We start from the raw sequence: 71,509 nt of genomic DNA, 5'->3' as shown, positions 1-71,509 counted from the left end.
TTAACCTTTTACTTAAGCTACCTAAGTTTAATTAATTATTTAGGTCACCACAATATAGGTGTGAGTAACGTGGTTATCACACAAGGTCTTGGTCCATAATCCTTGTAATCCTTAAACATATAAAGTTTACAGTCGATAAACAAAACTAGGACATTTCATTTTGAGAAAGACTATTACACATCAAATCTTGGTGATCTACCTTGATCAAGCGAAGCGGTGACTTCGGATTAATGGGTATGTGATGAGACCATAAGGCATTGAACGGACCATGGAGTTGTCTTTCCACAAAGATATTGTCTATAAGGAAAGACAATAACTCCTTAAAAGACTACTTACGACTTTGATTATAAATCTTGAGGGTATTGTGGACTCAGATGTTGTATGTAGGTTAATTTGATGTATTAAAGAGTGAGACCTATCATTGGTCGAAATAACCTCGGTACGTTAGGTAACCACATGTAACATTGTGGGAAAGATTTTTCCAACAGGGAATCCAAGTCTTTTGTCAGATAACAAAGAGACGAAAAATTTTCCATTGAGATAGATTTTATGTTTATTATTCTTAGAGTCTCCAGCCGGGACATTTTGGTTGGCATCTCAAAATATATACATGTTATTTTCACATGTATGATAATAACGTAAAATAAGTGACTCAAGGATAAAGAAGTAGAGAATTAAGTGGCAGTATCCATAGCCTCAATTCTACTATAGAATATTTCATGGAGGAATCCTAAGTCAACATTAACTAAGTCAAAGTGATTAATTGTTTAATCAAAAATATTTATTGAAGTATAGTCACAATTATTTCGATTGATGTTGGAGTACATTAGAAACAAAGACTTTTTTCTTGGCTAACCTAGAAGGATCTCAACACAAAATACTTTCACACCTCTACCCTCATTATAAGAAGGTCTAATGCTGTGGATTTTTTTGAAATTGGACTCTGGGGCCTGGCTTTCTAATAGACAAGCCATTGGAGGTACTTTTGTTACTCAATTCTCTTCCTTGTTCACCTCCTCCTCCCCCCATTAAAAGATCAATTATTAGACTTGTTTCCGCCCACCATCATTGAAGACGATAATCTTGTCTTATGCTCCATTTCCTTTGAATTGGAGGTGTTCCTGTAGTGACATAAAATAATTAACTAGGCTTAGACAACATGGTTGGAGGGTTAATTGGACTTTGGGTCACTAGGGACAGCTGGAAGGGCATTTTTTAAAGTTTTGGACTTTTTGGCCAAACGCTCGTGTGGGGGACCACACGAGCGCTCACCTATCAACAGTACACGAGCACTCATGTAGGGACTCGCCAATAGCTCATTGACTTTTTGTTGACTACTGGTTTTTGCTTGAGCGTACGACCGGTAACCCAAAAACCACTAGGTAAACAGTAAACGAGTGCTCGCTGCTTTTCAGAACTGCTCCTACAGAGCCCTCAGTTGTTTTTCCCTAAATATAGAGCCCCCCATTCGACCCCTTAAGCCTATTTTCTCCCTTTTGTCTCTAGAAGTACTGCTTATGAGTTGTGTGAGCTTTTAAGGGACTACTTGGCTGTTCTTGAAGAGAAAGAGAAGCTTGTTAAGTTTGTTGCTGTGTAAGAGGTAACCATCATCTCCCTTTAGTGCTTTACTTAAGGTGTTATGCTAACTTTATGCTTTACAATAGCATAGTTGTTAGACTCTAAAAGTATAGGTCTTAATCTTGTTATAAATTTTTCCTTTCTATTAGACTTAATCTTGTTGTATGAAGATGTTGTTTCGGGTTAGGAAGTGTTAAAAACTCTTTTTGTAGCCTTAGGACTAGTTGAGGAGGCTTAGGAGGATATTGGACCAAATGAGATTCTATATGAACCTCTCTGGCTGAACGCTCCCGAAAGATGTTCCAAGGGAACGCCGTCTTGGCCCGACGTTCTATAGCCCCTATTCTTATGCCTTAAGTTCGTTCTAGTTTGGACTTAGGACTAATGTTAGGTTTTCCAAAGATTTGGAGAACCTGGACCATTTGGAGGAGTTTTCGGAGGACTTGTACGATCCGGGTGAGTACTAACTCACATAATGCTCACAATTTCTTTTCCCACATTGCACGACTATTTTGTATACCAAACATGCATATTTACAATTCTCATGAAATATATTTTGTTGCATAATGACTCTATCATTTTTGAAAATGTGCTTCTTAACAAGATAATGGAATGATGAGACTTGTAAAAGCATGGATGTAAAATACGGACAAGACTAATTGCATCGTATGACATGGTACACCGGTACGTGCGGGATAACGGTCATGGGTACATGTTAACTCTGTGGTCAAATGTGTGTGTGATATATGGGCCTTGGATCTAATGATTATTTCGTGACCAGTGCAGCCTTAACGAGCGGGTCACTACAAGACATATATCATTAGTAGCGTGGGCCACCCGAGATCGAACTCGGTCAAGCTGCTAGTGTTATGAACAGTAGCGTATAATGATTAGGGCACCGGTATTGTATTATAGGTCCCTCAAGACAGCTCCAACCCCACTGAAAATGGGTAATATCTCAGGTAGACTATATTGTTTAACTATAATTGATTCTCATAATTATAGCATGTACTATATCTATATTGCATTCATGGATAACAATCATACCTAAAATGTTGCATACTTTACCAAATGAAGTTCATCAATCACTAAGTTTTTAGACTTACCCCTTTTATTTTTCCACTCCATTATGTATAAATTGCGCAGTTTAGCTAACGTAGAGGAGCATGCCTTCGAATAGAATAATGGTGGTGGCCTAGGACCTGATCCAAGTCATTTTTTAGGACATAGACCCAGTCTAGCTTAAGTCCATGCGGGATGATGAAGGAACCATACGGGTGGAGATGATTGAGATTGTCATCATGTTAGTACTACTTAAGATTAAGTGTTGATTATGTTATCTTATTTTCAGACAATTATCTTATGGCCTGTAATATATTTTGATGATCGGTCTTTGACCAGTATACTTGGGAGATCTATCTATGTTATAATGTGTATCTTTACTCTGGTGATTATAATTGTGGTATTTAGTTATTGTTTCCTTACTTTTCGTGGTTAAAGTCTTTCGCTGTATTCTCTCGTTTAGGAGAGGTTAAGATCTCTGAGTCTTATCCTGTGAAGGATAAGGCTGAGAGACGAACCATTGAGTCAATTACCAGTTAATTGATTTCCATGTGGCGTTATAGTTCTAAGCCCTTTCTAGTATTGGCTCTACCAAGGCTCCGGAGCCAGACATATTGGTCCACAGTTAAGAAGGATGTTTTGGATTGTGTTTGAAAATTTTTTCCAGAACAACCATCTTTTAAAAGAACAAAATCACTCCTTCATTGCCCATGTTCCTAAACAGAGTGGTTCTCATACTATGCACAAATTTCAGCCTATTAGTCTTTGCAACATTGTTTATAAGCTCATCACTAAAATCTTGGCTAATTGGTTGAAACTTCTTCTGCCCAAGATTATTTATCCTTTCCAATTGGCTTTTGTGCCCAATAGGAATATTCAAGACAATACCATCATTGCTTATGAACTTCTGCACTCTTTCAAGAATAAGAAAGGTAAGGGTGGCTTTATGTTTTTCAAATTAGGCATAGAGAAAGCTTTTGATAAAATGGAATGGGATTATCTGTTGGCCATTATGGATAAACTGGGGTTTCATGCTACTTGGATTAATTGGATTCATCTTTGCATCTCTTCATCCTCATTTTTCATTTTGTTGAATGGTAGCCCTTTTGGTTTGTTTAACCTAGATAGAGGGTTAAGGCAAGGGGATCCTCTATCCCCTTTCTTCTTTATTATTGGTTAAAATGTTCTCTCAAAGTTATTGTTTAGAGAAGAAAGAGATGGGAACTTGAAAGGTTTGCAAATTGCTAGACATTTTCCTCCCATTCACCACCTCCTCTTTGCGGGTGACCTCTTGATCTTTAGCAAAGCTACTCTTAAGGAGGCTTGTAACATCAAATCTTGCTTGGATAAGTATTGCAAGTGGTATGCTTAGTCCATAAATGGTAGCAAATCCATCATCCGGTTTAGTAAGAACACCTACTCCAGCACTGTCAGCACCATTTGCAACATTCTGCCCTACTTAACAAATCCTTTGAACTCTATTTATCTTGGGCTTAATTCCCATTTTGATGGGCAGCTCCAATAGAGCATCTTTTCAAGGGATTTTGGACAAGGTTCAAAGTAGGATTGAAGGGTGGAGAGCAAAAACTCTTTCCCAGGTAGGCAGATTGGTCCTTATTAAATCGGTTGCAGCAGGTATTCCCTCATATGCCATGAGTTCTTTCCTTCTCCCCTCAAGTGTTTGCAACAATTTAGACAAATCTTTCAAGAATTTCTAATGGGGCTTCCCTCAGCAAAGTTATGAATTTATCTCTAAAATCTTGGGACTCTATTTGTTTGCCTAAAGCCTTTGGAGGGTTGGGTCTTAAGAGAACGAAAGATGTCAATCTAGCCCTCATTGCAAAGCTTGGATGGAAGTTGCACTCAATCTCAGGCTCCTTATGGGTGACCCAACTGCAAGGTAAGTACCTCTAATCTGGACCTTTCCCCCTTCTCCCCCCCCCCCCCAATCCCATTCTTCAGCCTCTTGACTTTGGAAAGGCATTCTTAAATCTCAAAGCCTTATTTTCCAAGGAGCTTGTCACAGAATCCACTCCTCATCTTCCTTATTTATTTGGACAGCTCCTTGGATTCCTTCTTCACTTGCTTTTACTCCTTCCCCTATTAACCTTAGCCACATATCCCACCCCATGCTCAACATCCGTGACCTTCTTTCCCTAGATTCCTCCTGGAATATCATTTTTTTGCATTCTCTTTTGGATCCCCAAAGTATTAGAGAAATTTTGAAAATTAAGATTGGCCCTCCCTCTCCCTCTCCCTCTAATTTCCTTTGGTCTCCTTCCACAAATGACATGTTCTCTTCCTAGTCAGCCTTCAAATTGATTAATGCTCCTAGGATAAATTCGGCCTTCTCTCCCTTAAATCCAAATTCCTAGAAGAAATTGTGTAAGCTCCAACTTAATGATAGGCTGAAGCTCCTTTTATGAAAAATAGCTTGAGATATCATCCCCACTAAGTGGGGATTAGGCTCAATTCCTTCTTCAACCTCCCCCCCTCTAAGCTTTTATGTCTTTTGTGTAAATCTGGCCGATTCCCTGCCCCATCTTTATTTTCGGTGTCTTCTCTAGAGTAGTTGTAACACCCAAGAAAATTAAATTTTTTATTAGTAACCTCCTAGTAATCTCAATTAATTAATTGAGATTGCTATGAGGTTAATAATAATAAACTTAATTATTTTCTTGGGCGTCACAGTTGCATGAAGGTCCTCCCTTTGGCCTCTTGACTCGCTAGTTTGGTCTAATCTCTCTGCTGTCCAATGGATTGAAGGCATTCTCTCCCTTCATTCTTCTTTTGATATTCTTGTTGCCGAGACAAACCTTTTTTCAAATTTATGCAGCTGTGTTAAGCGATCTCTTGTGGTTCAATAGAAACAAAGCCTTCCAAGATGGCTTAATTCCAGATGTTTTGGTTCTAGCAAACCCCATCCAAAAAACAGGGCTAGAACATCATAATGCTTGGAATTAAGTTTTCCATCCAGTGAAAGAAAAATGGTCCCCTTCAATTACTAGTTCTTTCACTATTAAATTTGACACAGCAATTAGAGAACAATTTTCGGCTCAAGCAGCTGTTTGCCGGGACTCAAATGGTCTCATCATCAAGGCCGTCTCTCAAATCAACCCTTCTTGTGATCCAAATTACGGCGGGGCTCTAGCAGCCCATCTTGCTTCCTCCCTAGCGCTAGATTTGAAGCTTCAAAATTTTACCCTAGAGGGGGACTCTCTTATGGTTATCATGGCACTACAACACCCCTTAATTGTTCAAGACTGGAAGATTGCGGACATTATCTCAAACTCCATCTCCTTCATCCCAACCTCCTCCACAGTGGCTTGAAAAATTCACAGAAGTGCAAACTTCTGCGCTCACCGTGTAGCATATTGGGCCACGACTATAGCTCACTCTGGCTGCATTCCCACCCATTTCACCCCCCCCCCCCCCCCCGTCTTTTCCCATTTGTAATGGTAAGGATCCACCTCCTCCCTAGTCTTTTTTGTTCTTTCTTGCTTCTGTTCGTTTATGTTTTAATGGAAAGTGTTCTTACAAAAAAAAAAAAAATACTTTCCATGTTTGTTAGGGGTCTAATAATAGAGGTATTTTAGGATTAAAATACCTTACGATAAGTATTATCATTAGAGTAGTTTATTCTACTTAGTCTTTTATGTTCACTATGCACTGTAATTGTCTATTTAAAGACGTTAAGCTCATTAATAAATTAATGCAGAATTAATCCAAAACCTTGAGTTTGAGAAAGGGTTTTTGGTTTCTTTAACATCTAAAAGGTCTAGGTTCCTTTAGAATCTAAGGTCTAGGTTCTCTTAGAACCTAACATCTATCCCCGTTACGTGTTTGTGCTTGCCAAAATCATTCATATAACAATCGGTATCAGAGCAGCCAAATTGGTTGTTTTCTATAACAATCAACGATCCACCGAGGATTCACGTCTTGATCGACTTGACCAACATTTTTCTAGTATCATGACTATGTTCGAAGGCTTTATCAAGAAATCAATTGAGCAAATGGATGAGCGGATGAAAGTGATGGAAAGGATGGAGAAAAATATTGACAGCTTTCTCTCAAAAAAGGGGTTTGATGTACAAAAAAATGAAGTTGTCGTTTAGCCATTCCGCCAAGTTGAAGCCCCAATTCCACAACTCAATCTCATTACCACCCAATTATGCCACCATCCAATCGCATCAATGGTCATCATACTGTCTAGCACCATTCAGCAACCCCCGACCTTTGTCTCCATAGGGTGCCATCCTTCAACCCAGAAACCATAGAGGCGGCGATCCATCACCCACCGTGCCTTACACCAACGAGCCAACACTCATACAAGCTGAAATATATATATATATATATATATATATATTTCCCTCTCTCTTTTCTGATCCAAAAGTTTCCTCTGCTCCTTCAAAAATTGAAAAACCCTTGATTTCTCTCCTTGATTTGAAAAAATCTTCTGGTTTGAAAACGACTTCTCAAATGAACCTTGAGAAAGTCAACAAATTGCTTTCTTAGTTAACTGATGCTTGTGCCAGTTCTTCTGGACATAATTTTGGCATAAAAAAAGCCTCTTCTTCTGATTCTGAAACTTCTTCTCAGGATTCTACTGATTCTGATATTAGAATCCTTGAACAAAACTTTGGTAAGATTGAAATGGAGCCAAAACTCCAAAGGATCTTTGACGGATCTAAACCCTTTAATCTTACAAAGAATTTTTATTCAAAACCCACTCCTCCTGATTTGCAATTTGAGGAAAGGTTTCTCCAATCCCAATTCTCTGTCTCTGCTGATAAATTGTATGAATGGAATATTGACGGTTTGTCTGAGCAAGAACTGCTTAATAAGATGAATCATATGTCCATGGTTGCTAATGTCTATCTCACTAATCACAATAAAAGCCAAGCTGATATTGTGGATTTACTTGCTACTGGTTTTTCTGGTACTCTTAGAAATTTTTAGGATAATTATCTCACTGAACTAAGACGTGATCAGATCAGGAAAGTAGTAAAGAGTGATGAAGAAGGATTGCCCATTTTCAATGAACAAATTGGTTGGGTGAACCTGATGGTGTTAACTCCTTGATCTATACAATTATCAAACATTTTGTCGGTACTCCCTCTAATATCACTTCTCGAATTTCTGATTATTTAAATAATCTTCGTTGTCCTACTATGTCTGACTATAGATGGTATCAAGATGTCTTTCTTTCCCGTGTCATGGTTAGACCTAATAGTCAAAAACCTTATTGAAAAGAAAAGTTTATTGATGGGTTGCCTTCATTATTTGCTCACAAAGTTAAAAATGAATTGATTAGTTCTGACACTGGTCTTATTGATTTTGAAAATTTGACTTATGGCGATTTATTTTCAACTGTCAAAAAACTTGGTATTAAGATGTGCATCGATCAAAAGATGATCAGACAGCAGCTTAAGAACGCCAAGAAAGCTAAGTATGAAATGGGAAATTTCTGTGAACAGTTTGGGTTGCCTCCTATTGCTCCTTCTAGAACGCAAAGGAAGAAATCTAAAGCTTTCATGAAATCACCCTCTCCATATTACAATAGGAACAAGATAAGAAAATTTAATAAACCTAAATTTTCTAAACCACCAAAAAAGAAAGATTCTAAATTTGAATATTTTTCAAAAAATAAATGTTTCAATTGTGGAGAAACAAGACACTATGCTGACAAGTGCCCAAAACCTCCCAAAAAGATTAAAAAAGAGATTAATGCTTTAAACATCAATGACGATGATAAGCAAAAAATCTTTAGAATTTTTCAAAACAATGCTTTTTCTGACTATTCTTCTGATGATGATTTTCTATCTTCCTCTGATTCTGATTATCATTCTGCCTTAGAAACCTCTGAAAATTGTGTTCAAATTGGTTGTACTAGTGCCTGCTGCAATCCAAAAACTTGTTCTGCCTTGACCAAATCAGAAGAACAAGAAGATTTACTTCTTACCCTGATTTCAAAAATTGATAACCCTGATTTGAAAGAAGAGTATCTTAAAAAACTTAAGAAACTCATGATTAAAGAAGTTGTTGAAAAACTTGTTGGCACTAAAATCTCTCTTGAAGATACCTTGAAACGATTTTCAAAACAAAATCCAAGGTAGTTACTATCTCAGATTTGCAGCATGAGATTAGTATCATCAAGAAAGACATTGTCAACTTGCAAATTGCCTTGCAAGAAGTTAATACTGAAAACAAAGATTTGCAACAAAAGCTTTTGCTTTTAAATCTTAACCACTGTTTTCCTGGAAGTGTTTCTGATAACGAAACAACTGAGCATGATGATGGGGCTGAATCCAGTCATAAATCTTTGTCCAATGAAGTTAAGATTGTCAGTACGATCAGTAAAGTTGTTCCTCCCAGATGGTATTCAAAAGTCAGAATTACCATTTTCCCTGATTATGCTTTTGATGTCTTTGCTTTAATTGATTCTGGTTCTGATTTGAATTGTATTCAAGAAGGATTCATTCCTAGTAAATATTTTGAAAAATCCACTCATAAACTTGACTCTGCAAGTGGAAACAAATTGCACATTGATTTTGAATTAGACAATGCTTATGTCTGTTTTGATAATATTCATTTTCATATCCCTACTGTTCTTGTCAAAAATATGAGTGAAAGGGTAATTCTCGGAATGCCTTTTCTTGCTTTACTTTATCCATTTTCTGTTGACGAAATTGGTGTTTCAACTGTTAAATTTGGTGTTAATATTCAAATACCTTTTGCTTCAAAATTTGAAATTGATGTTAATAGGTTGGATATTAAGTTTAGGCAGTCCTCAGACCTAGAGTCGGATAAGGACCCTATTACCATCAGAGTTTTGTCTTGCCTAAACACCCCCCTGATGGTCGTGTTTTCCCAGAATTCTTTGTTCATACCAATCCCCAGCACATGGCACATATTATTATTGCTGCTTTGCAAAAAATAATTTTCAAAGCAGAAATAATATATATATATATATATATATATATATGATACCATTTTTTTTTACATATTTCTTTATATAATATAATATATTATATATAAAAATTCTTTATATTATTATTATCTACAATTAATTATTATTTATATATTAATATAATTTTATTCATTTTATTATATATTACAACAATTATTTTTACCTTTAGACACACAAGACTACTATCCTTATCCAGGGATTGAAGATTTGTGAAACCTAATGGCCCCTTAACGGCTAAAAACTCCTTGTTCTCAACATTGGCTCATAACGGCCTCAGATTTCCAAAAGGTTCCATCGAAAAAGAACTGCTACCATTCCATTATCGGTTGGTTCTGAGTTCACTGTTCATGACAACAGCAAAGAAAAATATGAAGATCTTCAAACGGATCACTGTTCATCACTATTTGAAGTTACTGTGCAAAATCACTGTTCACTTTTACTGTTCATTGTCACGGACGACACTGTACAGGATTACTGTTCAAACGCACTGTTCAAGATTTGTCTGCCGACAGCTACTGTTTGAAATTGACAACTTTCATTGTTCCAGATTGGCGCCGAACGTGCCTCTACTGTTCACTTTTGACCGCATTAACGCGGCATCTGCTTTTACTATTTGGTCCATGATTGTATTTTGTTTTACTTGATGTAATTAGCCTATATAATAGGCTCCCCTCCCCCATTGTAAGGCAGAAGCAATTTACCAGAGACTTCTATCTTCTGAAGCTCCTTTGCTCTCTAGCCATTCCCCTGTCTTTATATCCTCTCCTTCTCTATCACTTACTTCAGTAAGCACTATCACTTACTTTTGTAAGCTTATCTAATCTGTAACGATTTCAGCTTATATCAAGCTTTGTTTATCCAATCTATCAACTGTCTTTACTATCTTTAATTTTCAGTTTTATATTTTGCTTATACAACTGTCATCACCACCTCATGGCTGGTTTTACTGCTATGTTTTAAATTATCTTGGTGCATGTATATCACTCTCCCCTACTCCCTGCATCTATATGCATACTACGCTTCCTCCCCCCTCCGTTGTTGGTATATATATATATATAGAAGATCTAAAATTTCTGCCAAAGATTGGAGATGTCGTGCATGTAGATGGAGAAAAAATTGGTGCTATTGTGGCTAATAGTACGACCATTGATATAAATCCATGCTCGGACGACCGCCTATGAAGCGTATGAGAAGCTTGAAGACCATGGACATGAAGACTCTCTTTCACTCACACAGATTCTTTAAAGAATGTCTTTATCCCAAGGTGCTACCAGTGACATGTTTTTAAGTTCAAATCTACTTTAAGATGTTTTCAAATTTGTAGGACCTTAAGGACAACGCCCATTTTAAGGGGAATGGAAAGTTAGGGGTCTAGTAATAGAGGTATTTTAGGATTAAAATACCTTAGGGTAATAATCTTTATAGATAACATTATAAGTAGGGATTAAAATTTAAATATTATAGATAAGTAGTATTATCATTAGAGTAGTGTATTCTACTTAGTCTTTTACTTTTACCATGCATTGTAATTGTCTATTTAAAGACATTAAGCTCATTAATAAATTAAGCAAAATTAATTCCAAACCTTGAGTTTGAAAAAGGATTATAGGTTCTCTCAAAATCTAAGATATAGGTTCCCTTAGAACATAAACTCTATCCCCGTTACGTGTTACGTGTTTGCAAAAATCATTCACATAATATTTGGTATCAGAGCAGCTAGGCTGGTTGTTTTCTACAGCAATCAACGATCCATGGAATATTCACATCTTGATCAACTTGAGTAACAATTTGCTAGTCTCGTAACTATGTTTGAAGGCTTTATCAAGAAATTAGGAGAATGGATGGAAAGGATGGAGAAAAAAATCGACAACCTTCTCTCAAAGAAAGGGTTGGATGCACAAAAAATGAAGTCCAATGCTATGAGCAGCCACAATTCATGCCGTCATTGTGGGAAAACCAAGCAACTGAAAGCCAAAGCCTTCAAACGGCACCGCTCGCCAATGGAGCACCACTTGTCGTGGCCAAACTTCTTCTATTCTTAACAAAAACAACACAGATCCAACAGTCCCATTGTGACACACTGGCTATTTATGCAAGGAACCAAAGACTCCATCATCATGAGGTCAAATCAATTGTGAAGCAACTCGGATTACAAATTCGTTCACCTAGCAACCACCGTGTATAGGTCTACACAAATGCTTCTTGTAAAAGACGAATAGAATCCACCAGATGACCAACCGCCTAGAAAGCAAATGAAAGGCAATTTTTAAGCTTTTCCCTTGGGACCAGGACACTTTCAAAAAGGGAATTGTTATGGGGTAGGATTAAGGAAGTTAGGATTTCAAGGTCTTATGAACTCAAAGGATTCTCAAGCTCATTCAAAGGACAAGTTGCTATGCTTATCTTAAAAAGACATGTTTCTATGGCTTATCTCAAAGGCTTCTTAAAAAAGACACATTACTATGGCAAACCTTCTCTTGACTTTAATTCCAATTGGTATGGTATGGGATGTTTCTAGGAGATCAGAAGGGTAGCAACGCCAAGTTTAAAGTTCTTTGCCTTATCAACAATTATGTTTTGTGACTTATTAGGACCTTGAGGACAAGGTCCTTTCCAAGGGAGAAGGAATGTTATGATAATACATTATGTGGGATATGTCATGTTACAGTTATCTATTTTAGTTAAGAGTTTGAGTCTGTAGCACTACGTTACAGTGTTTTTATGGCAATGTCTCTATTGCCTTAGTTTATTAGAAGTAGGAGTTTATAGTTTATCTTATAATAGGGTTAGGAGTTTATCTTCAATTAGAGTCCGATTTTATCTCCAAGTCTTCTACTTTGATTCAATGTAATCGAATAGTCCTCTATTTAAAGGGTGATCAATTAATAAAGAGGAATCAGAAAATTAATCACAAACATTGTGTTTGAAAGGTGTTTTAGGTTTCCTCAAAATCTAAAAGGTGTAGGTTCTCTCAGAATCTAAGATCTAGATTCCCTTAGAACCTAAATTCTATCCTCGTTACGTGTTTGCAAAAAATCATTCACATAACATTTGGTATCAGAGCAGCCAGGTTGGTTGTTTTTTACAACAATCAACGATCCATGGTGGATTCACGTCTTGATCAACTTGAGCAACAATTTCCTAGTCTCGTAACTATTTTCGAAGACTTGATTAAGAAATTAGAAGAGCGGATGGAGAAAAAAATCGACAACCTTCTCTCAAAGAAAGGGTTGGATGCACAAAAAATGAAGTCCAATGCTATAAGCAGCCACAATTCACGCCGTCGCTATGGGAAAACCAAGCAACCAAAACCCAAAGCCTTCAAACGACACCGCTTGACGCCAATGGTGCACCACTTATCGTGGCCAAACTTATTCTATTCTTAACAAAAACAACGCAGATCCAATAGTCCCATTGTGACACACAGGCTATTTATTCAAGAAATCAAAGACTCCATCATCTTGAAGCCATATCGATTGTGAAGCAACTCGGATTACAAATCCGTTCACCTAGCAACCACCGTGTACAGGTCTGTACAAATGCTTATTGTAAAAGATGAATCAAATCCACCAGATGAATGACTGCCTAGAAAGCGAATGAAACGCGATTTTTAAGCTTTTCCCTTGGGACCAGGACACTTTCAACGAGGGAATTGTTATCGCGTAGGATTAAGGAAGTCAGGATTTCAAGGTCTTATTAACTCAAAGGATTCCCAAGCTCATTCAAATGACAAATTGCTATGGCTTATTAACAAAGACACGTTGCTATAGCAAACCTTCTCTTGAGTTTAATTCCAATTGGTATGGTATGGGATGTTTCTAAGAGATCGGAAGGGCAGCAATGCCAAGTTGAAATTCTTTTGCCTTATCAACAGTTATGTTTTGTGACTTATTAGGACCTTGAGGACAAGGTCCTTTCCAAGGGAATGTTATGATAATACATTATGTGGGATATTTCATGTCACAGTTATCTATTTTAGTTAAGAGTTTAAGCTGTAGCACTACGTTACAGTGTTTTTATGGCAATATGTCTCTATTGCCTTAGTTTATTTGAAGTAGGAGTTTATAGTTTATCTCATAATAGGGTTAGAGGTTTATCTTCAAGTTAGAGTTGGATTTTATTTCCAAGTCTTCTACTTTGATTCGATGTAATCGTGCAGTCCCCTATTTAAAGGGTGATCAATTAATAAAGAGGAATCCAAAAATTAATCACAAACATTGTGTTTGAAAGGGATTTTAGATTTCTTCAAAATTTAAAAGGTGTAGGTTCCTTCAAAATCTAATTCACGTAACATTTGGTATCAGAGCAGCCAAGTTGGTTGTTTTCTACAGCAGTCAACTATCCATAGAGGATTCACCTCTTGATAGACTTGAGCAACAATTTACTAGTCTCATAACTATGCTCGAAGGCTTGATCAAGAAATCAAATGAGCGGATGGAAATGATGGAGAAAAAATTGGTGTTCTTGTAGCGAACAGTACGGCCATTGATACAAATCCATGCTCAGAATGACTACCTATGAAGCGTATGAGAAGCCCGGAGACCGTAGACATGAAGACTCTCTTTCACTCATGCAGATTCTTCAAAGAATGTTTTTATCCCAAGGTGCTAACAGTGACATGATCAAGACTTCAAAGTTTTCAAGCTCAAATCTACTTTAAGATGTTTTCAAATTTGTAGGACCTTAAGGACAAGGTCCATTTTAAGAGGAATGGAATGTTAGGGGTCTAATAATAGAGGTATTTTAAGATTAAAATACCACAGGATAATATGTTATGTTTATATATAACATTATAAATATTATCATTAGAGTAGTTTATTCTACTTAGTCTTTTATTTTCACTATGCATTGTAATTGTCTATTTAAAGACATCAAGCTCATTAATAAATTAAGCAGAATTAATCGCAAACCTTGACTTTGAAAAAACGCTTCAGGTTTCTTTAAAATCTAAAAAGTTTAGGTTCTCTTAGAATTTAAGATCTAGATTTACTCAGAACTTAACATCTATTCCCTTTTACGTATTTGTGTTTGTAAAAATCATTTAGTAACAATGTTCCACAAACAATATAATTGAAATTGACGTTATGCACCATAAACTTTTGTAAATGTAAAAATGAAAAAGTAAACAAGTGGACATTTTAATTTTTTTTATATATATAAAATAAAAATAAAAATGGAGAGAAAAAGTAAGTAGATATAAGTTGGATATGGAAAGGTGGAAGGAAATGAGTTGGCAGGGAGGGCCATCCACCGACCCAAGCTTGTGCAACAATTTCTGAATCAGTCACACACGCACATGAATCCATTACTGTTGGTGATTAAATTAATGTGCGCACATAATTCCATGCCATGCATTTGTGATACCCCATCATTATTCAATACATCACTCAAACTTTTGTGTCTCCATATGGGTCCATCTCCAGGTTTGCTTTGTCCTAGTGATAACCCACCAATGGAGGCCCCATTTTGCAGATACATGGAATCTTTGGACTTTTATGATTTGGATGGTCAATTACCTTTCTTCTATGCCTACATTTTCTTTTTTTTATCAATATTCTAACATAATTTTGGGATCACTTCAACACCATGGTGTGAGAGCCTCTCAAAAGGTGACCAATTATTGTCATTTTTTAGCATTAAAAAAAAAAAAAATCAAAAATCAAAATTACTGTATCTCTTATCTGAGAGTTGGCTTTTTAGCCAGATAGTACTTCTTCTCCCTTAACAGGAGGGAGGGCTTAAAGTCTACGCCATTTGTTTTATGCCGATTGATGTGGTGTGTTTTAATATGTCAACCGATGTAATAAGAATGAGTGAAAAATAGCAATGCTCATGAGCAAAGTCTTGAAGCTTTCACTCATTGTTTTTGTGAGATAGCAATTAGAAATAATGAATTATATCTCAATTCCTAAATACTATCTTTGACTTCTTTTGGGGTAAATAGAATTAATAATACATTAGACTTGATCTATCACTAGTTATTGAAAAAGATAAAGATTTAAATCAATTATTTATTTAAATTATTAATAATTTGGGCAAATAATGTAAGAAATTTTATTTTTAATCTACTCAAATAAATTTTAAAGAAAGCTCTTCTTGTATCGGGATGTGGTGTAAAACCTTATTTTACAGCTTTTAATAGAAATTTGACATATTGGGTAAAAACACAATATCTTTAATCCAAATCTGGACTACTCTATTTGTTCTAACCCAACGTCCATTACCCACCACAGAACCTTCCACTCAACTTCGAGCCCTCAATATCGGAGTCTCTAAAACCAACAAAAAAGTGGCTTCAATGATTTAATCAATAGATATTTTGTTAAAATAAGAAAAATTATTTTAAAAAAATTTATATTATTTTTTGGTATTTCAAATTAAAGATATCTAATTGTTATTATTGAAATGTACAAAACATTAAATTTAGGCTGCGACAAGTATTCTCAATTTTAAATTGTCCTTCCAGCTATTCAAGTGAAAGAATGTTATATACAGAGTGAGAGTTTGTATGGGTTGATCTTCTGATAAAGTTGAATAATTAATTTAAGCAGCCCTAAACAAATTGTACTGGAAACAAGTACGGATGTAGGAGGAGCCGCCATGAATATCTATGAGGATTGAGGGAGGTGGGAAAAAGATTTGATCCAAGAAAAAAAAAAATGTATAAAATAAAGTAAAACAGGTGGTTGTGTGTAGTGTGTAGATGTGACAGAGGCAAAAGGATCCGGGCGGCTCTGATCACATGGAGCCCCATATGCCCAACACACCAAATCTTTCCCACAATCCCAATCACCAAACCGCCCACTGCCCGGTTTCCTTCTTGGAAACACCACCACTCCCTCACTCACCACCACACATCAAAACCCCAATTTTTTTTTTTTTTTTAATTTTTTGGGTGGGGCTCTAGGTGGGTCCATGAGAAAATGCCAGGTGGCACCCATGCCAAAGCTAGTGATGAAGATCATAGGAAAGGGAGGTGGGGAGTGGGGAGGCACATGGGTGGTGTTAGGTTCAAGAAAATCATGTGATCACATGTGCTCTCTTTTCTCACGTGGGCCCATTTCTCACCTCCCTGGATAACCTATCCACAGCTAATCACCCACTTTTTCATCCCTCCCATTTTTACCCTTTAATTCCTCTTTACTTTTTTAACAAATACAAAAGATAATAAATAATATAAAAGGATTTTAAATATGTATACAAAAGAGAAATTTTTTTTAAATTAAGGATTTTCTTAAATTCAAAAGAGGAGGAGGGTAAGAGAAAAGGAAAGTTTTTTATTCTCATCTCATCGCATGGATAAGCTACCGTACAATGGTAAGACACGAAAGCACTCACGACGCCCTTCATTTGGCGCGTGGCTTTCACGCCATACTCCATCCCAAAACTGGAGCTTGGAGAAGCCAAAAACGGGTGGGCCCAGCTTCGTTGGCATTGACATTTCTAGAGCTGCACAATAATTTAACACCCCCTTCCCCTTCTCATGCGCCTGCACAACGCCATAGCCACAGCCACACCCATAGCCATAGCCATACCTATAGCCCCTCTCTCTCTCTCTCTTTCTCTTTCTCTCTCTGCAACACCCACATTTGGGAGAAGCTAGAGCAACGGAAAACGGGAGATGGGTAATGCGGTCCATGAGGCTCTTCTGCCCAGATTTCAAACGGGGAGGAGACGGGGCGAGAGCCAGAGGAGCGGCAGAAGAAAGCGGAGAGACATGAAGTTTCTGCACAAGGATGTGGGTGGCGGCGGCGGTGGTGCTGGTGGGTGTGCAGAGGAGGATGAGAAGGCGGAAGTAGAGAGAAAGATCGAGGCGTTGCAGAGGATTGTGCCCGGAGGTGAGTCGCTTGGGTTGGACAAGCTTTTCGAAGAGACTGCTGGGTATATAATGACTCTGCAGTGCCAGGTTAAGGCCTTGAGGACTCTTTCATCCTTCTTTGAGGCTTTGGAGAAGGAAAAGAGAAAGCTCGGAGGTTGACGATGATGGTCTAGGTGACAGTCTCACAGACCACTCTCTCTTTTTTTTCTTTTTTTCTTTTTTTTTTTTTAATTTTTCTTTTCTCTTTATTTTGGAAATCTATGATGTTTATTCTTATATTTTTGAATTTTAATGAATACGAGTAAAAGTTGGCAAGTAGATGGATGAAAATGGTAGTGGAATTTTTTGTTTTTGAAATTTCTTGTGTAGAGGAATGTTATGATGATGATAAACGGTGCATTGCATTATGGTAAAGCCTTAATGTGTTTGCCGTGTTTTACAATGCTTTTCAGTTTTCATCTTGGTCGAGTGGGCCCTTCTCTGAGATCTGAATGGCTATAAATTGTGATTACATGATGATTTCGCATCTTTTGCGGTACCTTTTTCTTTTCTTTTCAAATTTTGTTTACATATATGGGTAAAGCTCTGGAGGAAGAAATTATTTTCTTAATATAATGATAATTACAAGACTTTTTTTTTTTTTTTTTTGAAGGCAAGAAAACACTAGGACCTAGTACTATGTCTATGCCCAAAAAAGTACTTGTTCAACTGGGTGTTCCTCATCCCCAAAACATATGCAGTTTACCTTTTATTTTATTATTATTGTTAGTTTAACAGGTAAGGGTTATAATTTGATTATTACAAATTTTGTCACATAGGTAAAGTTTATTTTACTCTGTAATTTTATGTTGTTAGGCTTAAGATTTTGGATTGTAATCTATTTAAGAGCGTCTCTAAGATTATCATTAGGCCTCTTTTGGGTAAATTTACACAAAGAGCTCCTTTTTTTGGGTAGAGTGTACACGTTATTTAACCCTCTTTGGCTCTTTATGCCATTCGAGCATCAACATGATAGTTTGTTTTGTATTTTTTCATTTTTTTTTTTTAAAAAAAAATGAAATCTATTTAATGTGGAGGATTCACTGGGTAAAGGCATGGGTCCTACTTGGTTGATTTAAAAAAAAAAAAGGAAAAAAAGAACAAAGAAAAAAGATGAGAGATGGATGAAATAATACAAAATAGCAAGTCCTATAGCCCTAAATAATTAAAGATTTAGCATTTTTCTAATTTTCTGGGAGTTTGTGGGTAATGTTCTTAGATTATGGCTAGAATAGTAGGAGGAATGGAGAAAGGCAAAGGATAATGGAAAGAATGATAAAAATTGGAAGCAGTCTCCCTTCTGGTGTAACTTGATGGGAATATGGGATGCAAGAAAAAGATGGAAAAGAGAGTTAAGTGTAAGAAGATGGATATATCCCCCCCACCCCCCAATTGGTTGGTTTAAAGTAAGTGTAGCAAGCATGCATAAAAATACCAACAAGTCACTTGTGCATAGTAATAAATTAATGCAATATTGATACATGTGACAGTTTTTATTGAACCTTATTGAAAAATATATATATTAAGAAGCAATGAGCATTATCATATCAGCACGGTGAAATTGAATGCTTTGAGATGTCAAAGAAGCAACATGAACCAAATCACTAAGTTGGTGAACATTGCATAATAAGAGGTACTACACATACTTTTAAGTGTTCACTCATAAATGCTGACCTCCTGACGTAATAGTGAAAATTATTATTAAATAAAAATACATGTAAGATTCAATGATGATTTTAATTTTAAACTGTCACGTTAAGAAGTGAACACTTCAAAATGTGTAACATTCTAAAAATTATACAACTCATTAGGTGGCAGAGCTTATTGGTTCATGTACCATATTATAATAGACTGCCACACTAATCCTACATTTTATTTTCTAATTTTATATTATGCCTTTTTTTTTGTTTTAAGTTCAGGTTTAATATTTTTTCAAATTACTCCTTAAGGTTTAAAATTAATCAAATTGCTCCTTAAGATATACTCGATTATCAAATTGCTTATTGAGTTATTATGCATAAGTGATGCTAGGGTTTTTAATGGAAATTATGGCACGTAGGCGTAAGATCATGTCATACCCTATAAATTTGCTCCATATATGTATAGGAATTCCACTCTAGATTGACATATATGGCAACAAAAGAAAGAGAAAGAAAAAACCCTCAAAATAGAACCTTTTTTTTTTTTTTTTTTTCTGTACATTGAGAAAATAAAGAGTAATGTTAAAAATTAGATTTTTATCCTATTGTTATTTCATATTACTAACATAACCGTCTAAAATAAAATAGGGTAAAGTCTACTTAACCTCTTCAAACTACAACTTCAATGATAATCTACTCCCTAAACTATCAATTACAATAATTTACCTATCAAACTACCAAAACAATGACAATGTACCCCCTGATGCTAGCAAAATGACAAAATTATCCCTATAAAATTTTCAATAAGACAAAAATATCTTTAAAATTTTGAAAAAATAAATTAAATTAAATTTTAGTATTTTTTTTTTTTAATTTTAGTAAGGGTAATTTCGTTATTTTTTTAAAAATTTGAGGTACATTGTCATTGTTTTGGTAGTTTGGGAGTAAATTATCGCAATTGATAGTTTGAAGGGTAGATTGTCATTGAGGTGATAGTTTGAGGGGGTTAACTGGTTAAGTGGACTTTACACAATAAAACAATTAAAGAATTAATTGAAACTGTATATCAGTATATATTGGGATAAAAATATAGTTTATAAAATAAAAATAAAAAAGAAAAAGAAAAAACTGGCCCCAAAAGACTCTGGGGCGGAACCTGACCCGCCGGGCTCAAATTTATGGCCTTTAGCGAATACTTTAAAGCCCAAGGTAAAGTGGAAGCAGACCCAATTCTAGCCGTACATCCTTCACTACAAGCTACGGTCAAGATCATGACAAATCATCAAAAAATGGCGGAGAGAGGTCCCACAATTGAGGCACGTGTGCCGCACTATTGGTCGACCATTCTCGGCCGTCTGTGAAACCCTAATCGGATTGATTCTCATACGGACACCAAGCAAAAAGCAGGAAAGAAAGGTTGTGCTTTCTTTGTCCCTTTCCCGGAAAATTCCTTTTCGAATTTTCTCGAGAAAATTAAATTAAAGAAGACAAGTTTTTATCCCCTTTTTTGAGGAAAATTCTCTCATTTCATAAACCTCTCTCTCTCTCCAACGCATTTGGAAATCAGCAATAATAACGCAGTCATTTGGGTTTTTTTCTCTTACTCTCTTGCTGTCTCTAAAGTTTTGTCTCTATTTGGCTGCCTATAAGATACAGGAAATTTGATCGATTTTCGAATTTTCGCTATTCGTTTTGGATTTGAGCAACTGTAATTCTATAGCTAGATAGCAGATTGTGTTCTATGGTTGCCTCGGCAATCGAACCGATCCTTAAAAGAATTTTCGTGGTTGTTATAACTGTCAAGCACTATTTTTCCTGTGATTTTCTTGGCAGCTAACCAGTGAGCTGAAGTTTCAAATTCTTGTTTTAGTTTCTGATTTTTGATGATTTTCTGTGTAATTGTAGGGTAAGCTATGGCGGAAGAGATGGTCATCAATGGCGTGGCATCTGACGGCGTCGACGATCAGACGGGGGAGAGCTTCTACGGTCTCGATCAGCGCGGCGACAACGACGCCAGGGTTTTGGACCTGTCCAAGAAGATCGAGTCCCTGGAGCTCGAGAAGCTACAACTGGTCGACGAGAACGCAGATACCAAAGAGCGAATCAAGAAGTTGACGGCGGAGATCGAAGAACTGAAAAACGACGACGCCGGGAAAAAGGAGAAGCTTGGAGAAATGGAGAAGGAAATTGAAAGGTCCGACGAGGGCAAGAAGGCTCTCGAGGCGATCGCGGCGCGGGCCGCGGAGCTGGAGACCGAGGTCTCGAGGCTCCAACATGATTTGATTTCGGCAATGAGCGAGGTCGAGGAGGGGAATAAGGAGGTGATTGAATTGAAGAGGGAGGTGGAGACTTTGAAGAATGAGAAGGTGGAGAGTGAGAAGAGAGTAAGAGAATTGGAGAGGAAAGTTGGGGTATTGGAAGTGAAGGAAATTGAGGAGAAGAGTAAGAAAGTGAGGATTGAGGAGGAGATGAGGGAGAAGATTGGTGACAAAGAGAGAGAGATTGGTGGGTTTAGGAAGAAGGTTGAGGATTTGGAGTCTTTGATCGCCAATAAAGGTGTTGAATCGGAGAAATGGATGAGGGAGAAATTGGATTTGGTGGCATTGTTGAGGGAGTCAGAGGAGAAGGCGAAATCAATGGAATCGAAGTTTTTTGGATTGCAGAAAGAAGTGGAGGAGGCAGAGAAGGTGATCAGCGGGTTGAAGGAGAAGGCGGTGGACGCGATTAATGGGAGTGTGAATGGCATAAGGGCGAGAGATATTGGTGGAGAGAACAAAGGGTTGAAGTTGGATTGGCCAGTGGTGGCGGCAGGGTCTAGTGGTGCTATTGCTTTCGCCGCTGCTCTTGGGTATGTGATTTATGTGCGGCGGAGGTGATGGCGTTATGGAGACGGAGAGAGCATGGACGAGAAGGTGAGCAGGATGGAACTTAAGAGGTTCAGGTTTATTCGTTAAGAATGTGTTTCAATTTTGTTAGGCATAATATGTTCTTGCTTGGCTTTGGTTTTGAGCCCATGAATCTTTTGTTAGCTCTGGTTTTGAAGTGTTTGTTGTTGCACCTATTTTGTTGGGAAAACATAAGTTATCGATAATTTCTGAAGGCATTACAATGATATGGATTAGAACGGTTGTTACACATGATTGTATTTGTTGTACTTGGTATGGTTGTATGCTCCAATAGGGATATTTGCCCTTCATTTTGGTTGACTATAGCGAGTATTTTTGCTAGTTCTTTGATATTCTAGTGATTATAGTTTCTTTAAGACTCTCTATTGGGAGTTTATTGTCATCAGTGGTGCAATTTTCACTATGCCAAAATGCATGGTTACTAGATTTTATGTAATTTGTGTCTGGCCATTTGATGCCTTTTCAAGAAGCTTATCCTGTATGAATCTCATCAGTCATCAGTGTTGATAGTGCTGCTAATTTCAGTGACTTCAACCAATTCTCTTTTAACTTTGGTGAATTTTAAATCCTAGAAAAACTTGCAGTATGGGGTTGTACACTTTACCTAGATTGTGAAAACTGATCTTCATTGTGTATTGACACTGGTTTTGGTTCAAGTTCTTGTCAATTCTCTCTGGTTTAGCAGCATGTTGAGATCATTGGGTAAAATCTCAAGTTCATCTTCTATCACATGAAAGTGAAACTTCAAACTATTCATGTTCAATCAATTTGATTGGCTCTCTGCCCCCTAGAATGATCCATTTTGTTCTTACTCTTTTGTATGGTTTAGACAGGGCCTTCCTTTTCTAGGATCTTTTGAACATTTTCTACTCATTTACTTTTTATGAGATATGAAAATCTACATTTCATCATTTTCTGGTTGTCAGTAGAGTTTGATGGATTCTACCTGCAGTTGCTCATGATGCATTTTTGATCATCTTATTTGGAGTTTAGCTGCAGTGGGCTTGTTGTCTCTTTCCATTATGTTTTGTGTAGTTGACATCCTTTTCAATTTCTGAGAGGATTTTGTTTGGATGGATTTGTTCCAGGTTTTAAATCTCATGGCATCAACCTTTTTATTTATTTTATTTATTTTTTGGTTCGAAAACATTCGAATCTTTTAAAAGGTGTATAATAATATGCCTTTCTTGTTTTATCCTTTTTTGGGTAAATTATACTTTTTTTTTTTTTTTTTTTCCAATCAAGTAATTTTCTCATTAAATAATCTTTTTTTTTTTTAAATGAGCTATAAAGTTTTTGTGCATTACGTAACGGTTAATTTGAATAAAAGATCCAAATTGGAATTGAAACTTCAAATAAAGGCGATTTGCAATGATTTAAAGTGTAATAATGTATTTTGAATGGCTCGGGATCTGAACCCAACCACAATAAACTCAATATGCAGCAAATATATTAAATAAAATTTTGCAGCAATTATAAAAGCATAAACCTCGATAGAGTACAACTGTACAAGCATAGTAAATGAGATAAATGAAAAATCAGTTTACGTAGATGGTTTAAATTACAAATTATTTTATATAGTATAAATAATAATTCATAAGCCTTAGGAGTAGGCCAAAATAATAATTTAATCTCTGCAAACAAATTCTATTAAAACATTTGATTGATTGTGTTAGTGTACCACATCAGCACCAAACTTCATTGAGGACCGACTATAAAACACCATGTTTACAACATCTAATAGAATACTGACACGTTAGCTAAAAACACCTAATAGAATAGTAACAAAAACACTGGATCTTTAAGCCCAAACTGATATTGACAAAATCAACCGACACAAGAATTAAATCGGCAATCTAAATGAGAAAAGTGATGGCCATTGTTTCGGAGTGAAAACCTCGTTGGAGTAGGATGATAAAAGTGAACGATGGGTTTCTTTCTGGTGTTTTCCTCTGTATTCTATATATTTTTTCCTACTAATTTGTTACATGTCTATTAGAAGCTGTAAAAAAGGTGTTTTACACCTTGACCAGATAGTAGGGTTCTCAGAGAATAAATATATTAAACTAAAAAATTAAAAACATAATTTTTTTTTTTTTTTTTTAAAAAAAAAGGGTGTTCTGCCATGGGGGAGGAGATGACATGCAAGCCACCCTAGAAGTGGCTCACCACCACTCTTAGCCACCTCTAGGGTGGCTCGTAGTTCAGTATACACCATTTTTTGTAAAATAAAATAATAATTTTTTAATTCTTTAGTTTTATATATTTATATTTTTTTTATTAAGAGTGACATGTGTCATAATTTCATTGGTGCTAAGTGGCACACTAATGGAATCTGTCCAAGTGTTTTGCCGAAATTTGACCGTAATAACTGAATTGTTATTTTGCCTTTAAGGACCTTTAAATTATTTGTTATACCGTAAAAAATAATTTGTAATTTAGATCAATCACAGGAATTGATTTTGTATTTATTCATAAATTTACAAACTCCTTTGTAAAATACAAAGACTATAAGTACATAGATAAACACCTCGCTTGTCTCCCTGCCCACATCAATTCTAGCTTCTCATCTTACCGATCCACCGGTAGACTTCAATTTGATAAACAAAGATCTTATGGTTTGAACAACAAAAAACTAGACTAAGAGAGAGCAATGGAAGCTATAAATCAATACTCTTTTGGCACACAAGGGCCCTGTTTGCCAATGGCCCTGCAGGGCCAGCCTCAATCTAAAAAAAAAAATCTTTTCACCTCAAAATTAATCTCAACATTTCAACTTTTTATACCACATCAATCATTTTTTTTATTATTATTCAAATAAAAAAATCACTACAAAACAAATTTTTTATATTTTTTCATATAAAATATATTTTCACTTTTTTCCACAAAACATTTTCATTAAAACCAATCAAACACATATTCCTAAAAAAGTGCTACAATACCGGCCCTGGTACAGTATCAGCCCAGGGCCATTGGCAAACAGGGCCAAGAAGAATGATGCTAAGCAAAATTTCTAAACTTTCTAAAGACTCAAGCTATGTCTCTACATGTTCAAAGACATCCTTATATATAAAAAGGATGAAAAAACTCTAGTGATTGCATGCAAAAAATCAAATCTTAGTGAAAACTCAACGCCACTAATCTGACGGAAATTTGAGTATGTGAAAGTAGTTTGAGGGTTAAAACTAAAAGTTTTCCATGTTTTATATATCATTAGCTGGAATAGTCAATTGTTTTACTTTAAAAGCTTGTGGTTTTCATTTCTCTTCTACCTTTGCTCTTTAAATGAAAATGCTAGAAATATAGGCAAAGAACAAGAGAAATAGAAAATATGTTCAGCCAGGCTTTATGATAAATTAGTAAAAAGAGTTGGCAAACATGGGAATGTGATGCATTTTCCTTTTTCACCATGACTTTAGTATGTACAATTAAATTAATCACCATGTATTAGCCCACAAGTAATTCTATTCATCACTCCTCCATCTCCCTCAGGCTATGTGGTGTGATCCACCAACACCCCCCCCTCCCCCCCTTTAAAAAAAGAAAAAAAGAAAAAAAAAATCTCTATTCACCAAATGTTATGAAAAACCACGCCACATAAACTTCAGGATAATAGGATGATGGAAGAGGGATAGGAAATGATGTATAGAATTAGTCGTTAGTTCTTCAAGTTGGAAATATATAATGAAAGGTCTATAACCAAGGAGATATAATGTTTCACACTACAAACAATTTCTCATTACTAGCAAATCTTAAAAAGCCACGTCCGCAATCAATAACAATTTCATTAAAATGAATAAATTGAAAATAGAAATGAATAAACCAAGAAGCTATTTTGTACCATCGCCAACAAATTCTTGACGACAATCCTCACACTAAAAACAGAACAATATTTCTTAAGAAACAGAAATATATGTAAAAAAAAAAACCAAAACCACACACGCCACACAAAACATATCTGAGCTGCAGAAACGAATTTGGCTCTCTTTCCAGCTACTCTCCACACATTTCACTCATGCAACACCACAGATAAGTGCCTCCACTATTACTTTAAGACTCGCCCTCCAAGCTTCTTAGTTTAACTGCTCCATCTCACCATATTCTTTTTTCTGCACCACAATTTTTGTAACATGAGTTTACTGATTATATGATTTATGTTTTAAGGACCCATTAAAACAAAAGTTCAGATTACATACTGAGAAGTACTTTCTTCACCCTTGACAAAATTCTTTACGCTAATTTCGTTTCACTAGAATACATTCTTGACTATTCTTCCCTATAAACTGGTCTGCGTTCTATATAGATTTGAGCACATTTTCTAGAAAAACTGAATCATTTAAGGCAAGATCAGATACTTCTTTCAGCTAGTAGCCATATGAGTACTGGTTATCATGGAATCATTAGTTTTATGCATGTAATATGCAAGAATGTGAATGATAGCATGAGTGTTGTAGTATTCCTCTATTTTCTCCAATGAATAACTTCAGTTTCTGAAGTGTATTTGAACTGGTCCTCTATACGTAGTAACAAAAGGTTAATTATAAGTTCTTTTACTACATTAAGTTGGTTCCTAAACAATTCAAGAAAATAATCATAACTTGGAAGTGACAATGTCCTGCATCTTTCAAGCTAGGTCAAAGTATCAGCTCTTCAAATCCTAGGGTAAAATGAAGTGCCTCATAAGCACCTTACCGAATTTACATGTCCATGAAGCATAAGAAGAAATCAATAAATTCTCCTAGGAACCTCAATGAAATAAGAAAAACTAACACAGCCAAGACCAATCATAGCATATTCCCTGTTCCACTTGCAAGGAAAGACATCTTCAGACTCATACATGCCAAGATAACACCAAACAACCATCAATCCATCATCAATTATTTACTTCTTCAATCTGAAGTGAATAGCTGCAATCCCAAAATCCTATCTGCTTGCCTAAAAATGTTTTTTAAATATTCAATTTACACAAATAAATCACTTTATTCATGGAAGTTAGTGAAATTGTAATTTTAGAGAGGTGCTACAATACACTGCCTTAGCCCCTTCTTTTCTTTAAAAAATATTTTTTGTTATGAAAAAAAAATTAATGCATGGAAGTCAGAGAAGTCAATATTTAGGGAAGCAAATATTGTAGTTGCTTGCTGGATGAAATAGCAATTTTCCTCTATTCAGAGTGGTTCTCTTATGGTTGTCCTACACCTCGACTGTCCAAGGTTTAGGGTTAATATAGTGAAAATAGGCATATTGCCTGTGCTTCTCTGGGTATGCACTTAATTGAAGCTTTGACACTGTTACATTGATCAAGTAGAATAAGTCTAATTGTACAACATACTTCGATTGTTAAATGCTTGGCCTTCAATGAGGATTAAACTTGCATTGTGTTTAGGGAAGCCTTCACGCAACCCAGTCCTATCCTATTAGATAATCATCTGCAGTTGAGCTAAGTAGCTGATCTATGCACCTATGATTTGGTACCTTGTACCCAAAATTCTAATGACTTCCTGATTATTTTGAAAGAAGATTAACTTCTTAATTTGAAACATAAATAACTATAGGCAAATATTGAAATATACCCTGAGGTTTCACATAATAAAATTACGCACTCGTGAAATTTTGATCCAGCTCTACTTCTGTGAGAAATCTGGACACTTCAATATGATCAATTTTTAACCCCTGATATAAAATATCAGGTTATGTTAATTGCATGAGGATAAGCTGAAATACTGGAACCTGTGATACTAAGGCATCATACCTATTGCAGCAGCCTTAGGAGCAGTTCTCTTGATATCTAGTCTAATATTGATTGACAAAAATACACAAGATTGTCTGACAAAGCAGTAGGGAAAGAACAAGAACCAGCGACCAGTAAGCCCTGTATTTCATGAAGTATTAAAAACAAAAAAAAAAACAAAAAAAAGAGTTCGTCATTATCAATCACTTAGAAAGTCCCATCAATCTCGAAATTTATTGATACTTCCTGCTTACAAGTCATTGTTATTTTCTTAGAGTTAGTTTTTAAGATCCTTTATATGATCACTCGTCTGTTGGGAAAATGCTAAAGATTCGCAAAGCACATTGCTCAAAGTTCATCAATATAAGCACACCTTATTAAATCTCAGATCATATTAGAACTGAGGGAATCCTAGGAGAAATTCAGTAATAGAAGTAGAAATGAGAGAAAATGGGTTCAACAAGGAAGTTGTTATTGACTGCCTTAGGGTAGGGACAATACTTATATCATGATCACACGAGAACATTGTCTGCTATCTAACTAAAAGGAGAGCATACTCAAGGCAAATTCACCCTTCATTCACCACATTTTCCAAACAATAGATAGCCTAGGCAACAACATACTGCCTCATCCAATGACTCTGTTCTTCCATGAAGTTAAGAAAGTAGTGAAAGAATAATTCTTATAGGTTATGCCATAGCAAGCTCATTTGATTTCTGGTTCTTCAACTAAGATGAGTAAAAGGATCCAATATACATGTCAACTTTTTAGATCGATCTTCTCATCTTTTCCTTTGAAAGATACGTTCAATCTCTTAGAAAGAATGATGCAAAGGATCCTATGACAACAAATTATGAATGAATATCAGACCACAAATATTTCTTTGCCCTTGAAACTTTCCAAGACATGTTCAAATCTGCAAGAACAATTACACAAGCCACTCCAATAAGCTTCTTATGAGCACCCAACTGCAGTTTTAATCACCATTATCACTCCACTCCACCTAATAAGATTAAAAAGCCCTATCCAAGAAACAGATCCCAATAGACATGGTTTGATAAACACAAAGGAAATGCCAACTAGATGGTCTAATCTCATAAACATATACCTAACATAGTAGAAGGCCTTAGAAAATGTAAAGAAGTACAGAACCTATAACTGTGTACGATTACCCGATAACATCATTTTATTCCAACCAGAAACAAGCACCAGATTCCACTTTTAAGAAAAGAAAAAATTGAAAAAAGTTAAAAAAGAATTAAAAAAAGAAAAAAATTATTAAGGATTGACCAAACTCAAGACTTGAATAACAAAATATACATAAATGAAATGAAAGTTTCTACTTGGTCATTCAGATATTTTTGTAACCTCACTTGGTGAATAAGTTGATTTAACAAGATGGTAAGGTAAATAAAGCAATCAAACTGTCCTATGAAGCATCACTTCATCGACTATCAGACAAGTACTTAAAAGCGAAGGGCTGCATTTGATGTCTACCAAAGAAAAAATAAGTTAGAATTAGTAAAGGTCATCTTGGTAATTAAGGAGTGTAAAAAAAGATACGATTAAGAAAGATTTCACAGAATTCACTCCTTGAGCCAAAGCTTCAATTAGACCATTTCGCTTTGCAAGAAGTTTCTCTAGGATGCTAGTGTTTTTCCCCCTTAAATATTCTATAATGAGTCTTTAAAATTCACAAGAAATGGTAATGGGGTAATGTCACTAACCAGTGTCTTTGCATAATTAATGAGAAAGAAATAGTGACCCAAGAATGGTAGCAGAAAGGGAGGAGGGGGGAAACTCTGTTGAAATAAGTCCTCACTTTTTCTTCCCGTGTCTTGTATTTCTTAAGAAACTTAAAGCAAAATAATAATAATAAAAAAAAAAAAATTTTTTTAAAAAAATGCACTGCTTCCTATTCCTTCCTAATCACTTATCTAAAATTAGTTGAGAGCTCGTTTAGAAATGACTAGTATGGCTATCGAGTAAGAATATGATAACTAGAAACTGATACTCATTTCATGGATACCTCTTGTAGAGGAAATAAATACTTGAGAAGTCTTCTAATGAGGTTTTCATATAATATGTCGGAATATCACTCGGCTCGAAAGTTTACGCCTATAGGTATGAGCTCAATTATGTTATATTCATCACTTACACTTTTGAGTACTATCCAATTTGACACTTTACCTATTACATTCACATACATATATACTCTTAACAATCCACAATCAATCCGATGTAATAGTAGCTATAAACAATCCAGAAATGAATATATAAAGCAAAAATTCACCAAATACTCAACATGGTTAACAGGATATTATTGATCATTGATACCCCAAGAATGAGTTTCTATAAGAGTTTTATTCACCTTGAGTTATCTATCAGAGCGGCGCAGGACTTCAAAAAGTCCACAGCAACTCCTCCAAGAAGTTGGTTGCATGCTGCGTCGAGACACTGAGATAATATGCTGTCAAGAAATTTAAAGCAAGCAAGCAGCCATTCGATCAGAAAACGGATCGTTAACAAAAATCAAGAAAGAAATTCAGAAACCATTAGATCTAGTCCTGAGGTACTAACCGGATTTCCTGTGCTTTCGGGAATCTCAGTCTTGTTGCCTTCTTCACCAGCATTACTTGTGTCAACAGCCGGAGCATCATCCAACGTCTGCAATGAATCACTAACATTTTCCTTTGATGCCCCATCAACACCACCTGATGGCTCCCCAACACTCGCATCTGAAGCCGGCCATTTTGTTTCCTCAATTCCCCTTGAGACCACATCTGTTACCACAACAGGAACTTCACTATTCTCATCCACGGTCGGCAATGTTGTTTCTTCAATTCCCTTGGACACAGTATTTTCTAAAACCTCAGGAGAACCATTTATCTCATCTGAAGAGAGAAAATTTGTTTCCTCAATCCCCTTTAACTCCTCGTTAGCCACAACAGAAGAAATCCCATTAGTCTTACTGGAAGATAGGGGAGTTTTCTCCTCCTTTTCCTTTAATTCCAATCCAATAGAATTCTCAACTAGTTCTTCTAGACCTTGATTGAAATGATACAGAGGCGCAGTAACCTCTTTCTCCTCCTCCACCTTTCCCGAATCAACCACCTCAGAACTCTTCTCATCAGCTACTTCCTCTTTGTCAAAACCGTTACTTTTCAAACCCGAATAAACTTCATCCACAGACTCAAAATTCCCATCAACAACAATTTCACTCACGGATTCAACCGCAGCTTCGACCTCCTCCCCAACATCCTGAGTTACCACCTCCTCCTTATATTCATCACCCTTAAGTTCCACTTTCTGGGTCCCCTCTAAATTTCCATCTGAAGATTCAACCACACTCTGCACCTCCCTAGAGTCTTCCTGTAAATCTACTCTCTGGGTATCCTCTATTTTCCCATTTGAAGGCTCCTCCATTTCGTGATCACTTGCAGAAATCACTGAAACAGCACAAAAAGTATACCCTTCTTTTACTTCCTCTTCTCCAACTAAAACATGCTGATCACTAATATATACTTCCTTCTTACTCCCTTGAACTCCTGTATCAGTTTGCCATAAACAATAATTTAAAAAATAAAAATAGAAATAGAAAAGTAGATTGATAAGAAATAAGTCAAAAGTGAGAGAACGTGAGAGATACGTATCAAGTAGAAAAAGAAAAAGAAAAAGAAAAAAATATATATATACAAGTTAATAGTAATACCTTGGAGTTGAAAATTAGGTAGAGAATGGTAGGTGGGGTTTGTGGGGTTTTTCATTTTCTTGACAGATTTTAGTGCTCTCCGTCTCTTTGTAACTGCTCTTGAAGGCATGGCTGATTGGTTGGTTTACGAAGAACGGTAGATACAATAAAGATCCGCCTACGTTTTTCGCTTGCTCCCTCTCTGTCTCTCTCTGTCTCTCTCTGTCTTTCACGTTTAATGGTTTTGAAATTGAAACGCTGAAGGAGGGAATGCTCTGCAGGACACATTGGAAACTCCGAAGGGCGGCATTTGGGGAAACGGCTCCAAAAAATTAAAATAAAAATAAAAAGCGGTGTGAAAATGAACTTGTCTCACTCATGAACAAGTTTGACCTCGGTTCGACTTAATTTGGTCTGATTCATTTAAAAAATGAATTGATTGTAAAAATAAAATTATGCTTGATTATTAAACGAGATATATTTGTATAAATTTGGCTCAATTTGATTAATGATTATAAACATGGATCGTATAAGCTAGCTCAACTCGATAGCTCGTTTGTATATCCTTATATGCATATGTATTTATTCTAATAAAAATAAATTATGTAAATATAAGAATGTATATTAGTTATTAAGTAATAAGTATGTTATATAGGTTACTTGAATATGTGTGGGCAATATAGTTCGAGAGACCATGAGGATTTTGTGCTTGCATCACCAAGTTTTACAAAAGATGTTAGTCTTGATTCTCCGGTAGCGGAGGTAGTGGGAGCTCTTCATGCAACAAAATTTTGTAAGGATTTGGGCCTACGTTGTATAATTTTGGAGGGAGACACCTTACAAATGGTGAATGCGGTAAAAGCCTCAGGGCATAATTGGAGTTGTTATGGTCAACTAGTGGCTAACATTAGGCACGTCCTATCTTCTATGAGTGAGTGGTGAATTGCCCATATTAAGAGAGAAGGGAATGCAGCTACCCACAGCTTGGCCAAGGAAGCTGTTCGCCAGATCACAAATGAGATTTGGATGGAGGACATCCCAAATTGTATCTCTGTTACTGTTTTGTTAGAGCAGAATGCTTTATGTTTTTGATCCATTATCAATATAGTTTGAAGATTTCTCAAAAAAAAAAAAAATATATATATATATACACACTACTAAGTACACATAATTACATATAAAACATGTAACCTAGTTTTGTTGAGTTCACAAAGGTTTTGGCAAGCCGAGTTTGAATAGGGTTTTAAAATTCGGTTTGAGTTTGAGTTGCGTTTGAATATGCAATATTTGGCTTGGCAGCTTGAACATGCAATACTTGATTCAGCTGAGTTCGACTCTAGCCCTAAAGCCAAGCAAGTGAATCTAGGATTTGTATGAAACAAGAATTTGACTTGATTTTTTTGGGTTTACCTCAATTGATTAGTGGGTATGTAATCATGTTTCTTCTATATTGTTGTTGAGATTCAATCTCTTCACTAAACTAATGTTGTTGGATTTATTTAAAATAAATGAATAAAATTATTAATTTTGAATATTTCAAATAATTATGAAATATATTTTATATCTAAAATTTTAATGTGCATTTCATTGAAAGATTTACATCTTTCAAATTCCAAAAGAGATTATTATGATATTTAAGGATTTTGTGGTTACAAAATAGATTAATATGCTATTAAGGTGCCAATTAGGTTAGACTTGGTGGTTTCAGTTTGTGACCATTGGATAAAATGATTTTGGACCATTGAATGTATCCAGAATTGGTGGTTACAATTTGTGACCATTGGATCAAATGATTTTGGACCATTGGATCCGGATCCCCTTGAATTCTAGGAGAATTCAATATTCTGAAATTATGCAATCTTGGCCGTCCAATTTCATCCAAAAGTTTACAAGAAGCTACGTGTCTCACTAATAATAAAATAATAAAATATTATTTACATTTAAAAAAAAATGTAAAATAAAATAATAAAAAAAATATAGGGTGATAGGTGACTGGCCGCCCCATTTTTGCCATAGGGGGTGGCCGGCCACCCCAGCTGAGCCATGAGAGTGGTTTTGGCCACCCCCACCGGTTGGGAGTGGCCAAAGCCATCCCCATAGCTCTTGGGGGGTGGTCGAGCCACCCCCAAGGGCCAAACCCAAAAATAATTTTTTTTTTATTTGGCCTTGGGGGGTGGGGGGTGGCCAAACCACCCCCAAGGGCATGGGCAACCGTCCATTGGGGGTGACCGAAGCCATCCCCATGGCTCAGTTGGGATGGTCGACTACCCCATATAGCAAAAACCCACCCCATTTTTATATTATTTTATTTATTTGTTTATTATTTTATTTTACATTTTCTTTTTTAAAATGTAAATAATATTTTATTATTTATTATTAGGGGGACACGTGGCTTGTTGTAGACTCCTGGATGAAATTGAACGGTCAAAATTGCATAATTTTAAAATCTTGAATTCTCCTATAATTTCAAGAGATCCAGATCCCATTGAATGTGTCCAAAATCACCATAAAATATAACCATTTATTTCCTGTTATTATAGAAAGTATTATTGTAGAGTAACATTCACGCTTCATTGTAATTTGTTTTTTTTAAAAAAAATAATTTATATTATTTATCTCATAAAATTAGAGCAATTCACTCTAAAAAAACAACATCAAAAATATAGGGCGGAATGTATGGCATGTTTGACGGCTGTTTTGGCTAAATCATGAGCAGCAGAATTTAATTTCTTCCGCTTGATTTGACAACATTAACAATTTGGAGCGCATTACCTTCTAGAACAATATGTATAAGACCCAAGTCTCTACAAAACTATTTTGTCAAATCAATTAGCACTTAAAAATGAGACAAAATATGTTTTAAAAATAACGTGGTTGCAATCGAGCCTTTAAGTTAATATTTTTAATGTTATTTTGCCTTCATATTTTACCTATTTATTCCATAATAATTCCAACAAATGCTTGACCAAGGAACACTTAAGTACTCGGAATTTTTTTTTTCTCTGACCGTTCTAATTTACATCCAATTCTTAATTCTTACTGTCATGGTCGTTTAAATTTTTGAACACTCGTCATCAAACTAAGTGAAATATAATGAATTAAAAGAAAATCGTAGAATTTTCTAAAAGTATTAACTAATAAATATTATAAAGTATAAAATATTTATATTTTTAATAATTTTAAAACTTTATTACTTAAAAAAAAAAATGATAGATTCAATTCAATTACAATTAGAAGGCAACGTATAATATTTTTTTCGGAAAAAAAAAAAAAAAAATTTGTATGTACAAGGTACAAACTCCTATACTTGAACTGTCCCTCATCCAAGTACTAAGCCACCTAAGAATTTAAACCTCGACCACCAATGTGAAAAATTATAATATCCATAAGCCTAGAATAGTACAAGTATTGAACACAAGTGGACCAAAAAGCATGTTATGTAAATAAAACTATGTAACGTAAAAATACTTCGATTCGGACAGAAATTCATGCAAACTAATATAATAAGTGACATGTGTCCTTTAATATGTTAAAAACATATGTTTTTAAAGAATTTTTTAAGCCTTTAAGAGTAGGAGATCCTGAACCTTTTCGCCAACCTTTTTAAAGAATTTTAAATTATCTCTCATGCTTTCATTTTCTATTGCATTGCATACAACAATTCTCTCTCTCTCCCAATGCTCGATGGTTCTTAGGCTTATCATCTAGGATAGGAGTTCAATGGTTTCAAAGAAATCTTAAAAGTAGTAAAGTACACACTAAGGCATTAATATGAATCTCGCAATGAGAATCTATATGCTTGATTGGTGTAAACCATTATGGATTTCACTAATATCCTGATGTTGTTGAGTCAGGTTATGATCAATTAGACTTGAAAAAGTGCATGCGGTTCTCATCATCTAGGCCCTTATACTGTTTTCAGCGGGCAAATACTGCTATAGTCATGCCAAAGTAAAGTAGCTACTCTAATAGCCTCATCTCCTTTTTAATTAGAAGAAAAAAGGTCATTAGACATGGAGGACATGCCAAAGAACAGTGACAATGATTTATTTAGCCATTTTTTTTAGGTTTGAATTTAGCCTTAATTGATGCTTTTAAGTAGTTATAAGTATTTGTCCAACATTACTAGAATCAAGTACTAGCAATAGACTACCTGAATCTCATATCCTTCCTTACATATAAGTAAAACTCTTAAAAAACTATGACTAATGAAAACCCAAGTGAACTAAAAGTGTTATCCTGGATTTAGGGTAGCACTTTCAATAATGTTAGAGAATAACAAAATCTTTGTAGAATTTCCATTTTTTTTCCTACGTGGTAGAGTTAATAAACCACATTTAAATTTTTTAAAAAAAAACTAAAAAAAAAATTAAAAAAAAAAGTCATGACCCACGTGTATCCAATCGTCCTTTTCACACTGCTTTCTCCCCAAAACTTATATTTGTTGGCTCTAAGAGAAAAACCCTAAAAAGAAGCTGTTAGTATTTTGTTGGCTTAATTCGGTTCCAAAATGCAGATGCTACTGTCCAAGAGCTCAAACACTGATATAAAATGCTCAAAATCCAATCTTCACCATTCATAATGTGGATTCATGTGTTATGAACGTCCCTGCAAAGTTTCAACTAAATCGGACCACAAACACTCATCGATTGAAGCTGTTAATCAAGGACCGATGGAATGTCCAATTACACTCCTCTGGAATTGTTGTCCGGACACCAATTCCAGCAAGCATGCTTTTTGCTCGCAAGGCCCTGTCTGGACAAGCACTAACCCTGTCCGGACACCCTGTACCTATTATGCCCAACAACGTGTTTTTAGTGGGCCCAGGTCTAGGGTTTGATGTACCGATATATATACATCATTATAGAAGAGAGATGTACGAATTTTCACCCCAGAGAGTTCGTCAGAGGCTATTCTAAGAAAGATCATATGTGGTGAACCTTAAATTGAATCTCTTAGAGTTTGAGTTATTCTTTTGATAAATGTACGATTGAGAAGTCTATCGAAAGGGTCCGGTAAAGGAGAATTATGTTGAAGAAGATTGTGAGAAATGAGACGAGTTGTAGGCTTGTCGATTTTACAGAGCCAAGGTCTTGCAAAGGGTTGTTAGTGTTTCTAGTGTCTGTAATCTTTGGATAATATTTTGATAGTAATTTTCTGGGTTTGGCTGCCTCGGAGAGGTTTTACTTTTATATCGTTTTCTAAAAGGTTTCTTTTTCGTCACCAAAATATCTGTGTCTGATTGCTTTATTGCTTTACATATTTTGGAGCTTGAATTGTTTATTACTTCATATTATTAATTCCGCATAAATTGTGATAAACAAGTTTTTTGGAGTCGTTAAACATTTTTCAATTGGTATCAGAGCGAGTTCACTCTATTTGGATTAAATTCCTGAGTGAGATCTGTTGACTCCTATTTGCTATGAATACTTCTCAAGGGGAATATGATCTTATAAACTCCTTCAACAATTTGTTGGAAAAAATACTCTTTTAAGACATCAATACACAAATTGTTTTGAGGATTTTCAAGATCTTGAACATGTTAAAGAATCTATTGTTACAAAATTGTCTGAATCACATGCTTTAATTGATTCTTTAAAATTTGAAAATCTTGTTTTAGGTTCTAAAGTTGATTTTTTAGAGAATAAATTAAAGGAGTGAGAAACTCAATTGGAAAAATTCTCTACCAATTCCCTTAAGAATATGCTGCATAAATTTGAGTTAAGTTTTGATTATCATGCTGCTTTGTCTTCTAACAATGATTCTACTTCCGAGATAATATTTGTTAAATCAGAAAAAGTAAAAGACTCTTTGATTAAAAGAAAAACAATAGCTGCCCCAACCTCACAAGGTAAGAAAGTTAAGAAAATTTATGTTGAACCTTGTGTATCTTACCCCATGCATAGAGTCGTCCATCCTCCTCAAAGGTTTATCCCTACTTGTCATCATTGTGGAAAAGTTGGTCACATTCGACCCAACTATTTTAAATTGAAACCTCATGTGCATAAAAATAAAAATTATGTTTCTAGGAAAGATTGTGAGGGTTTGGTAATATGGTGATAATGGTCATGGCAACATGAACATGGTCTTCGGGGTGTTGGAATGCCTCCCCACATATGTGAAATTTAAAAATAAAATAACAAAAAATTAAAAAGGTAAATTAAAAACAAAGTTTAAAAAGAAAACTTATTAATATGCAGACTCGAATGACCCCACATGAAACAAAAGAAAAAAAATCTAATCAACAGTTAGTGTAGTAGCTATGCTGCTCTTGGGATGTGCAATCGATCGCACTATGAGGTGCGCTCGATCGCTCTGGTTGGGCGATCGATCGCGCCTCCAGAGGCAGAACAGTAACTACTAAAAATATAAAATTAAAACTAAATTAAAACAAAAATAAACTAAAAGAAAAAATTCCAAACAAAATCAAACAATCCCTGGCAACGGCGCCAAAAACTTGTTGTGCCAAATACTACATAAATTAATAGATAATATTTAGTACGTTTTAACTCGCAAGTGTACAAGATCAAAACAATAGTATAGTGCAGCAAGTACAAGGTCGATCCCACGAGGATTGTGATTTTGTTTTGAATTAATTAAAATACCAAATTGTCACACATTTGATATTAAGAAAAATAAAAAGATATAAAGATAAAGTAAAGGTAAAGGCAGGGCTTTGATATCCACCACTAATCATACTTAGATAATATAACATTATGCCAATGCTTTGATCATGTTATGCATATCTAATGTTTGTCAACCTAAGGGCATAGCGTATACTCCTTAAGCTATAGATTTTTCTAAGCAACGACTTAGGTATGGCGTATAATCTAACTCTTTTTTTTTTCTAAGGGATTTAGCATGGTGTATACTAAGTTGTTCCTTAGGAAATCATATACTCTATGGAAATCGACAAACGCATGAGGCATAGGGCATGGGCGTATACTCCCGGTTCCCCATGTTGATTAACCCAAGAACCGCAGTGTGGATTCTTTTGTTACTTTTATTAAACCTAGGACTCGGCCATCCAAATTGATTTAACTAGCTAGTTCATATCACATGCATATGTTGATCAGGCACACACATATGAGGAATTCATGCAAGCAGATATTAATCAAGTTAAATATCACAACAAGATCATTACAAAGCCGTCAATATTGAAATATTAAATAAGCATAATTAGGGCTTCAATCTAGCCCTCCTTAAGAGTTAGTTACACATAATTAAAATAAAAAGAAAAGAGAAGGGAAATAAAGAACCGAAAACCGCGCCTATAAGTAGCCTCCAAATTCCTCTCCTTAAGTTGTGCCTCTTCCCAGGATGTTTTTAATTGTGAGGCTTAGAGGTCTATTTATAAAGCTTAGGAGAGTTCTAGAAGCCCTAGTAATCCTAGAAATTTCGGAGATTTAAGTCCAAGTCCAATTAGGATAGAGAAAACCCAAGTCCAAATCGGAATAGGATTCGCCCAGAATTGCGGTCTTAACTTGCAGCGTGATTTTGGCCTTGTGGTACTCCGAATTGGGAAAATTATATTTCACAATAATTTGTATTATTTTGAGTTAGCTTTCCAATGCCACTTGAATCACCTCAATCAGATATTTGAGCTGAAAGTTATAGTCAAAATACCGAGAGGTATGCAGAATCCAATTTTGCCTCCAATCCGATTTTGACTATTATTTAAGAAATTCCGATTTACTCCTTTCCTTTATTGGATTAAACTTAACCATGATTGGCTAAGCTTAACCATATCTTCTAGGTCTTTCCAATTTGCCTTTTAAACTTGGAATTTTTCCAGAAACGCTTTCTTTTCTTCCAAAAACCTAAAAAACAAAGAAAATACAAAAAATGAAGTAAAATGACATAAATTAACCAAACTAAAGGATTAAAACATGTAAGTTAAGGGCTAAAAATATGAATATTTTAGCACTTATCCGTTATGATTACTACTTTTATTGTTTTAAAACCTTTTGGTATTATGGCAAGCCTTTGCACCACTTCCTTGTTTAACGAGACTTGCTTCAAAAAGTGTTTTCAAAAGCTTCAAACACCTCTTGACTCCTTGTGTTTACTTGCCTTGTTAAGAACTTAGGAAGAAGGAACCAACCTATAGCTTTAGAAATGAGCATTTCTAAGAATTGTTGACTAAACCATAGCCCCTGGACGAACACTTGTCCTAGGAACGAGCGCTCAACTAGGGGCGAGCACTTGTGCTCCCTAGTCCCTTAAGTGTCTCAAAGTCTTGACATCCTTTCTCGTTAGATGCACCCTCATAGAAATTCTTTAGTATAGCTTCTGACGACAAGTCATGTTTCGTTACAACAGGGATTCGTGATGTCAGAGGACATAAGCAAGCGTACAAGGTAAGTAACCACTTATGAATACTTTTCTTAAAAAATGTGGGATATGTCAGTTGACTGAAAACGCGCATGATATGAGCATGTCTACTTTTTATAATAACATGGTAACTACTTTAATAACTTATTGATAAGATGCATTGTATGACATGATACACAGGTACGTGCAGTATAATGGTTATGGGCTTACTATATAGACTTGATTCTATGGTCAAATGTGTGTGTTGTTATATGTGCCTTTGATCCAAAGGTTGTTTCATGACCGGCGCAGCCTTAACAGACAGTCACTACAGGATGTACATAATTAGTGGTGTGGGCCACCCTAGGTCGGACTCAGTCGTGCCACTAGTGTTATGGATGGTAGCGTACAATATCCGGAGCACCGGTGTTGTATTACAAGTCCCTCGGGACAGCGCCAACCCTTCTGAGAAGGGGTAATATTTCGGGTAGACCATATATGATAGTTATGACCTATAAATCATTAGTTTTATGCATTAAAATACTTAGGCGATTGCCGCTAAGAGTATACCACTCTTTTATTATCCAAACAATATTTTTATGGTGTATTAACGGAGACAGCACTTCTTTTTTAAATGTTTACCAAAATTGCACGTTTACTCTGTTTAATAATTGTGAGCTCATGTAGTACCTAATTGTAAGGTTTACTTACTAAGTCTTAGACTTACGCTGTTATTACTCTTTTAAGGGATATGTTTCCAGAAGCCAGAAGTGGCACGGATGCCACTACGGTCTTTGTTTAAGAATCTTCATGCTATCATTAGGTTTGTTTATCAATCTATTAGTTGCTACATGTCTTGAATTTCGAGGAATATACTTGTTCCATGATATTTAATAGTTTTTCTAAGATTTACCTTTTACCTTCTTATGCATTAACTCTGATAATGCTTAGAGGGGCAGTTCCTCATTTAGCCACTAGTTGGTTAAACTGAGGTAATTGCCAATAACACTACCAGGTTGGCTGAGGTTGGTTTTGGGGGTGTTACACATGATCCATGTCATTTTTAAGGATATGGACCCGGTTTGGCTAAAGTCCATGTGGGTCGATGGAAGAACCCCACGGGTGGAGATGATTGAGATTGTCATCATGTTGGCTTTACTTAAAATTAGGCATTGATTTGTTATCTTATTTTCAGACAATTATTCTATGGTTTGTAACCTATTTTGATGATTAGTCTTTGACTAGTATATTTAGGAGATCTATCTAGCCTAGAAAAGGCGAATTTGTCTATACCCTAGTTTAGTGTAATTTAGGTAGACAATTCCTACTAACTTAAGATAAGTTATGCTTATTCATTGACTGTGTGTAACTTATTAAGATATTTGATAGTCTATACCTAGGGAAGACGAATCGTACCACATCTAAAGATTAGGCAGATGTTCGTGCCAACCGAAGATGGATTATATTTATTTCTTAATTATGTTATTTTCTTAACGACTCGAGTGCGACAAGCCCTATATCATGCATATAATGAAATTTCCTTATTAATTTATTATTGACCATTGTTATGCGGTTAGTAATGAAATCAACCCCCTATTCTCTTTCTCTCTCATCACAACCTACTGTTGCTTTATTTTATGTATTTACTTGATAAATCCAAAAACATACAATCATCTTTTAATTAAGTTATTTTTAATTTTGAAGAACTTGATAACAACATCAATGCAGTTCTTGAGGTCTGACATCCTCAATATAGCCATATCCTACAAGGATTCGTCCTATTGCGAGTGATATTTTATTATTGATATATTTTTGCACACAAAAAGACCACATCAGGCTCTAACATCAATGGGAAAATACAGTCAAACCAACCCACCCAAGTCTTATTGGACCACAATAAGAGAAGGTTGGAGGAGGAGCAAGCAGAAAAGAAAAGGTTGAAGAAGGAGATGACATAAAAGAAAAGGTTGGAGAGAAACCGTCAGAAAAGAATTGGTGGTGGAGGAGCCTGAGAAATTTTTTGTTGATTATGGAGAGAATAGGTTAAGATCCAATGTTTTCATTTTTATACCATTTTGGTGTTCTAAGCTGGTGTGTCTATCTCTAAGTGGAGGGCACAAAGTATATAGTTTGTGCTAGGTCCGTATACAAGTTATTCTCTTTTCACTATATAGCTTGTATAAAAGTTGGGGCATTACAAATCTCCCACCTGCAACCCACTGGGTCGAATCTCCCCCTCGAGTGAATCGTGGAATAGGATACCGGCCTTTTCTAGGGTGGATCTCCGTTGAAGGTGGCCGGGATGAATAGTGTCTATAGAAACCTTGATTGCTTGCATTCAGGCGGTAGACCTTGAGAGAACCGCTTTAAATCTGTGCAATAGTTGTAAATCATGAAATTCTTTTGCACCCATCGAAGTTTGTTCCATGCCTTGGGGTCCAAGGAATAATTGGTGAACTTGTGGTGGCAAACACTAGATGACGCAATACAGGCATCAACATTGAAGTTTCTATAAAATGCTGTGAAAGGAGCTTTTGACCAATCAGTCTTAATAGGCTCTCCTCCTGGTCCTCTTGTAGCCCAATCATCAGCATTCCAAATGGTTGAGTAAATCCTCATGGGTTGGCTTTTGGGAAATGGAACGCCAATGGATTCCAAGTTGTTGAACACTCTAATAGGTATGTTATCCACCATTAATCTGAAAAAGGAAAAGACAATTTATAATGACATGTGGGGAAGTTGTAAAAAAGATTCAAGGTTGAATGACTTTTTACATTATCTTTCGGGGGCTCCATATGATTGAATAGGTGTGGAAGTTCTTCGTGGGATCAAACCATAGATGGAATTGTTGCTCCCTATTCCCTTTTCCTTGAGAATAGACGTTTGTACTGAGTATGTACGGTTTTCCAGCCAAGTTCCCCAAGAACTCGAAGTCAACCTCATCATGGGTTGGTCCTTGAGAAGAAAGCTACATAAATCTTGCTATAAATTAGTTTGCTTAAGAGCCACGCACAAAATATATTGTATATCAACTATATCTTAACCATTAATTTGTACGCAAAACTGTTTTTAGGCATTATTTTCCTCAAGCTTGGATTAGTTATCTTAATTAGTATAATAAAAAAAGGAAAACTTCACTTACACCTTTCGAAGTATAAGCAGTTTTACAATCATAGCATCAAAGTTTAAAAATTTGTAATACTGGTATCATATGTTTCAATCATTTTTAATTTCATCATTTTTTGTTAAAATGTCCAAAATACTAAAAAAAGAATAAAAATTATGGTGACCACAGTAAGTTGTGGGTAAGTCCAAGGTATTTTTGATTTTTTTTTTATTTTTTTGAATTTTTTAAATGAGGACATTTTAAACATTTTAAGAAAAAAAAAAATTGAATTAAAAGGGGTCGAAACATAGAATACAATATTTTAAATTTTATTAAGATTATGATTCTAAACATAGTTATTACTTTTGAGCGCAAAAAAAGGTTTCCCATTAAAAATGACATGCGAAATGGAAAAAGAGTTGCATACTAACATAATATGTTGTGACAGTGCCAGCTGAGTTTCCATTCACAAGCTTGATTTGCATGTCGATTCTTCCAAAAAGGTACTCATTTTTGGAGCGAATACCAGACCCAGAAGCCTTGTCAAGTGAAAGCGTGAGAAATTGGCCACCATTGCGTATCACCGCGCGGTGATCACCAAACAAAATATCAAAGTCACGGTAGAAATTGCCAGCCAAGGCGGAGATCAGAACACTCATAAATACATAAAGAAACAATATCAGGGAGACCTTGGAAGAGGAAGACATTTTCGTTATATTTACATGAATAGATCTCCACAAAAAGAAGAGGTTGAACCCTCTATATATATATAGTAGGAGCAAACATTGATTATAGCTTGCAAAGTGGCCTTTAATAGTTTTGTGCAATTAATATGAGGTTGTGTGATGTATAAAAGTTGTGTTAGAGCTGGCAAGACTATAAATTTATCTCAAAGCTGGAAAGAAGTTAGCCAATTTATAGGAGATAATAAGAAGCACATATCATAAACCGAAAAATGGTAGAGATCGGGTTGTGAAGCAAATTTTCTTGTGTTTGTATGTGAGAGAGAGAGGAAATAAATTTTTTTTTTTAAAAAAAAATCATGTAGAGTTGGAAAATTTGATAAAAAGGATTTTCGTTTGGTGAGTGTATTTTTATTTTTAAAAATAAAATCATGAAATACTCAATTTAAAAAAATAATAATATACATTTATTCAAACCGATTGTGTTCATTCATTTTTCAAAGATTTTTTCATAAACTCATTTCATAAAATTATAATTTTAAAAAATAAAGCCCATATTTTTCATGTACAATCTTCACTACAAGAAATTTGGCCTTTAAGCGACCACAACTTTCGTCACTGAAAACTCAAAACTTGATAGCGTTTGTCGCTAATGTCATCACTATTTTTTCGTTGAAATAACAATATTAGCGACAACAAAAATGGTCGTCACAAATATTAAGCTTTTAGTGACGACGAAGTCATCACTTATATTGCTAAAGCGTCGTCGCTAAGAAACTACAAATGCACCCAAAATCGTGGCTAATACTCTACTATTAGTAACAACTAATGTTGTCGTTAATATCTCCTTAAAGATTTTCAACAACATCTCTGCTGTCACTATATATATATATATATATATATAAAACCCTCTAAACTAACATCCGTTTTTTAAAGAATTTCACGATGTTTAAAATGTGCTAAAGTAGTCCATTAAACTACCAAAGTGTGTCAAAAAGACTACATCTTTTTTTTATATTCCTATAATACTCTTATTCTTTTAAAAACTAAAATAAAAAATTAATAAATTAATTGTTTAAAATACAAAAAAAATTAAAAAAAAAATAAAAATGAAAGGGGTGGGCTGCCAGTTGAGCCAACCACATGCTTTAATTTTGTATTTATCCATATTTGTTATACCGCACAAGTGATTTGTAATTTAAGCCAACTACAATGACTAATTTTTTATTAATTAAAAAAAAAATTGTATTTATTCCCCCCTGTTTTTTTTTTAAAAATAGTTTAGTTTATTTTTTATTTAGTTTTTAAAAGAATGGGAGTATTATTGGAGTATAAAAAAAAAAGGAAAATTACAGTTTACCCCCTCAAAGTTGACAACATTTTTTAATTCGAACATCAAAGTTTCAATTTTTGCAATTCACCCCCCAAAGTTTCAAATTTTTGCAATTTGACCAATTGTATCCAAAACTTCCCATATTGCCCCTAATTTTTATTTATTTTTATTTGTTTATAAAAATTTTTAAAAAAAAATTAGGGGTGGCTCCTTTGGCCATCTAGCCATTTTTGTACCCGCAAATTTATTTATTTTTTCATAAAAAAAAAATTAGGGGCAATATGGGAATATTGGGATAATATTGGTCGAATTGAAATAAATTGGAACTTTGTGGGGATTAATTGCAAAAATTCAAACTTTGATCTTCGAATTGAAAAACGCTGTCAACTTATGGGGGGTAAACTGTAATTTTTCCTAAAACAAATATGTGGCCTTTTTGACATACTTTGGTAGTTTGATGGTCTACTTTAGTATATTTTGAACATTGTTGGGCTCTACCACAAATAGTTGTTAGTTTGGAGGGTTTTTTTTTTTTTTTTTATATATTTCCCAAAAAAAAAAAAAAAAATCATACGTTTTAAAATTTTCAACCTATTAAACATTAACTAAACCAATGAACATGTTTCTTGGCCTAAATAACTGACACAACCCTGATGAATGGGTCATACTTGAGATTCTTTGAAGTCTCAAGACCATAAGATATTATCTCATGATCCTCCTTAGGACCCTCACTTGGAAGTAAAATAGTTAGTTTGAACCTTTTTCCCTTTGTCCATTATGACAAAAAGGGGAAGAAGTTGTGAGAGCTAATTGGAATCTCTAGTAGGGAGTGTGTCCAATTGAGGGGGAGTGATCTATTGTGTTCTTTAATTTTTCTTGGTTTTAAGCTATTAATTAGCTCCATGGACAATTTTTTTTTTTTAATTAACTCTTGATTATTCTATTTATGATAAAATGTGAATTAGTGTAAGTTGGAATGGAAATTTTGATATTTCTTTCTGAATTACAAGTTCGTGAACGAATGATGATATGTGTGTATGAACTCTTAAATGGTGCATGATATCCCTTATCACACACTTTTCATGTTAGTTATATATTTTCGAATCTCAATACTTGTAATGAGTTTATTGTTGTCTCCAGAGAACATGTACATTTCACGTTCTATCATTCTTATTTTAGTAGTGGTTTGTTAGACTGGGGTGAGATTATAATTGTTGGTTTTTCCTCTATTTTTTTTTTTTATTTATCCCTAATGTTGTTTGGTTTTGTAATTGAATGGCCAAATGTGGAGATTGTTAGATTTTAAAAATTGGCCTTATTCGTTATTCAAAACCATACTTGTTGAACCTTAAATGTCCTAAGTGTTTTGGTGTGAAAAATGTGGTTTTTAGAGGGTTTTATGAAATTTCGTCACATGGCCATCTTGATGTTCTCTCATATGAAAGAACAAATGCCCTCGACCTGCTTTCGTCAAATAGCTATAAGAAGCCTGTCATGATGATGTAGCTCAGAAATGTCTCAACATGTCTTCTTCATAAAGACATTAGGAAGCCATCACAACGTCACTTGCCAAACCTATCAAATGTCAGGAAGTTGGTGTGAATTTCGTTATGACGCCGTGGGAAATTTCAGATGTTAAAAATAAATTCTTTTCCTCATTTAATTCACTTCTTTCTCTATCTCTCAAGGGATCCCTTTACCCTCGTGAAAATTTTTTTGCCCTCCATCAACCTAGAATCACTCTAGAAGTTATTATCCCTTCATCATTGTTGACCCTAAGTGATGTCTACTTAAAAAGCTTGAAGATTTCTACCATTTGAGGCTTTGTTTTTGATTTCATTCAAACCAAACCATACACAACATTGGTCCACCAAAAGAGTCTGTCGATGGGTTTGTGAGGAAAGGTCCACCTAGCATTTCCTTTCCTCTATTTTAATAGTTATGGAACCCATGTCACTTTATTAGATGAGCTTCTATGAATTAACAAATTTATGTTGGTTCCAATTTTGGTCATCTAACAACAAAACAGATTTAAATGTTTCATTTTGGAGAACAATAAAAGGGCATTTGTCATCGTCTTCCCCTCTTCATCTAACCTAAAAGCTCGAACTGAAACTATGAAAGAAAAAAAATGTCGAGACGTCATTTTGCGCCGCATGAGTCGTTTGCATTTTGCGTGGGTGGTTGAGGGTAGTGTCAATTGTCCTTGATGAGTAGCTGATGGTGGACAACTAGAACATTTGAGGAATTTTCTATAGGGGGTAAGGAAAACTTTTAGAGTTTGAGGGGGGAGGCACTTGACCACTCTCAAGCTCTGCTTCCGCTGCCTCTGTTTATACGAGTTTGTATCGTTTAATAATCGAGCTTCGTATTCACAAACGGCTTGTTTAATAATCAAATCGGCTCAAGTATGTTCGCGAGTAGCTTTGTTTATTTAATAACCCTAACATGGTGCATAATCAAATTCCATATTTTGCTTGTCACTGGTATAAAAGCCTTGGATTCTTAGGGTCCATTTGAGAGTGTGTTTTTTTAAAAATAATCTGCGTTTTTAAACCAAATCACAATTTTGGAGTGTTTGTGATTGCGATTTTAAAAATGCAAATTTTAAAATCGTGAAAAAATCTGCGATTTCTATAAGCTGACTAAGGGGTGCTTATTTGAAAAAGTGCGAATTTAAACCAAAATCATGATTTTGCTTAAAACAATATTTGGCGCAATATTTACTTATTTGGCCATGAAACCGCAATTATATGATAATATTATCAAAACACATAATTGATAAAAAAAGTACTTCTTAATATATTTTACCAAACGCCTATATGGGTAGCGATTTCAAAAATATAATTTTTAAAATCGCACTCCCAAACGGGCCTTAGTAAAACTTGGAATTCTAAAAAAAAAAATATAGAATCTTGCCCCATGAAATTACCAATAACTTTGTTGTCGTTAGTGGCGAAGAGTTTGAGAGTTTTTTTTTTGTTTTTTTTTTCAGCCAATCTGCCCATTCGGAAAAAATATATATATATATATATATATCCACATAAATGTAAAATCTTGAGAAATTTTTTCTATTAAATATGTAATCTTGTATCTTTATGTCCAAATATTCACCGCCAATTACTTCTTTTATAAAAAGATGCCTTTTCTCTTTCGGGTTTCTGAGGCAACCCAGCCCAGCCCAGCCAGCTCTGTCGGTGGAAGGCTTGACACTCCCGCAAGGCCCGTAGGCAGCTGTATTCCCGTTCTTTTGTTCTGGAAGTTAAAAAAAAAAGCAAAAAATAAAAAATAAAAATAAAAATAGACTATTATTACCAACGAAAAAAGAAATAAAAAAAAGAAAAAAACATAAAAAGAGAAAATGCAGCAAACTTCCTCTGCTCCATTCCCCAACTGCTGTTACCCAATCCCAAACCAGTTTCACTTCCATCATCCCCTCCGTAAGAGACCAAAACCCATCAACCTCTGCCTCTCAAATAACCAAACCCACTTCACAAACATCTGTGCCCTCATCACTCTCACTCCAACTATCAGTGTCACCAAACTACAAGAAAAGAATAACAACGAGGACAGCAATCCCAGCCCAGATCGCGATCCTTCTTTCTTTCTACAATTCTACTCTTCCCTTCACACTAACAACGCTAATAACCAAGACCCAGAAAGCCAAAACCAGGAACAAGAAGAGGAACAAAGAGAGAGCAAAACCAGGAAAGATAAGGGATTTTTCACAAACATGTGGTGGGCACAATTGAAAGCGGCACTGGGCCAGAGATTCAACCCGGAGGGCATTGCTTCTTCAGCTATCGTGGTTGTAAAGGACCGGCAATTGGCGCTTCCGCATGTCTCCGTCCCCGACATAAGGTACATTGATTGGGTTGAGCTGCATAGGAGGGGTTTCAAGGGTGTTGTGTTTGATAAGGATAATACTCTCACTGCACCTTACTCTTTGAAATTGTGGGGGCCACTTGGTTCGTCACTGGAACAGTGCAAGTCGGTTTTTGGTGCCGATATTGCGGCGTTCAGCAACTCTGCTGGTAATTTTGGCACGACCCATTTGCGAATTGTGCTTGATTTGTAGTTTTTTTTTTAAAATTATTTTTTGTTTTATTAATGTGATTGTGCTATGTTGTTGGTGTATTTAGGGTTGTGCGAGTATGACCTTGATGGCTCAAAAGCTAGGGCGCTTGAGGGGGCGATTGGAATTAAAGTATTAAGGCATAGTGAGTGTTGCTTCTAAATGTTAAGCTTATATTCTGCAACAATATATGACATTTTCCATATTCTATAGCTTGGTATATTTCTGGGTTCATTTTGCAAAGAAATAACAGCTCCATGTTAAAAACATTGGTTATTTTAAACTTTTAACTTCAGTTCCCTGATAAGTTTTTGCTGAACTCGCTTAGTTAATATGGCATATTGATGTTAAGCCATTGATAATTTATGCCAAAATTGCCAAGTTTATTGAGCATTGATGTTGGTATCTATATGTTATGCTCTAGGAGTGAAGAAACCTGCTGGAACGGCTGAAGAAATTGAAAAGCACTTTGGCTGTAAATCCTCACAACTTATCATGGTATTCTTAAGAATTTGCTGAACAGCTTGAATATATGGTTTCATTTTTTTTATTTAAAAAATTGTAGCATAATTATATTTATGGCAGGTGGGTGATCGGCCATTTACGGATATTGTTTACGGAAATCGAAATGGTTTTCTGACTATTCTAACTAAACCTTTGAGTCTTGCGGAGGAGCCATTCATTGTTAGGCAGGTTGGTTTTCCTTTTAGTTTCATTACCTCTTTGTTTCCCTACAGGCAATTACTATGACATATTTGGAAGAGAAAAACAGATTAAGCGACCTAAAGTTCGACAATAGTGTCATTCTTGAGCTATGCACAACTTGCATAGATCAATACATTGCCTCACAGATGAGTGCAAGATGGCAATGAGCCTGCTGATGTATTGCAGTCTGCTCAAAAAACCCCTGAATTCTTTCAGTGTCTTTGGTACCAGCATGTCAGTAATTTTCATGCCCAGTTTTTTTTGAATAAGTATGAATCTATTGAAGAAATTCAACAAGAACAAAAAGGATTCATAGGCAACCCCTAGAAAACAAGATGGCCTAAAAGCCAAAAAGGGCCTACACAAACAAGCGCCTACATGGAAACAAAAAAGGGCAAGCAAAGATAAAAGATTACGTCAGAAAAAACTCCAAGCCCCAGCTAGAGAGTGATTACCAGAAGAATCACGGAACCCTTAGAGAAGTTGACTTTGGATGTAACCCAAAAAAAATCTTTGAAAGAATGTATGTGGAATCTGTGTTTCTTCTCTACAAGAATTTAGCATTTCTCTCACCCTAGTAGCTACCATAATTCTAACCCCAATGGAGAGAAAAGATTTGCCTATGAAGTGAGAAGCCATCCACCGAATAAACTCCTCCCAGTTCCTGTGAGCTCAAGGAATATTACCTCTATTCCAATGATTAAACCAAATACATTTTGAGATTGGGCAGCAAACAAAGAGATGGTCAATATTCTCGTCACTCAGCCCACAGAAAACACATTTCATTTCCTGAAATAAGCCAATAACAACCAATTTGTCTTGGGTATACAATCTTGTTCTAATTGCAAGCCAAAAATAAAAGAGCATTGAGGAATAATTTTATCATGCCACACTACCTTGTGCCAGAACACCTCAAGGCCAGGGTCTCGCAAGCTCTCCCAGACCCTCTTAACTGAGAAAACACAGCTATAAACCATCAACCAAGGCACCTTATCCTAAATAATGCCCTAAGGCCTAAAATCTTCCTCCAAGACCAAGCAATCCCTAGAAGTCTTCACATCCCAAAAACACCGATTTCTGAGAAGATTAGAGTTAATCCAACTTGACTAGATGGGTTTGTCATTTTAGGAACATAGCCACACACGTTTCAACATAGCCGCTTTATTCGACATGTCCAAGTTTGTAACACCCAACCTACCTTCTTTCTTGGGAAGACAAACAGAAGTCCAAGTCCTTTTACCCCCTTAACTATTAAGGTCAGCTCCCTTCCATAAGGACTTGAGAATCTATCCCACTTAGATGTTGATGTGGTAAAAAGAGGAGTAATGCTATATCCTATATTTTTATCCCATAAATATCCAACAATGTTGATGTGGCAATCTCAACCAACCTTGGAATTTATTTTATTTTATTTTATTTTTATATAACAAAGACTGATCTAAAAGTTGATTGGAACTGCTATGTTAGCATTGTCGGATAATTTTGGAATAAAAATATAGTTTCTATCATTATTCTAAAAAGAGAAGACCATTACACTTACATGGCAAAGAGAATTGAATTAATCAACTGAAGCCTTCCTTCCTGCATCAGAGAGGGTTCTACTTGCTCAGCTCTTTGGAAGCAATCTTCTTAGCCAACACCACACAATCATACTTCTTCAATTTACAAGAAATAAAGGCAACCCCTATATAACTCACTGGGAGTTACCTTCTTGATACCCCCAAAATACCCAACAACTGATTCTTAACATGCCTTGCAACTCTACAACTAAACAAACAGCTCTTGTCAAGGTTAGCAGACAACCCTAACATATCCCTAAATTGAATCAAACACTCCTTGACCATAGCAACAGAGTTTAACTCACTCCTCCATAAGAGCATTCCCAGCAGACTCCCTATAAGGGAGTCTGTTCCCTAAATTTAGGGAATATGTCTAAAAAATCGCAAAAAACGTCCCACAGCAGATTCCTTATATGGTTCCTTAAACCATCAGTTGCTACAGTTGAACCCAATGTTTTGGGTTCAACTGTAGCGATCCACATGCTTATTAAATTAGAAAAAAAATATTATCTCTCCTCTCTCCTCCCATCTCATGTCTCTCTCACCTCTTTCTCTCTCTCGCACCACCAAACCAGAGATCAAACCAGACGTCTCTCTCTCACCTCTCTTTCTCTCTCTCTCGCACCACCAAACGATCAAACCAGAAACCCAGATCGATCAAACGAGATATTTCAGACCAAATCAGAGATTTCAGACCAGAGATTTCAAACCAGAGATTTCAGACCCATAAATCAAATCAAACCAAAGAAACCTAGAAATCAAATCAAAGGCACAAGGCGTCAAGGCGTGTGAGCGCCGATTGGGTCGCAGTTGGATGGGGTCGCGTTGTGCGAGGGGCTAGAGTCGCTGTCGATAAAGAACTCGGCGGACTTGGACGACATGGGGTTGATAGCGATCGCGAGGGGGTGTTGGAAATTGAAGAAATTTGAGGTGGTTGGGTGCAAGAGGATCACAGGGACAGGAGTGAGGACATTAGCTTCCTTGTTGGGAGGAGAAGAAAAGGAAGAAATCACAGGAAGAAGAAATGGGTTGCTGCTGTGCTGCGCTTGCGCTGCATCGGAAAGAAAGAAGAAGAAAATATGAAGGAGAGAGAAAGTGTAAATTAAAGGAATAAAATATAAAAAAAGTAAAATAAAAATATAATATTTTAATGATATAGGGAAGTATTTAGGGAAGCTATTGGGGAGTAAATTGATATAGGGAAGTAAAAAGTAGTTTGGATCCTTAAATTTAGGGAAAATGATCGGGTAGCTGCTGAGAATGCTCTAAGATAAGAAGGTCAAACAAAGATGCCTCTACGGTGTTCTTGGTCACTCTTTTACGACTCTCATATCTTTGGTAATTAATATCCATTTGATAGACTTATTTGAGTGTCCCATCTACAACTATTGCTAACAATAATACCACAATCAGGAAACAAAGGGAAGTGATCCAATAAGATCCTAGGGAGCCTCCGTTGAGAGACATTCGGAAACTGGGCTTCACAATCAGGAGAGAGAAGAAATCTAATAATTTTGGACCACGATAGAGGATCATGATTATTGGACCATGTGAAGTTCCTGCCTACAAGAGGGATATCCATGAGACCCAGTTCAAAGATGAATTTGGAAAACTCCAACATAGTTGGAATGATGGGTGTTGCTAGATCTCTCAATCTGGTAACATATATTAAAATCTATCCCAATACACTAGGACAACTCCCACCATCTAGTCAACCCACCCAATTCATCCTAAAGCATTTTCTTGTCTTTGTCGTCATTTGGACCATAAACACATGCAAAAGGCCACTCAAAATTATCGTCGACACTTCTAAAGGAGCAAGCAAATGAAGCAAATGAAAATATACCCACATTCCTCGATTTTTACCACAACCATCTTATTCCATATGAACAAAATCCCTCTGGAAGCTCCTCGACCCCAAATAACACCAAACACCAATCCCCATACGGAAAACCCCATAAACTGCCCACAATGGCCCTAGAAACAAACAGTTTAGTTTCTTGTGAACAAACAATGTCAGCCTTCCAATCCCTAAAAAGACTCTTAAACCTCAACTTTTTATCGTTCTCATTCAGCCCTCTCACATTCTAGGATAAAATCTTAGGCTTCATTAAGAACAAGTTGGAGACCTCTCTTTACCTTTACCTCTGCTAGAATGACCTCCCTAAAAGTCATAATTGATTGAACAAACTAATCTCTTTAGTTCACATTGCCCTCTGTTCATTGACTTAGAAAGGGAGCTAGGAGAACTAGCTGGACCATTTTGGTGTCGACTTGCTTTAATGGCTGTGAATAGAACCATCAACTCATCCTCGAACCTCTCACAAGACAACCCCACATTGTAGGAGCTCGTCATGTTTTGAACCACCCAATCTGAAGAAACTGATTCTGTCGAAGGTTGTTCTTCAACTACAACAAGGGGTGTACTAACAGGTTCACTTTCCTTTGATCCCTTCCTCATGGTAAAGCACCATTTTTGAAGAAGAAGGCTCCTTTTCTTTGTAGCAACCAACCAGACTTGTACCAGCATCAAATTCTTCCGATAGGGTTACCCGCACTATTTGGAGCTCTTGTCCCATTCTACTACCTTCCCCCAAACTGTTGTAAGGAAACAGGAGGATCCCATGGTTTAAACCAGGGAAAGGCAACCTCTCCACATCTTTGTTGTCACGAGCCCACCCCAAAGCCTTAAGAACACCCACACCATCTGTCCTGCCGGAGCAAAGATCGACCTTCTCGACAATGGAATTAATTGAAGGTACACCCACTTCCATAGGCCCATCCCACCCACAACCTAAATGGGGCCGCCTGCAAAGCTCCCAAAATCTACAACCCTCTAAAAGCTCCCGATCTCCTCCATTCCTGGCGGCGTCGATTGCAGGAGGTAACAATGTGCTGGAAGACCTCCTTGCTGTTCAACAGGGGGACTTGAACCCACTCCCAAACCCTCGCCCAAAACAACAGCCCCCACACCCGATTTAATTCTCCACGTAGAAATGGTTTTGGGCCTGGGCTGAGGCTTACTTAAAGCATGGGCTGAAACATGCTCCCTAAAAGAGTGGGCCAACAAAGAAGGATGGCTTGGACTATGATTGCCTGAGCCCACTGATAAAGATGACTGGGTCCTCCCATTTTGTGCAGCCTTTAATTCCAAAAAAGTTGTGGGCTGATGAGAAAGGGGTCTTGGGTTTGCTTCGGCACTTGAGCCCAAAGATGGGATTCCTCACCCTAACTTTTAGGTCCGACCTTACTTAAGACTTTGGGCTCAAATGCATGGCTCGAGCCAAAGTCTTTGGTTCTCGCCTCGATGGGTCCATGCACTTTGGATTGGCTTAGATGTTGCGAACCCAAGGCAGTGGATGCCCACCCCCCCGTTGGGTTTGGGCTTTGACTTCTCCACTCTTTGCAAAGCCTGCACTACTCCCTAGCCCTTGAGAACCCTGACCCACCCTCAGCCTGTCTAAACAATGTTCAATTTCTTCTTTTTGACTAAAAGCATTCCCAGCAGCTTCCTCGTCATTTTTCCTAAGTTTAGGAAACCAAACTACTTTTTACCTCCCTATTAAAATACACTCCACAATAGCTTCTCTTTATGGTTCCATATAACATTAAAATATTATTTGTTTTACTTTTGTTTTGTTTTTATATTCCTTTATTTTGCATAGGAAAGGAAAGTATGAGAGGAGAGAGAATGTCATTCTATTATTATAATAAATCATGTGGATTGCTACATTTCAATCCTAATGTATAGGGAAGATATAGGGAAGCTGCTGTAGGTGAGTTTTTATGATTTTTTTGAGATTTTTCATATGTGTAGGGAAGGGAAGCAGCTTTAGGGTAGCTGCTGGGAATGCTCTAAATAATAGATCTTTGAGTATGCATATGTCCAAAGAATTACCCAAATCGACTCTGGGATCAACAATTTCTAACAATGCCATTGCAAAAGCTGGGATCTCCAAACGCTACCCCTGAAGTTCCTCCCCCACTAACACCCTACCCTTATGTTCCCTAAATTTTTAAAAAAGCACCACTTACCTTCTGCACTATGGCAGATGCCGGAGATTGCCCCAACCCTACTAGAGCCTCTGCATACGTCCTCATTCCGACAACTTCAGCCAGCACCTTATCCTCTACTGCCGAAGAGCTGCCATCCACTCTCGTGCTAAACCCTCTGAGAGATTTACGGGATGGCAGAACCTTATACCCATTGCTGAAAGTCAACTGGAGGAAGGTCAAAGCCTTATGCGTCTCAAGTTTGCAACTCCTCCAGCCCTTCTTCTCTCGTCCTTCTAGTAAGATGATGAAGGCTCTTTGCCTGCCACTACCGCTTTTCACAAGAGCCGGATACTGGTTATGGCTAAGATATTGGAGCTCCTTTTTGCGATAAAGGCTTTGTTCCCAACTTTAGAGGATTTCATGAAATCCTTTGGTGTGTCTCCTTGCAATAGAGACTCAATAGTACCCAACAACCAAGCGACATTAACCTTCACCAGAAGAATTGCTTGAGAAACACCCCTACTCCTCTCAACTATGTGTAAAACCAAATCTCCGTTCACTACCAAAAGCTCAAACACCTTAGATTCCCCCTACTCCTCTCAACTATGTGTAAAACCGAATCTCCCTTCACTACCAAAAGCTCAAAGACCTTAGATTCGATGAAAACCCCATAATGAAAGCCCACACCAAAACCAAGCTAACGCCTTTACTGGAGTTTGAAAAAACCAACTCTACCCATCACACCACCCAGCCCAGAGAGAGGTTGAAAAAAAAGAAAAATTTGTAGGCACATTTGATCATTAAGAAGAAGAAATGCTTGCCTAAGCTTCAGAGCGTGCCAACACCACCTCCTTCACGTCCAATAACAACACTAAAAGGAATTCTGGACTATTCTTCATACAAGAGTACCAAAATACGACCAGACTAACGATACATCATTGGTGAGAATCCCATAGTAGTCTTTCGTGGTTTCTCTCTTGAATATAAAATTTTCCAAACATTATGATTACTTATCAGAAAAACGGAACATTATGGCCAGCTTTGTTCTTCATTTCCTTTGCAAATCTGTTAGAAAATAAGGTTTAAAATAGCATTAGTCATTCAAAGTAATATCTTAATTTGGTCGTTCATTAAAAGGATACCTATAGAAATTCACCTTGAAGGAGAAAGACCAGAACAGAATACTGCTTTATAAAATCCTTTTGGAGTGAGGAATATTACTCTTAGCCAGAAATTCTTCTTCGAAACTCTAGGACTTTTCAACCTCATGAAAATTGAGCAAATATGCATTTGGGAAATGCCATTGGCTCGGACGACTATCGGCAAAAAACAGGAGAAGTTATAGGAGCATAAGAAACTGATATAATGTGTTAAACAAATTGGCCCGTGCACATTTAATGTATGGGCATGTTTCTATCATAAATTACATGAATTAAGAACACATGAAATAAGAAACCTATAGCTATCTCCCATTCAATGTAGATGTGAAATTATTCGATTTTCTTCTGTTTAAAATTTGGATGAGGGACTTTAATTTTGGTTTTGGTTAATATCATTTTACCACTTTATGATACGACTTGGAAAGATAAGAGTTAAGCCCCAGGTTCTATTTTAACTGACATCTTTAGAATTTCATTAACTGGCATAAGCTCCTTTTTTTTTTTTTTTTTTTTTTTTTTTTTTTTTTTTTTCCTAAAAAAAAAAGAAATAAGGTTAGTGGTGAAGCATGCAGTTTGTCTCCATGAATTCCTTATCATTGTTAAAAGTATTTCTTAATATGCCTTCAGTCGCCATTGAGACCAAAGGAGTTTGTTCATGATGTTACATTGACTCTGTCAATTCATATGGAGGAGAGGGAAAGAAAAAGAGAACTTTATACCAACATGTAGATATTCATGGAATTACGGTGTGTATGAAGTCCTTGATGGAAGGGTGTGCATTCACCATATCAAATTAAACTGTTGCTCTTTGCTGTTGCTACTAAAGGAGTTGGTTTCTGTTTCTTCATTCTAATACATTTCGATTGCAATTACAGGTGAGGAAACTTGAAACATCCCTTGTCAGCCGCTGGTTTAGGAGAGGGTTGAAGCCACCCAGTCACAGCCTGTTGTCAGATGACATGCTTTGTATCAAAGATCCCCCACCTTTGTAAGAACATTATTGGATATATGCAAGAGCATAGGTTGGAACGGCATGAAAAGTTAACACTTTTGTGCATCAATTTTTTTTATTATTTGACCACAATCTCTCTTGAAAATTTCAAAAAGTACAGGATATAAACGTGGTAACTAGTTTTTTAAAAAAAAAGAAAAAAAAGATAGTTAATTGAAGAGAGGACAAAGGAATAGATGGGGGATATAACCATAAATAGAATTGAACATAAGAATTTTGAAGATTGATAAATGCTAAAGAAACTAAATAAGAAAAATGCTGAAGTAGATAAGCAAACTATTTTCCTTGCCTGTAGGTTTGTTTGTCCCTTCAAAATTTCTTAGACTTGCTTTTCTGAAAATTAGATGAAATCCGTTTCTACACTGCATACTTCTGGCCCTCACTAACTTTTCACTTGGTTGTAGAAGGAGCATGCCTTACGGCTGGATGCTTCATGTGTTTTATTTACATCCACACGGTCTTTGCCAGGATGGTCTATTTTGAGTCCAAATTGACTTGCATTCTAGCCTTTGGGTTACGCTTATTACCGGGGAGATCTCTGATGATGATTAAGTTAGTAAGAATGGTTGAAATCGAATGATTGAGAGATAGAATTTTAGTGGAAAGAATCTTTGTGTGATTGTACCAAAAATGGTGGCATATCTTCCCCTAATGTGGGGTATCTCTTGACAAGATATGGCTTTGGGTAGGTATCAACTGCTGATATAAGGTACAACCTTGGCCTAATGTGACACCAAACCATGACCCTGTTTGGATATGGCGCTAAATTACGGCTCATTGGCAGGTTGTTAGTTGTTACCATGATTTGATGTGCTGGATTCTACACTAATTAGCGAATAGGACAAGATTGAGGTGATTATTTTCTGTGCTCTTAGAGCATTCTCAGCAGCTTTCTCGTCATTTTTCCTACATTTAGGATTCAAACTACTTTTTGTTTCTCTATTTTAATATACTCCACAATAGCTTTCCATACTATTTTCCTATATCATTAAAACATATATATTTTTTTTACATTTTACTTTTTTCTCTGTCCATATTTTCTTCTTCTTACCCCATGCACTATGCTTTCTTCTTTCCTCATGCACTGTGTGAGCTCTAATAATAGACCAAATTTCCTTCTCCAACAACATTTCTTCCTTTCTTCCTTGCCGATGGGTTGCCCAGCTCTAGTAGACCCAACAATTGTTGTAGTTCTGCCAATTCCAATTGGGGAAGGTTGAGCTCTGGGGGAATCTTTACTAAAACTTGATTTCTTTGTGGAGAATTGTGTGTGAGAGAGATGTGTTGGTAGAAATAGGACTAGAGGGTATCTCAGAGATTTTGTGTGATGGAAGTTTGCCGAGAACGCTGGGCTGGGCATGTTGAAGAACTTCCAGAGAATGGGGCGGAGATGTTTTGGGTTTCTCCGATCTTTGCTGTTGACTCCTCCAATGAGCTCTCCGCTCCCGCCTCGCCTCCTCCGTGCTCTCTCTCGCTCTACAAGAACCAAAGGGAAAGGGAGAATTAATTGAACAAAGAAAAAGAAGAAGGGTAGGGGAAGATGTACAGCAGGTGCGTGAAGAAGAACATAGGTGAGAGGAGAGAGAATATCTAGTTTTATGATTATAATAAGGCATTGGATCGCTACAGGATTGCTACAGTGCAACCCTATACATTTGGTTATACTGTAGCGATCCTAATGTTTAGAGCATTCGCAGCAACTTCCTTATCATTTTTTCTAAATTTAGGGAACAAAACTACTATTTGCTTCCCTATTCAAATACACTCCACAATAACTTCCCTTTATATTTTCCTATAACATTAAAATATTACTTTTTATTTTATTTTTATATTCATTTATTTGCATAGGAAAAATGTGAGAAGAGAGAATGTCATTTTATGATTGTAATAAACCATGTGGATTGCTACAGTTGAACCCAATATAATTGTAGCAATTCTAATGTATAAGGAAGATATAATGTGTATTGGGTTCAACTGTAGCAATCTTAATGTATAAGGAAGATATAGGGAATCTGCTGTAGGTGAGTTTTTGTGATTTTTTTGAGATTTTCCCTATATGTAGGGAAGGGAAGCAGCTTTAGGGTAGCTGCTAGGAATGCTCTAAGCACTAGTAGCAGATGCCCTATATGCCATTCCCTTCTCTATGTTTAAGGAAAATTTTAAAAAAAATCACAAAAACACACTTACATCAAAAGCCCTATATTTAACCTACACCAAATGTTATCTACAGTGTTTCCCAATGCATTGAGAAACACTGTAGATACTCAATGTTTTATTAAATTATAAACCAATAATTATCTCTCCTTCACATGTCCCAACAATTCCCTCTCATCTCTCATTGGTTACAATGATAAAAAGAAATAGTATTTAATTCATATAAAGAAAAATAAGAGAATCTATTGTGAAGTTTTTTTTTTAATTTTTTTATAAGGAATCAAAAAGTAGTTTTATTCCCTAAATTGAGGGAAAATGGTTGGGATTGGAAAGCTGCTGCTAGTACTCTGTATATGCCTTATATGCCATTCCCTTCCCTATGTTTAGGAAAAATTTCAAAAAAACCACAAAAAGGCAACCACATCAAAAACCCTATATTTAACCTACACTAAAGGGTATCTACAGTGTTTGGAAACATTGTAGATACTCAATACTTTATTAAATTATAAACAAATTATTCTCTCTTCTTTCTTTCACATGTCTCAACAATTCTCTCTCATCTCTCATCTCTCATTAGTTGCAATGATAAAAAAAAAAATAGTATTTAATTTATATAGGAAAAATAAGGAAATCTATTGTGAAGTTTTTTTTTTTAATTTTTTTTTTAATTTTTTTTTAGGGAATCAAAAAGTAGTTTTATTCCCTAAATTTGAATGAAAATAGTTGGGAAGCTGCTGTTAATACTTGTAGAGGTGATATAAGGACTTTTCTGTAGGTGGCTTTTTGTGACTTTTTTGACATTTTTCCTAAATTTAGGGAATTGAACCACATATAGGGGAGCTGCTGTGAATGCTCTTACCCCGTATTCTTCTTATGCAATTATTAGGATGATATATTGGCTTCCAAGGCCCAAACGAGGTCCGTGACTTGGGCCTGAGGCTTGATAAACCTAGTCCAAACAGTGGGCTTAAAGGCACCGAGTGAATATCAAGGGATACCTCAATTAGTTGGGGACCACGCCTCATGAAGCGTAGGTCACTAGCTCGAATCCCCCTCCCCTTGTGTGGACATGTCAAAAAAAAAAAAAAAAAAAAACAAAAAAGTATAACAATAACCATACTGTAGTGCCCCGGAATTTTCAAAATATTTAAATAGATTATTTTGATAATGATGCTATTTTTGATATTCATTTTAGCCTATGATTTTAATTCTTGGGAAATTTATGATATTACAGAGAGTGGTAATTAGAGAATGGTAATTGGTGAAATAATAGGATAGTAAAATGGAAGGTAGAATAGTCAATGGTAGGTATAATAGTATTAGTAGAAGGAGGGTAGAATTGTAGATGGATAAAGGAAGGTATAATAGTGTTGGTAGATGGAATGGTAAAATGAGGCTAGAATTGTAGATGGATAAATGGAGGTATAATAGTGTTGGTAGATGAAATGGTAAAATGAGGCTAGAATTGTAGATGGATAAATGTAGGTATAATAGTGTTGGTAGATGGAATAGTAGAATGGAAGGTAGAATAGTACTTGGTTTTTCCTATAAATAGAGTTCTTCCCCTTCACAAATTTCACAACTCCTCTCCCTTCTCTTCCACATATTCTTCCTTCTTCTGTTTTCTACTCGGTCTTTCTTCTTTCTCTAAGTGTTTACACGAAACAGAGAGAAAAAAGGCTAGACAAAGCATTGCAAGAAAGAAAGAACACGAGAGAGAACAGACTCGAGAAATTAGTTTCAAAAGATATACTAGTGGTGTTAGTCAGATTGGAGCAACTAGATCCTTCAGACCACTTTTAGCTTCAGTCTAGAAGTAAGTAAATTCACTACCCCTTCTAAAATTACTTCATGTCATGCTATTTATTCATTCTTGTATCAAACTGTAAATGATTATTTTATTTACCTGTCATGGAGATATGTTGCATGCATGAAGGATTTCTAAAATAATTATTTAGAAAGTTTCTATTTCCTTAAATGCTTTCTAAGTGCAACAAGTTTATATTTGGAAAAATTTCCATTTTGAGAAAAGAAAGTTGAGAAATGATGATGATTATAAGAAAGAAGAAAGATGATAAACCCTCTTACATGTTGCCCTAAGATGCGTCAAAAGAAGTACAAAGAAAAGTACAAAGATGAGATAAGTGTTTATGAAATGAGGGCACATGTATGGAGGAGAGTATTTTTGGCCCCAAGATAAATAAGAATGAGAGGAGTTCGGTACCGATACTCGGATGGAGGCGAAACCACTGAAGGAGGCTATGCCAGAAAGTGGTATTCCATCAACAGACCGTTGAGTGCACCAAGAGAAAGAGTTAATTGACAGTCGGGCATGACTGAGGCCTCAGTTCAGTGCCATGGTCACAGGACCCGCAACCCTCGTACACAGGGGTAACAGTGTACATGGGCCATAATATGAGAAAATGATAATATAATTTCAACAATGATATACTATGATGATTTACAATGATGATTTATAAAGATAATTTATGACGATGATTTATTATTAGAGGTAATAGTATGTATATGCTACGGGAGATGCAACCGTACATATATGTATTATTATGGTTAAATGTATATTTATTTGTGAAAACGATTTTTAAAACTGAGAAAAATGAGTAAAACTATTTATGGTTGTGGATTTTATTTGCTGGGCCCCTTTGGGCTCATTCCGTTTTATTTCTTGTTTTTAGATAGAAAGGACGCTGGAATAGGAGGCCGGAATGGGGGCGGGAATAATTATTAACTTTTAAGTCTTTTCATATCAGTTATTGTAATAATATGATATTCCGCAACTAAAGTTTAATGTTTCATAATTTCGCTTGTAATAAAATCTCTTGAAGAATGTTTTATACATTGATAGTATCCTTTAAAATTAAGTACTCTGATAGACCTTATAGATCTTTGCAAAGACTTTTGTTAAGTAAGAAGAAAAGTGACAAACTCAGCCTTAACGGGTTGGGGATGTTACACATACCATGTGTAATTCCTTACAAGCAAGCCGAGTTTGGTCAGTTAGTTTGTTTAATGAACAAAACTTGAATAAAAATTTATGCTCATTTATTAAATAAGTCGAACTTATATAAATTGGGTTCAACTCATACAAACTTGTATAGATTTGTATAACTTAATTCTTATAGCATTATTTAACTTTGTAATGTGAGCATCTTAAGGTTTTTTTTTTTTTTTTTTTTTTTAATTTTATGAGCAGCATCTTAAGTATTTTAAAACCTAATCGATATAGCTTGAAGTATTGCGATTGTGAGTAGGAATAGATAATATGTGAATTTATGAATATGTTATATACGAGGAATTCATCAAGATTTTCGACAAAATTTGATAGTGAGAACTTATTTATTATTTTTGCATGCTACAGTGATATGTCAAAACATTTTTATACCACTTACTACAAAAAGATTATTGTAAATTAGTGTAATTACAAAGACTCAATAGAATAAATACAATGAATGATTTTTACATTTTTCCCAAAAATGAATGAGGAAATGGAAGGTTTTGGATTTGGAACCCCTGAAATTCTTAGGGGAATTTCAGTTTCTGAAATTTCAGATCCAAGTTATTGATTTTCATCTAAGAGCCATTATCCTGCCACGTATCTCACTACTAATAAAATAATAAAATAATGATGATTACTAATATTATTAATATCATTAAAAATTTATTATTATTTTATTAGTAGTGAGATACGTGGCAGGATAATGACTCTTGGTTGAAAATGGATGGCCTGGATTTGAAATTTCAGAAACTATAATTCCCCTAAGAATTACAGGGGATCCGGATCCGAAGGTTTTTATGTAAAGTAAAGTGAGACTTTTGATTGGTTGGTTTTATAAGGGGTTTTTTTAGGAGGGATGATAGGGACCCAACTTTTTTGCCCAACAAAAGTCTAACTTTTGCCTTATTTTTTTTTAAAAAATAAAATAAAATAAAAAATGAAAAAAAATGTCTGAAGCAACCCTATCTAGTTTTTGTCTTTCTTTTATTTGGTATTTTTTTTTAAATGAAAATGGTTTTTTTTTTTTTTTCATAATAATGTCATTTTTTTTTTTAAGAAAATGTCATTATTATGAAGAAAAATACTATTTTTCATTTTAAAAAAAATACTAAATAAAAGAAAGGAAAAAATAGATAGGGTTGCTTCAGATATTTTTTCTATTTTTTATTTTATATTTTTTAGAAAAAAAAAAAAAGACAAAAATTAAACTTTTGTTAAGCAAAAAAGTTGAGCCTTTAGCATTTGCCTTTTGGAGGGAGTCGACGGTGATTGGCTCGTCTGGATAGAGTAGCGACCAATCATATTGAGTTACAATAAAATGAAGAAAGATGAGGATATTCAACTTCGCCAGCTGATACCCTGCGCACACCCTCGGCCCTCCTCCGAAAGGAACATACACGTACGCTGGTATCGCCTCCTCAAATCTACTCGGACTGAAACGCACCGGATCATCAAAATAATCACCGTTGTAATGTGTTCCATATGCTGTCCACAGCACCTTCCATCCCCTGGGAATGGTGAATCCTTCGTATTCAATGTCTGCAATTGCTTTTCTGAAAGAACCAAAGATGGGAGGGAACAACCGCATGCTTTCACGCGCCACTTGCCATGTGTACTTCATCTTCTTCGTGTCTTCTACTGTCAGATTCCCCCCCCCCCCCCCCCCCCCCCCGCCATTTTCTTGCTCATTATATCCACATGTTCTGCCCAAAAATATTTTAACTTTTTAAACAAACAAAACACATAACACATTTTTTATGAAAATTTTTCACTTATAGAAATATTTGGAGAAAACAAATACTTATTTTTAAGCCTAGCACTCCTCGACTCACAAAGAAGAACTATGTCATCAGTGACGAAGCTATGATTTAATATAGGGGGCTAGGAATTTTTTTGGAGGGCCCCATTAATTTATTTTCTCCAAATTTTCAGGAGTAAACTAACAAAAAAGCCCCTTAAAATTTTCCTTTTTCTAAATACTTCCCCTGGCTATGTAAGTTTAGAAACGTGTAAAACTAGTTGCATATGAAAAGCTGGAAAATAGGAGTACCTTGAAGAAGTAGTGAATAGCAGTGAGGGTGGTGAGCCAACATTTTGAAGGTCATGGTAAAAAATGCTATGCCGACTCCAAAAACTTGTTTATCACAATTTATGCGGAATTAATACTATGAAGCAATATACAGTTCAATCACCCAAAATATATAAAGCAATAAAGAAGCAGACACAAATATTTTGGTTACGAAGAGGAAACCTTTTAGAAACCGATCTAAAAGTAAAACCTCTCCGGGGCAGCCAAACCCAGGAAATCACTATCAAAAGATTATCCAGATATTACAGACACTAGGAACACTTACAACCCTTTGTAAGACCTTGGCTCTGTAAGATCGACAAGCCTACAACTCGTCTCCTTGCTCACAATCTTCTTCAACGTGATTTTCCTTTGCCGAATTTTTCCGATAGACTTATCAACTATAGATTTATCAAAGGAATAATTAAAACTTTAAGAGATTCAATTTAATGCTCACCACATATGATCTCTCTTAGCACAGCCTTCGACAAACTTTCTGGGGGTGAAAATTCGTACCTCTCTATTTTATAATGATGTATATATATTAGTACATCAAACCCTAGACTTGGGCCCACTAAAAACATGTTTTTGGGCATAATAGGTATGGGGTGTCCGGACAAGTTAATGGGCTGTCCGGACACAGCCTTACGGAGCAAAAATAAGGTTTCTGGAAATGCGGTCCGGACCCGGGGAAGGCCTGTCCGGACCTGGCATGCAATGGGTGAAACAGCATTTTGGAAATGCTGTCCAGTCTTGATCAACAGCTCCGATCGATAGGCGTTTGTGGTCCGATTGAGCTGAAATTTTGCAGGGACGTTCATAACACATAAATCTACATTATGAACGGTGGAGATTTGATTCTGAGTATTCTATATTAGTGTTTGAGCCCGTAAACAATAACCTCTGCATTTTGAAACTAAATTAAGCCAACACAAGAACTAACACATGGCAATGGCATAAGAAGTGGTGTCATAAGCAGCAAAGGCAAGCAACACCGTGTTATCCATGACTTCCTATTCACTGATCTCCCCTTCAATCATCCCGCCCACTAATCTCCCCATCAACGTCGCATCATCGTCTCGTCTTTCAATCATTTCCTTCTGCTTCTCTCTCACCGAGCTAAGTAGCAGCTTCTCTATTTCCTACCTTGCCTTTCTTGCTCTCCAAAACTTGGATCCCGGAAACTTAATCGGGGCCGCAAAAACGCCCTCCAAAACCCTCTCAAAGGTCTCCAACATTCTCGGCTCCGCCTTAATCCCCAGTAGACACTCAAAAACTACGACGAACATCAAAATCTTTGTGGAGTGATAGAGGCTGATAATCTCCTTGCCATGCCACTCAGTTTTGAGGTGCAGCCGAACAGAGTTGCATATTTTGGGCACCAAATCCTCGAGCCCGGCATAGCCAAGAGTGTTGCCGATGAGCCCACGAAGGCGGCGGTGCCGCTCCCCTTGCTTTTCCATGATGGATTCCTTCCCCATCAGCTGCACCGAAGAAGAAGGCCATGAGCTTATCACCAGCTTGAACTCGTTGGAGAGGAAGAACCGGTTGGCGCCTGCTCCATTTACAACTACCGTCGGTGACCCCATTAGCCTTGTCTTGAAGATGTTTCCGTGTTTTCTGATCCGGGGCAGAACAAATTCCTCGAACAATTTGTTGTTACGTTGGGATTTGTAGAACTCCATTGTTTCGCCTATCCAAGGAAAACCCATCTGCCCAGGCGGTAGCTGCTGCTTGGTTTTGTTGTGGCTTTTCTTGCGCTTCAAGATAGGGATGATAGAGATCAGTATTGCAACGAAGAGAGAGATGAGACAAGAAACAACAGCATAGCTCACTTGATTATCCATTGTTGATGGTGTGTGAGGAACATTGGCTCTGAAATTTGAAATTTATACTGGCTTTTGCTTCTCAGGTGAGCAGAGTTTTATATATATATATATAATTGAAGGGTTGCGTGCTCATTGAAGAAAATTTGTTAAGTCAACTCAATTTTTTGGTTTCTTTTTCCTAGCTAGGCAAACAAAGGGCCAGATGATAACATTTCGTCTTACATATCGGCTTAAACTCGTGAGATTAAATACATGAAATGAAAGATAAATTGTGGAGTTGGGAGTTCAAACTCAAGATCTTTTGTTCTCTTAACATGTTAAGTTATTACTTGACGAATGCTATACTTTTATTTTTTTTATTTTTTTATTTTTATTTTTTATTTTTTTTAATTTGCTCCCAATTGATGTGTCATAATTCCATAAAATGGTAACAAATTTTTCAAAATAATTTGGGAGCAAATTTTGGTTTTGATTTTTTTGTTTTTGAAAGTGTAGCATTTCTCTTATCCCAATTATTTAAGCGGGTAGAAAATGATACATTTAAGGAAAAAGTATACATACCCCTCAAATTACCACTCCCATATTGTTGATGTCCCTCCCAGTGACGGATACAAAGGGGAGCACGGCAGGGGCACTCGCCCCTCCAAAAATTTTTGAAATTTTTTTTTCTAAGGGTATTTTTTTAGTTTTCTTGACCCTAACCCTTTCTCCTCCTTCTCTTACCCCTACTCTTCTTCTTTTGTCCCTCCTAATACAAATTTATATATTTGCCACGGGTCCTTCCAAACTATCAATTGTGTCAATGTCTCTTCTAAACTATCAAAGCAATGTCAACGACCTAATGATAAAAATATCTTTCATAAAATTTTAAAAATTCTTAAAATTACAGCAAAAATACTAAAAACTTAAAAAAAAAAAAAGAAACAAAGAAACGAAAAAATGAAAAACCAAGGGGTCATTTTGATTTTTTTTTTTCAAAATTATATTTTTTTTCGTATTAAAATTTTTTTAAGGTAATTTTTATCTTTCTATTGATCTTGTGAGAGGACATTGACACAATTTATAATTTAGGAGAATATTGACAATAAGTTGATAATTTGAGAGACTATATATATATATATATATATATATATATATATATTTTAAAAAATTTAATTATTCAATTAATATTTTAACAAAATAATTTAAGCCAAGTTGAATAGGAGTAGAGAGAGAAAAGCCAAAAGTCAACTCCAGTAGATAATCACAAAAGTCAACCAATCAGAAATCCATAACCGTCCAACCAATATTATTTAATCAGTAAACTAAGTTTGTGATCCCCAGATTAAGTTGACTATCATGAGAACAGTGCGCATGGGCCAAGCATGAGCAGGACAAGCTCAAATCATGCGGTCATAACCGCTGGATCAAGGACACGTCACCACCATAATGTATCTGAAAAATTAATCCGAAGATTACAGAATCACTCCCTCTCCTTAGGACAATTTTCTTCAGCTTATAATAATAATCAAGAAATCCCTACAAATCTGGTGAAGTCTAATTAATTGTATATAGAGGTTTATAGCTTCGTTTGGAAGTCAAAATGTACAAAAAAATGGATTATTTTTTTCTTCTCTTATGATTGGTCATTACAACATTGATTTGGATTATCCACCTCGGAACTCTGCTTCACTAATTCTTGCTTTTGAAGGAAATAGTATATTTTTAAATTATGTAATTTTGGCTATTTTTAAGTATTCAAACGTTTGAAAAATGACACATATTAAAAATGTAGTAAGTTACAGATTTATTGCTTTTTATGTTATAAAAAAATTTTGGGGAAAAATATAATTTAACCCCCCAAACTACTAGTTATTTCCATTTTAACTCTGTAATGTTCAAAAAGTGATAAAATAGCCCTCAAACTACCATAAAGTTGTAATTTGGCCATCTGTTAGTCAACACCGTCAAGTTAGATGAAAAATGCAAAACAATGTCGTTTTTTGAGGTCGAGTTACTTAGATGCCCTTTTGAAAAAAAAAAAAAAAATCAATTAAAAAAATGCCCCCCAAAAACGACGTCGTTTTGAGAAGTTTTGGAAAAAAAAAAAAAAATCAATTTAAAAAAGCCCCTCAAAACGATGTTTTGAGGGGAAAAAAAAAAAAAAAACAGTGATTAAAAGTCACCGGCGAGCCACCCCTAGGCCTGTGGGTTGGCCGCCCAGTCACACCCACAGGTCTGGCGGTGGCTACTCAGCCACCCCCATGGCCCGGGGTTGGCTCGCCGGTGACTCCCATGGCCTATGGGTTGGCCGACGAGCTACCCCCAGGCCATGGGGGTGGCTCGCCGGCCACCCATAAACCACCGCTTCTTTCTTTCTTTCTTTTTTTTTTTTTTTTTTTTAAAAAAAAAAAAAAAAACGACGTCGTTTTGGGAGATATTTTTTAAATTGATTTTTTTTTTTTTCAAAAGGGTATTTTAGTATCTTAAACTTGCCAAAACGACGTAGTTTTGAATTTTCCATCCTATTTTACGGTAATGACTAATAGAGTGGCCAAATTGCAACTGTTTGGTAGTTTGAGTGGTTAATTTATCACTTTTTGAACATTAGGGGGCTAAAATGGAAAGAGCTGATAGTTTGGGGGGCTAAATTATATTTTTCACAAAATTTTGAGTAAAAATTTGTCCTTTAATTTTATGAAGAAGTGTCTCTACAAAAGTGAATATAAAAGCCTATTGGGAGGAAATCTCTTTTTGATTATCTTGATAACATGCCACTTTTTTAATAGGTAGCATTTCTAAGCGTTTTTATGTCTAAAAATGGTCTAAATTACATAATTTGAAAATCTACAATTTTAAAGAAATTGTTGGCGATCATGATCCATAAATTTTGCACCTATGTGACATTGATCTATCACAAATTTAATAGTAATTTTAAAAGTTATTAATTTTTGCTGGACACAAGAATGACGTCCAATTCATTTTTTTTTTTTTTTTTTTTTCAGATACATTAAGCATAAGCATTTCTTTTCTTTTTATTACAATCATTTGACTACTAGAAAAGGTATTATTCTATAATTAATACACAAGATATCACATAGATTAATTTGGTTAGTTCCAAAACAAATTTTACATTGGTGACAATTATCTTCTAACGTGAGGTGGAATCAGAACTTTAGTAGACGAAACTTAAAAGAAAAAAAATTGGGAGAGAAAATTATCTTTGTAACCTTATGATCCATTTTCTCTTTCTTAATGTGGAGGATGGAATTCAATATTCATATATAATTCATAATGAGTACAAATAAAATTAGGGTTCAATATGAGCCTCAATTAATAATTATTTAAAAAAAAAAAAAAAATCTATATTCGTTCATCTTGGATCATTCATCAATCATCATTGTTCCTTACCATTAGGAATGAAGTCAGAATATTCGTTCATTTTGGAGGCCGGATATAATTTTAATTTTTAATAATTGATTTGTGGCAAAATGTTTAAGCTTTTTATATCAAAACATTCTTTATGTAGTAGTACTATTTACGTTCCAAAACTATAATATATAAAACTCAAAAAGCAAATACAAAAATCAATAAAGAAAAAGGACAACTAAAACTACTAACATCTTATGAATTTATGCAAAGATTAAAAAAAATGGAAAAATAAAAATTGGCACTGAAAAAAATAAAAAATAAAAAACCTGTGTGTGTGTGAGAGAGAGAGGAATTGTACGGACTAAGAGCAAAAAACTTATTTAATTATGTTTAAAAACAATGAGAATAAGAGAAAAAACTGAAAAGAATAAAATAAAGTTTTTAAAATCTTTTGAAAAGTCTAGCTCTTAACAAGTAGTAGCCTGGGCTTCCAATTAACCGTAGGTAAATGGATAAAGGTGAAAAGACGGTTATAGTTAGTGGTTATTGGTACGGTTAGTAAAATTCATTAACAGCCTCCTCTAATCGTTTAGGCTATTACCCGACGGTTAGCGGTTAGTAACTCTAATAATCGTTAACCCTTTTTTTAAAAAAAATAAAAAATAAAAAATAACAATTCAAAACTCTGTCATTTCTATGGTAATACGATAATATCATACTACATACATACGACATCATTTTTAGATTTATATATATTTTAAATTTTAAACAAAAACAACATCGTTTCATATATATATATATATATATATATATATATATATATATAGCAATTAGCAGTTAGTGCGGAAAACAAGGTAAGAATTTAATCTAGTGGTCCGACTGCAGTCGAATTTTTTGTGCTACCATTAAAAACGTTACAAATTAAGGCCCTAGAGTTTTTAGTAATTAGATTTTTCATACGTCTCCTACCACTGAATGACATCTTCCTACGAAGATACGTACGTAAGTGTTAGTTCTTGTGTTGGCTAATTTGGTGATTAAAATGGAAGTTCCAAAGCTCCAAGATCCATTCACAAGACAAGGGTGTCCAGACATGAAGATAGAGCTGTCTGGATACAATTTCTAGCAACTCAGTTTTCCCCAACGCAGTGGCTGTCCGGACATGGAGCAAGGCTGTCCGGACAGGTTGCTAGGATGTTTGGACATGCCTTCCAGCAAGTCGCCGAACCCCTGTTTTAGTGTTGCTGTCCGGACATGCTCTTCCCCTGTTTGGACACCATGCGTCAGATTTTGTCTTTAAACGTGTGTAAAGTGTGTGACATGTCTAGGGTTTTAGGGACTCATATATATACATCTTTTTTGGAAGAGAGGCACGAAATTCTACCCCAGGTTTCGTGAGAGGCTGTGCTTAGAGAGAAAATCTGTGTGAGCCTAATCATTCCGCTTAGAGGATTATAATTAGTTTCATTGTGCTTCATTGAAAAGTCTATCGGAAGGATTTAGTAGAGGAGAATCACGTTGAAGAAGATTGTGAGAGAGGAGAAGAGTTGGAGGCTTGTCGATCTTACAGAGTCAAGGTCTTGCATCGGGTTGTAAGTGTTCCTAGTATCTGTAATCTCTGAATATCTTTCTAATAGTGATTTCCTGGGTTTGGTTGACACCGAGAAGTTTTACTTTAAGAGCATTTTCTAAAAGGTTTCCTCTTCGTCACCAAAA

At 35.7% G+C, this 71,509-nt stretch overlaps 5 protein-coding genes and 1 pseudogene across 9 annotated transcripts; 3 read left to right on the top strand and 3 right to left on the bottom strand.

Moving 5' to 3' along the window:
• Positions 1–16,894: 16,894 nt before the first annotated feature.
• PAR2 (phy rapidly regulated 2) lies at positions 16,895–17,747 on the top strand. Its single transcript, XM_059595922.2, has one exon. It carries the CDS (start codon positions 17,232–17,234, stop codon positions 17,586–17,588), a length of 357 nt encoding a protein of 118 aa, XP_059451905.2. The 5' UTR covers positions 16,895–17,231; the 3' UTR covers positions 17,589–17,747.
• Positions 17,748–20,447: 2,700 nt separating this feature from the next.
• Positions 20,448–22,243, top strand: LOC132181099 (peroxisomal and mitochondrial division factor 2). Of its 2 annotated transcripts, none has more exons than XM_059594165.2 (2): positions 20,448–20,524; positions 21,014–22,243. In XM_059594165.2, exon 2 carries the CDS (start codon positions 21,022–21,024, stop codon positions 21,982–21,984), a length of 963 nt encoding a protein of 320 aa, XP_059450148.2. In that variant the 5' UTR covers positions 20,448–20,524; positions 21,014–21,021; the 3' UTR covers positions 21,985–22,243. The 2 variants fall into 2 exon arrangements, with proteins under 2 accessions (XP_059450148.2, XP_059450147.2); XM_059594164.2 differs by lacking the exon at positions 20,448–20,524 and adding an exon at positions 20,531–20,697.
• Positions 22,244–30,116: 7,873 nt separating this feature from the next.
• On the bottom strand, positions 30,117–31,730 carry LOC132182989 (uncharacterized). Its single transcript, XM_059596375.2, has 3 exons — positions 31,458–31,730; positions 30,326–31,293; positions 30,117–30,215 (listed from the first exon to the last, which is right to left on the bottom strand). The coding sequence occupies exons 1-3, from the start codon at positions 31,564–31,566 to the stop codon at positions 30,123–30,125; spliced, it is 1,170 nt and encodes a 389-aa protein (XP_059452358.2). The 5' UTR covers positions 31,567–31,730; the 3' UTR covers positions 30,117–30,122.
• A 10,332-nt stretch (positions 31,731–42,062) lies between these two features.
• LOC132182268 (xyloglucan endotransglucosylase protein 1-like) lies at positions 42,063–48,857 on the bottom strand. Of its 3 annotated transcripts, none has more exons than XM_088516215.1 (4): positions 48,849–48,857; positions 43,287–43,544; positions 42,524–42,717; positions 42,063–42,447 (listed from the first exon to the last, which is right to left on the bottom strand). In XM_088516215.1, exons 2-4 carry the CDS (start codon positions 43,512–43,514, stop codon positions 42,063–42,065), a joined length of 807 nt encoding a protein of 268 aa, XP_088372341.1. In that variant the 5' UTR covers positions 43,515–43,544; positions 48,849–48,857. The 3 variants fall into 3 exon arrangements, with proteins under 3 accessions (XP_088372341.1, XP_088372340.1, XP_059451436.2); XM_088516214.1 differs by lacking the exon at positions 48,849–48,857 and adding an exon at positions 45,879–45,899; XM_059595453.2 differs by lacking the exon at positions 48,849–48,857 and having other exon boundaries at positions 43,287–43,565.
• On the top strand, positions 48,219–57,460 carry LOC132182421 (haloacid dehalogenase (HAD) superfamily protein). 2 transcript variants are annotated; one of them, XM_059595660.2, is made up of 5 exons: positions 48,219–48,905; positions 49,014–49,091; positions 49,371–49,444; positions 49,532–49,639; positions 57,242–57,460. In XM_059595660.2, the coding sequence occupies exons 1-5, from the start codon at positions 48,233–48,235 to the stop codon at positions 57,356–57,358; spliced, it is 1,050 nt and encodes a 349-aa protein (XP_059451643.1). In that variant the 5' UTR covers positions 48,219–48,232; the 3' UTR covers positions 57,359–57,460. The 2 variants fall into 2 exon arrangements, with proteins under 2 accessions (XP_059451643.1, XP_088372339.1); XM_088516213.1 differs by having other exon boundaries at positions 49,532–49,635; positions 57,242–57,329.
• A 1,229-nt stretch (positions 57,461–58,689) lies between these two features.
• Positions 58,690–66,460, bottom strand: LOC132181885 (taxadiene 5-alpha-hydroxylase-like; annotated as a pseudogene).
• Between the last annotated feature and the right edge of the window lie 5,049 nt (positions 66,461–71,509).

The sequence above is a fragment of the Corylus avellana genome, chromosome 5 (assembly GCF_965113065.1).
Source record: "Corylus avellana chromosome 5, dhCorAvel1.hap1.2, whole genome shotgun sequence".
In the NCBI taxonomy this organism is placed as follows: domain Eukaryota; kingdom Viridiplantae; phylum Streptophyta; class Magnoliopsida; order Fagales; family Betulaceae; genus Corylus; species Corylus avellana.
The sequence above is the reverse complement of the archived record's forward strand: the minus strand, read 5'-3'. Positions and strand labels throughout refer to the sequence as shown.

Excerpts from the sequence above, each read along its gene's own strand:
- LOC132182268 (XM_059595453.2), bottom strand. The coding sequence starts at position 43,562 with ATGTCTTCCTCTTCCAAGGTCTCCCTGATATTGTTTCTTTATGTATTT. Across the intron at positions 42,718-43,286 it reads GCACTGTCACAACATATTAT|CTTTCTTCTCAAGGACCAAC; the intron begins GTTAGTATGCAA and ends AGATTTATGTAG. Across the intron at positions 42,448-42,523 it reads TGGAGCCCCCGAAAGATAAT|ATTAATGGTGGATAACATAC; the intron begins GTAAAAAGTCAT and ends TTCCTTTTTCAG.
- PAR2 (XM_059595922.2), top strand. The coding sequence starts at position 17,232 with ATGGGTAATGCGGTCCATGAGGCTCTTCTGCCCAGATTTCAAACGGGG.
- LOC132182989 (XM_059596375.2), bottom strand. The coding sequence starts at position 31,566 with ATGCCTTCAAGAGCAGTTACAAAGAGACGGAGAGCACTAAAATCTGTC. Across the intron at positions 31,294-31,457 it reads ACCTAATTTTCAACTCCAAG|GAGTTCAAGGGAGTAAGAAG; the intron begins GTATTACTATTA and ends AAACTGATACAG. Across the intron at positions 30,216-30,325 it reads CCGAAAGCACAGGAAATCCG|CATATTATCTCAGTGTCTCG; the intron begins GTTAGTACCTCA and ends ATTTCTTGACAG.
- LOC132181099 (XM_059594165.2), top strand. The coding sequence starts at position 21,022 with ATGGCGGAAGAGATGGTCATCAATGGCGTGGCATCTGACGGCGTCGAC.
- LOC132182421 (XM_059595660.2), top strand. The coding sequence starts at position 48,233 with ATGCAGCAAACTTCCTCTGCTCCATTCCCCAACTGCTGTTACCCAATC. Across the intron at positions 49,445-49,531 it reads AATCCTCACAACTTATCATG|GTGGGTGATCGGCCATTTAC; the intron begins GTATTCTTAAGA and ends TATTTATGGCAG. Across the intron at positions 49,640-57,241 it reads AGCCATTCATTGTTAGGCAG|GTGAGGAAACTTGAAACATC; the intron begins GTTGGTTTTCCT and ends TTGCAATTACAG.